Source organism: Melospiza georgiana, chromosome 1 (genome assembly GCF_028018845.1).
Source record: "Melospiza georgiana isolate bMelGeo1 chromosome 1, bMelGeo1.pri, whole genome shotgun sequence".
NCBI lineage: Eukaryota > Metazoa > Chordata > Aves > Passeriformes > Passerellidae > Melospiza > Melospiza georgiana.
The window spans coordinates 119838500-119899447 of record NC_080430.1 but is presented as its reverse complement, the minus strand read 5'-3'; the positions used below and the strand labels follow the sequence as shown (position 1 = coordinate 119899447).

Sequence of the window (60948 nt, the reverse complement as noted above, 5' to 3'; positions counted from 1 at the left end):
TCACCGTGCCCAGAGTTGTTGAAGAAAGGCTGGATGTGGCACTCAGTGCCCCGGTCCAGGTGACAGGGTGGTGCTCGGCCACAGGTCGGACTCGATGGCCTCATAGGTCCTTTCCAGCCTCGCTGATTCCCTCATTCTGAGGCGATGGGGAAGGGCAGCGGCCCTGCCCTGTCACCGCCGGGGCAGCGCTACCGTATTTGCCTCGTGTGGTGCCTGCGGGGCTGCTGTGGCTCCTCCGCACCCTCGGCGGCGGCTGCCGGCGGCCTGCGGCTCCCTGAGGTGCGGCTGTCGGCTGCGGCACCGCCGGTGGCTCCTGGGCTGGCTGTGTCCCATAAAACCTTGTGGAAAGGAGGGCCGGGACCTCTGTGGAATCGGGCGGAAAGTCGGGATCGCTGTGGGGCAGAGGCGTGATAAAGGGGAGCTCAGAGTTTCTTCGGGCTGAATTGGTTTAAGCATTACTTAGCGGGTGTTTTCAGCTTTAGAAACTACTGAAAACTTTACCTCAAGCACTTTAAAATAAGGTGTGAGGGTCATGTGGAGGAACGCGGAAACAGAAGAGCTTTGCCTTTATGTGGACCCAAACCATCATAAAGGATCAATATGCAGCGCCTGGTGCTTTTAGAGGTTTTGTCAGCCTTAACCATGCCTTGATTCGATATGAAACTAAATCTAATTTCGTTATCTCGTGGTATGGGGAATACCCATTTCGGGTTTCGAAGCAGCATCCTCTGTCCCTACAGCATCAGGTGTGGTTCACACTACATTGTTTTACAATACACGGTACACTTTATTTGAGCAGTAAATCCAGCTTCTCGTGGTAACCGTGCGCGAGGAGCGTGTTTCACAAAAAAAATCCAAAAACAATGGCCTGCAAAAAAAAAAACTAAAACAAATGGACAAAGCCTCGGACTACACCTCCCGGCCTGCCCCGCGCCCCGCCCAGGAACAAAGAACTCCTCGATTGGCGGGGGCCCGCCCTCGGTAGGCGCCAATCGCGCCGCGCGGTGTGGCGCGGTGCGGGGTCAGAGCGGGCTCCGGTGGGTGGTTCTGGCGCTCTCGTTCCGGTGCTCAGCCCGCGGTTCCTCCCGAGCCTCTTCCCGTGCTCCGCAGGCCGCCCCGCCCCGCGGGACATGGGGGCGCGGAGCTGAGCTGCGAGTCCGCCCGGGGACGGCTTCTGCGACGGTACGGCCCTGCCGGGGAGGGGGACAGGCCGCGCCGGGAAGGGCCGTGAGGGGGCGGCGTGTGCGGCCGAGATCCCCCCTGCTGCCGGATCCATCCCGGAGCTCCCGCTGCCCGGTGCCTGCGGGGCTGGGGCTCCGCCGACCGCGGGGCCTGCGAGCGGAGTCCCGGGGCCTGGTCCCCGGCGGGCTGAGGCCTCGGGCGCCTGCGGAGGGCTGGCGGCGGAGCTGTGCGGGTTCCTGGCCAGGGCCGCCCCGGCGAGAGCACAAAGCGGGGGGAGAGCGACAGACAGACAGGGCTGTGGTGCCTGGGTCAGGCTGTGGTCTCAAAGCTACGAGAGGAGACAGGAGCAGGCATCTGGCTCGCTGCTCTGCCACGCTCCTGAATTATAGATACCTTATTATAACTTTTAAGACCACCTATTTTTTTAATTAAAAACTCCGGGAAGTGGGCGACGGCGTGAGTTTTGGTGGAATTGATTGTTGCAGGTCATGGAGAAGGGTGAGGATTTCAGAGTTGTCTCCGGAGTTAGGGCTTGGGAGAGATGGAGAAGGGTCTGAGGATAACAGAATCACGTAATAGTTTGGGTTGGAAGAGCCCTGGAAGAGCATCTGGTTCTAACCCCCTACCCTGAGCAGGGGCACCTTCCCCTCAAGGAGCTTGCTCAGAGCTCCATCCAAGCTGGCCGTGAGCACTTCTAGGGATGGGACATCCACAAATTCTCTGGGCAGCCTGTTCCAATGCATCACCACCCTTACAGCAATTTATTCCAATATTTAATCCCAACCTGCCCCCTTTCAGCTAAAGATATTACCCCTTGTCCCATCACTATATGCCTTTGTAAAATGTCCCTCTCCATCTTTCTTGTAGCTCCCTTCAGATGAGTGTAGCCTAATGGAACAGGTGGGGATAAAACCTGGTTTTGTGGGTGGGTTTTTCAGAGGGTTAGAAGGAAAAAGGCAAAAGGTGATCAGGAATACGAATGATATGGTGCTTGGGACACCGACTTGAAGTCAGAGACTTTGATTAGCATCAGCTCCGCTCCTGACTTGATTTCTAAGTCTTGAATAATAAGTTCCTTTGTGTACTATGGAAAATAGTTAATAATACTCAACAGAGCTGCTTTGGCTTTGTTTGGTGGTTTTGTTTGCTGAGGTTTTGTTTTGGTTTTTTTTTTATATTAGAGTTTTTTCCTTTGGAAACACAAACTTTTATTGGTTGAGGTACTGTATCTCCCAGTTGATATCTTTTTGATTTCTGGTAGTCCAGAGAAATAGTCTGGAGACTAATCATTGGCCTGTACTTTTCACTCTAGCACTCTCCTGAAGTGAGAAACATTGATTTCGAGGTTAACAGCATTTTTCCCTGTGAAAATTTCAGAAATTATCATAATCTAAATGTATGTTTAGGTGCATTGTTTTTGATGAGTGTGATAAATTTATGTTCCTCAGGGGCCAACCTTCAGTGAAGAAAAACTATTTAATGTTGGCAAATAATGTTAAAAGAATGTGATGGCTTAAAAATTGTATTTGTTCTTTATTCTGGGGGACAGTGAGTGATTTAACAAATTAACAATATGCATTCATTCCCACTTTTATGCCTTAGGTTACTTGGCTGAGATGGTAGTGGTAATAACCAGGACTACAGATAGCATTTAGGAGTTTCTGAGGCACAAAGAATTTTTTTTTTTTTGCACCAAGATTTTAGCATTTTCTTTGAGCAAACTTATGCTTTTGTTGCCTGTTAAGTAGCTATTATTAAACAACTTTGCAATCTGATACTCTCACACTAACACGTGTCTCCTTTGAAATTGATCTGGTGGTTTGGACTTCGATTGCAGCAAGGCGTGACCTGCTTGCTCTCTTTTTATCGAGGGATTCTTGTGAAAAGGAGAAAAAACAGCTCAAACCCAGCCTCCAAAGCCCTTTCTGCCTTTGAATGTATGGCATTGCATTAGTTATTTGATACATGGATGAAGAATAATGTTCACTGTTCTTGATGCACTGTTAATATTTTGTTGACTTTTGCGGTTCATTTTTTGTAAAATTCTTTGATTGCCGAAGCTGCTCTGAAAATACTTTGGTTTTGCACCTTTGCACAGAAGTATGTTTATGGACTTCTAGGGTGGCTTGTGAGAAAACTGGATTTATTGAAACCATTTTTCACTAATGTAAGGAGAAAAAAACTAACACATCATACTCCCATAAAGATTGACTTAGTCTGAAATGACATACAGGAAACAAATAAAAACCTTGTTATCCAAATATATCTGTTCTCTGCGTAGGAAGTTTAGATTTCCAGTTTATAAATTTCAGGACCCAGATCCTTATCAATTCCATCCACCTTCCATGAATTCTGGTCCTTGGCTTTTTTTACCTTTTTCTTTAGAGCAAAAAGCCTTTGTGCTTTTTTTGCCTGTTTTAATTGATGATAAATGTTGTGATAGTAGTAATAATTTTTTTTTCCAGCAGGTATTTTGTATGAATGGTGCAGAAAAGATGAATTCTACTATGAGTGAGGAGCCTGATGCACTGTCTGTGGTTAACCAGCTCCGAGATCTAGCAGCTGATCCGTTGAACAGACGGGCCATTGTTCAGGATCAAGGATGCCTGCCAGGTCTCATTCTCTTTTTGGACCATCCCAACCCTCAGGTTGTTCATTCAGCTTTACTAGTAAGTATTCTGAAGATAAATTTCCATGTTGGTAGGAAATTTTTAAACTTCGTTCAGTAAGTCGTTTAAACAAGCAATTTACAAATGAAACTGTTTAAACAAGTGAAAATGTGAAAAATATTGCCTGGTTTTATATTATGTTGATATTCATTACATGTGATTTGTTTGTTTTTTTTTTTTTAAGCATGTATTTCAAAAATGACACGTCGTTCCAGGGAATTTTTTTAAAAGATAATAATTTACTTTGCATTTTTTCCCTAATACAGCTATTTCACTTTTTGTGTGGAGGGAGGTAAGGACCCTTAAATCTCTTTTTTAAGATGAAGCCATAGAGTTTGGTAAATATGGACAGTGACTTGATATTGCCTTTATAAAAATCAAAATCCAGTCATAGGATAACTTAGGTTAGAAACAACCTGCCAAGGCAATGTAGTCCAATCCCATGCCCAAATTAGGTGCACTCAGATCACAACTCATGGTTGTGTTCACTTGGTCTTCAACACCTTGAAGGATGAAGCTTCTATAACTTCTCTGGTACACTCTTCCAGCATTTGAACAGCCTCATGGTATTAAAAACAAACAAACCAACCCAAAACCTATCAGTATCTAATACAATTTGTTCCAGCTTTTGCCTGTTTCTTCAGATTCTAAATCATAAATGCTGATGTCCTGATTTCTTATCCTGAATTGTAATATTAGCTTAAAAATGTATTTCTTGTTTAGAAATGGAAGAAACAAAAGTCAGAATTTAATAATTTTAAGAGTTGGATTGGAATTCTAAGATTTTAAGTTACTGAAGTTTATGTGGTGCTACTTTTTTTTTTTTTTCAATTATGTCATTATTTAATTGTAAAGAATATGAAAGAGCAAAGAGCTCTGGCTTTTACATGTGTACATGGCAGGTGTACATTATTCTTTGTATCACTGGGACCTATCTGTGCCATAATTCTTTGGTTTTCAATTCTTTGTGTGTTGCTCTCATAGTGGATATTAGTGGACTTCTTGAAATTACTCTAGTGACTGATTCTTTTGTGTATGGGGAAGGGGGGTCCCATAAGGAAACTTGTGTCCTGCTAATTGTTTTTTAGGCTAGCCTTGCCATAGCATTTGGCAGACTGTGGTTTTCTTCAGTAGGAGGACGTAGATTTGAGTTTACTGTCCTTGGAAACGTGTTGCATTGATTTTTCTTCCCAGTGTAGTTTCCTTAGGCTGTGATCTTAAAAGGAATTCTTGTTTGGAAGAACTGTCCCACTGTCTTTTTCCTTCCTTTGTTATGTTGGGCTGTGTATTCTCACTGCCTGCTTGGGATTTGCAGTCTCTTGATCGTGTTACAAAAACTAGTTCTGCATAAAAGAACTGGTTTTGTCAAGAGTGATGAGCACTAACCCAGTTTGCAGTGTGGTTCCACAGCCCCTGACAGTATTCAAGTTGTGTTGAAGGGAAATCTCCTTAGGTGAGGATGGGAGGCAGATGGGTTGTCCCATGGAGTGATAACCCACAGTTAGAGTGGATTGACAATCAGAATTTAGAGACCAGGATGTGGCTGCCGTGAGAAATGGATCAGTTTACTGTGGATACATGTTCTGGTCTGCTATTCAGACTCCTTGTGTTAATAAGTTCTTGAACTGCTTAGTTTCTGAAGGTTTAAATGTCTTTGCTGACAACTTTTTAGCCTTCATGTTTTATATTCTTCCATTCTGAAAAGTCTTTTTGTTTTTGTAGTCATCCTGTTGGTCAAAAAGTGCTTCCATTTGAATGGGAATAGTTAAAAGTAATGCTCTTCCATTAAATGTGTACCTAATAAAAGGATGTGCAGCACTGAGTTTAAATTTCTTCTTGTACTGCTCAGAAATTCCTGTACTTGAAATTGTAATAATCTGTAATCTGTATGAATCATAATAGTTCCATATTTAACTTTTTTGATGTGTTGTAGAACTGTTCAGGGAGGGTGAGTTTTTTTGTATGAAGAATTGATATGTATGTTCTGTATATTTCTATTTCTGGTTTTCTCTAGTCTTGATTTCATAAATTCTTTATGATATACTTCAAATGTTAGAATTTTTGAATGATATAAATTTAAAAAATCAGAAGTAACACAGATAATACTATTTTTTCCCCTCTGAAATTTGGACTAAAATTTTTTGAAATAGGACCCTGAAGTTAAGGAACTACTTTAAAATTTCACATCAAAACCATCAAAGATGTCTTTTTATCAAGACTGGCAGCAGTGTATTTTATGTTGAACTATGCAGGTAGTCCTGTTCATTATGTTGAACTTACTTGATGACCTCACCTATGTGAGCCTTAAAGCTAACCCAGGTAAGTGTTTAGCTGAACAGAAGCTGAGCCAAAGTTCATATCAATAGCTTCCGCTACGCTTTCAGTATACTGGATTTAATAAGTGTAAATGATCTCAATTCTTTGAAGGGATACCTTTGTATCTCCTGTGGAAGGCAGGAGGGATGGGAACTTCCTAGTGTTGAAAAGTTGGGTCAGTTAAGTTGGACTCATGATTTATTTGAGCTGTGACTCAAAAAGTTAGTAGTTAAGAGAATAGGTTTTTCTTTGTCCAGCTGAGTTGCACCCTTATTAAATTGCTGGAATAAAAATAAGAAACTTGTTACACTGGCAAGGATATGTTTCATAGCATGCAAGTTACTTGAGAGATACCATTTAGGTATTTCCCCATAGTTGGAAAGTACAATAATAAATGGATATACAGCATTTATAAGCTGCAACTATTGATACTGGTCCTCATCAGGAAATAACAAAAATCACATCTCAGGTTCTTACCATGCCAGAGAGCAGCCAGAGTTTCTTGAAAGACAGTAAAACAATCTTAAGAATTTTACCTGATATGTGCAGAGGATGACTTGGAAAAAGCAGCCCTTTTGATAAGTCCTCTATTTCTGAGGGGATTAAGGAGCATGTTATTTTTAAAGCTGTTACTGTGCAGTGTAGCTACTACATGGCTATATATAAAGAGTTGGTGTGCTTCTAAACCTTGTGTCACAAACGCCATTTTATAAATCACTGTATTTGTGTATTGCAGGATTTTTCAAGTGCAGTTCTTGTACCTACATCAGTAAAACACCTTTGGAGGCTCCTTCTAAGAAAATTTTCTCAGCACAAGCAATAGAGAGATGTCTCATGAAAAGAAGGACTGACATTTTAATTGGAAGAGTGTTATGTTAGGAGGATCATATGAATATGCAGTTACCAACTGAGGTCAACAGTGTAAAATTGTGCAAAGAGCCTACCTTGAAAGTCCAGTAAACAAAACCTTGAGCAATGAATAAGTGTAATTTCCCAGTTTAGGTCACAGTAAGTAAGAAGCTTGCTGCTGCTGGTGTTCTTATTCCTGTATGGAATGATGAAGTTGCAATTAGTCTTCAAAAGCTTATACATCTTTTAGAACTCCTTTTCTGGACAGTAGGAACTTGGTAGTGGTGAGGTTTCTATTTCTAGTACTGGGGTAGCCCACAAAATTGATGGAAATTATACTGGAAACATCATGTATAAAAATTACTTTAGATCTTAGGTCACATAAATGTTTACTGGAAGGGACTTCTGGAAGTCATTCACTTCAGTTTCCTGTTTGATTTGGGACTGTCACCAGCACTCAATCAGGTCAGTTGTAGCTTTGTCTCGTTCATTCTGCAGTTCCACTAGGTCATCTGTTCCGGTGTTGTGCTACCTTCAGAGGAAAAAAAGCATTTTATTATACCTGATTTGAGCTTCCCAAGCTACAATTTGTGGCTGTTCCCCCTTGTCTGCTGCTGTAGAGGAAAGTTGGGCTCGACCATCTTTGTAAAGGCTTCTTGCATAGCTGTAGAGAGCTGTTAAATTGTCCCTTAGGCTGTCAGCTGGTATTAGCAAACCCTAGTCTCTCGAATTCTCATAGATTAGATACTCTGTGCTTTCTCTGTATTTATAAAAATAAAATATTTTTTAATGTTCATAGTAGGTGATAATTCTTTTCTCTCCCTACTAGACCTGCCTCTGTGACTGTTTGCAGATGTGCACTAACAGAAAGGGCTGGTGATGTGCTGGGTGTGTTGCTGATCTGCTGTGCTCCTCTTTCTTTCAGGCTCTCCGCTATTTGGCCGAGTGCCGTGTCAACAGAGAAAAGATGAAAAGTGAATTGGGTATGATGCTCAGCTTACAGAATGTAATACAAAAGTAAGTAAGTTTACAATGGAATGTTGGATCCAAACAGTGTAAACATATAGTTGTGGTACAAAGTGCAACTTGGCCTGAATTTGCATACTAAGTTTCTAATATTGCCTTCTTGGAATTATGTGGCTGCAATTAAAGATTTTTATTTTATGTTATTTTGAATATTTTGAAATATTTATTTGCAGGTCATTTGCCGAACAACAAATTTTCTTTGCCTTGTTACAAGATAACAAATTTTGTCCCTTTCCTTCAGGTTCTCTTGAAATCCTTCCTATCATTGTATAAGGTTGCCTTGCAGTAGTGCAGTTAAAGAAATTGCTTGGCATCTGCCACATTTATTCTTTGAACCCCACCCTTGGGTAGGGAATTTGTTTCAGTGTATTTCTGGAGGTAAGTATCTGCAGTTCTGTGTTGAGAGAGCATCTTGCAGGTGGAGTAGAAATTAATGAGGTTTATAGTGGTCTCTGATATCTTTGTATGAGGTGTAAGATGGGTTGTGTCTCTTAAAATTTGTGGTTGTTGTATTTTCTCAAGGTTTCTAACTGCTGAGTCTTGAGTACTGGAAGATCTCTGTGTACATGCACACTGGAGATGATGCACTTAATCATCAGAAATTTATGTGATTAATTGAGGTGAATCACTATTCAAAAGAAACCCCAACAGCCTCCTTCAAAGATTATTCTGTCATAGCAGAAATTAACTTTCCATCAAACTATCTGAAAGTGATTATTTTACACAGAGTTTGGTAGTGCTCTGTTAGAGCTCTAGACTTTGGAGATGTGAGGAGCTGTTCCATGGGGGTGGAGAAAAGTCATGTTGCTGCATTGAGATGCCTCAGATGTTGTTTAAAACAATTATTTCAAATAGGGTAAAACACAAGTGGAATTGTATATTAAATATTTAGGTAGAAAAGTTTTGAGTATTTTAATATGTTAGTTGAACCTCTGTCACTTGTAGATGTATGAGTTTCTTTTAGGAAAAACACAGGGCTTGACTTTGCTAGTTCTTTCATCTCACAGCCCTGCCAGTTTTGGCAGTGTGTCCTGTTATCATAGATTGTTAGGGGGCTGGAATGGACCTTAAGGATCATCTAGTCCCTCCCCACTAGACCAAGTTGCTCAAGGCCTTATCCAGCCTGGATTTGAGCACTGCCAGGGTTGGGGCACCCACAGCCTCCCTGGGCAGCCTGTTCCAGTGCCTAACCACCCTCACTGTAAATAGTGTCTCCCTAATATTTCAATGTGTACCTATTGCACCGTGTCCTATTGCTGCAGTTCCTGATGAAGAGTCCCTCTCTGGCTTCCCAGTAGGCCCTGTCAAAAACTGTAAGGTTACAATGAGGTTTCTACCCACAGCCCCAACTTCCTCAGCCTGTCTTTGTAAGGCAGGTGCTCCAGTCCTCTTGCCAACTTCGTGACTCTCCTCTGGATTTGCTCCAACTTTTTTGTGTCCTTATGTTGAGGACACTGGAACTGTGCTCAGCAGTTTGGGTGGGGTCTCATGAAAGCAGAGTAGAGGGGGAGAATCACGTCCTTCAACCTGCTGGCCACACTGCTTTTGATGCTGCCCAGGATTCGGGATTATTGTTGGATATTACAGGATTATTGTTGTATTTCCCTCTGTCTGACACTCCTTGTCTTGATGTGTGAACCTGAAGGAGGAGAAATTATGATTTGTACTCAAGTTCTGTGTGATCTAGGAAATATTACTACTGTTTATCTTCAAGTACTTCAATAATTGTGCTAAAGCTGAAGATGATAGGCTATTGGCATGAAATTCAGCATTATGCCTGAGTATCACCTTGTGATTCACCACTTATGCAAAACAGAAGGATTTAAAACGTGTCTTAAAAAGAAAAATGAACAAAGTTACTAAAATTTAGAAGAGATGTGTCAATTTTTAAAAAATAATGTGAAAATTATAACTTTTGAAATGATAGGTGTTCCAATATGATGTATGGAGAGAAAAATGGAATTAAGTCTTAAGATATTCACCTCTTCTAAGGACAAGCATAATTAAGTGAACTATACAGAAGGCTTTGCTACTTTTATAATAACAATAAGACCTGAAACATTTAGGTAATGACAGAAGCATGTGTTTCAAAAGAACTTACTTTTAGTATGAATTACGTGTCTATTTGGAGTGCAGAGACATTCTGTAAAAGTTGAGAGGGGAATGGCAGTTCATTATCAGTCTCTATAGCTTGCAAATATTACTTGGGAAACATTGAAGAGATTGCCATTAAATTCTTTAACAACATTTTTTTCTAGGTTTCAGTTTCAGGGGCCAAAAGAGCAAAGTTCAGATATGTGCAGAAAATGAGAGAAGTCAATGAAAACTGGAAATCTTGTAGGTGTTTTTTTTTTTTTTTCTAGAAAGCTCTTTGGCAACAGTAAGAACATACGTTGGATTTGTGTGCTTGTAACATTTGGAAAGTGTGATATCATGAAAATTTAAATACATAGCATCTTCAACCACAAGACTTTGTCATGTGCTTGTCAGGATTTTAGGTTTTAATGTTGACAGGAAATGCTGAAGTTGAGTTTTGTACTGCCTGCATAAATATGGGGAAAGATGGAAGAAAAATGGTGAGAAGATAAATGTAAACTCCTTTTTATCACAATAAGGTTTTGGGGTTTTTTGTTAGAAAGTGTGTAGGGCAGAAATCAAGGTCTCTGCTGTCTTTGATTTGTTCTACAAATTGCAGGTTCTAGCTTTTAATTGATTTCAGTTTACCAGAAGATGATATAGTCTGTTGAACTGAAACTAGACATTAATGGATGCTTTGGTCAAAATTACTTCATGCTCTTCTGTTCCCATGTACTTTCCAAAATCTGTGTATTTAACTCATTGTTCTATCTAAAATATTTTTATTATTTTCAGAATTTAATTTGGGATTCAATTTTTTTTGTAATGTGGTACAAAAATGCAAATAAATGATACAAAAAAGATAGGAACTTCTGTCAGAATTCTGCTTTTCCTGTGTTTGTTTCTTTCTTTCAAGTGAGACAGAACCCAGCATCTTTTGGACCAGAAGTTGTAGTCACTACTTTTAGCTCCTGACAGATGACGCACATCCTGTCATCTGAATAGTTCCTTTTCAGCAAGGATTTTTCAGCTCTCACTGTCCATTTTCTCAGTTAATAATATTCAGTGGCTTTCCCTGTTCAGTGCTGATTTATGACAACCTGTATTCTGCCACTGATAAAGCTGTGGTGTGTCTTCTCAAGCAATGAAATGGAGCACAGGCAAATCACAAACTGAGTAATTGTCATATTTCAAACTTAAGTTTATGTTCAGCAGTGCTGAACTGATGCTGTGCTAGGAAGTGGAGGTGTTTTAGCATTCCAGTTCTCTTTTGCTTTCAGTTATGCAGATCCTGAAATTTGAGGGCTTTTCTCATCATGTGTCTTTTTATAAGCCTTGAAGGTTTCTGTTAGAGACCTGAAGTTCAGATATGGAATTTTTTCTCATAGCCTAAGTGCAGCTAACAAGTCTAACAGATCTTTAGATGGTCAATGCCATCAACTGGAAAGTGGTTGGAATTGGTTTTCTACTGTTGGCATCTTTTAGTAGTACATGGGAGCCTTAGGCACCAGCCCTAACCCTTCTATTGAAGTAATACACAACCAATGGAAAAAGGCTGTGCCACTTAATTAAACTCAATATCACAATGCCAAAATACTATTTGTTTCATGAGCACTACTGAGGATGAGAGCTGAAATTGAGTGCCACCTGTTTATCCAACCATAGAATCAGAATGATCAGGGTTGGAAGGGACCTTAAAGATCATGTGGTTCTGACCTCCTGCCTTGGGCAGGGACACCTTCCACTCATCCATGTTGCTCAGAGCTGCATCCAAGCTGCCCTTGAGCACTTCTAGGGATGGGGCATCCACAGCTTCTCTGGGCAGCCTGTGCCAATGCCTCACCACCCTCACAGTGAAGAATTCTCCTGTGCTGGTGACCTCAGTGGTAAGTGGTAAATTGCACTGCATCATGAACAATGAGTAGGAAATATTTGGGACATCTGAGTTTGACAGTTCTTTGAAGTACCTTCATGTCTCCTTCTGTGGGTTATCAGTCCTCTGGTATTATCTCATCAACTTTTTGCTGTTTTGCTCATTTTAAGTGTTAAAGCTTAGCTGTGAAAATCATGTTGCTGCTCAAAACTGATGTCTGGCTGACTCTTTAGTTATAGTACACTTAAGGAACAAAGAATAGGTTTCAGGTTCACTGTAACTGATTTTCAAGGCATATGAACACTAGATTTTGCTAACTGAAGAGTAACAAAATTTAAGTGTAGATCCTGGAAGCTACAGGAGAATGTCAGCTCTGAGGAGTACAGAATGAAAATTTGATGGCAGCTAGATATTTTTATGTTTAAGATTTTTTTTCTGACTGAACTTTATTTGGAACACATGACTTTCTAAGCTTCTTCATGTGAAAGACTTTATATGCTTTCATATTTTCTAGGACATATGAAGAGCTGTTTCAGCTTTCATGGAATACTTCAAAACATTTTTCAAGTATAAAAATTTATGGTTCCCTGTTCTTTACTTGCTGCTTTTTTCTTTAGCAAGGGTGATTTTTTTCTTTTATTCACCTACATCTGCTTATTTTTAAGTGAAACTTGAGACATAGCAGACCTTTAAAATATCTACCTGGAGGTTTCCAAATTTCTCTTATTTTTTTTTATGGCTGATATTGCAAAAATGTTACACTCCCTTGTTATGTGTCCATGCAGAAGTGTTTGCATAAATAGGTAAAAAAAGAGAGAAGAGATTGAAGCTCTTTGAATACTGGTATTTCACTGTATTCCAGCAGTCATCAGCAGTAATTTAATATTGAAAACTGGTTTAGTTGCTGGCTTTATGAATTGTGTAGAGGACTTAATGTGTCCATATGGACTTTGTAAAATGTTATTAGCAGCTTCTAGAATTAAAATTAATTAGGATTTATTGCCTGCAAGGAAATACACTAATTTGTGTTCAGAGTGAAAGTGTCTTTTGATGGACAATAAAGGTCAAAGTTCATAATTTTTCATAATCTTTATGAGCAGCTAATGGTACTGTTTCAGTATAACTAGTATGTATTTAAAAAAAAACCACTGATGAAGAGTCAATGCACTAAATAGCTCTTATTATGGAATGGCAAATTACTGAGAGTAAAATTCCAATTACTTAGCTAAAAGAGCTTTTCAAGATAGTCTTCCTTTGCCAGGTTGTCAGATTTAACAAGCTGAACTAAATCCAGTGCATTAATCAGCTCTTCCAATTTATTACTTGCCTAAGAAGATTAGGGCAATTAATATGTGTTTAATTAGAGTCCCTTGCAGATCTGGTAAAATACATGCAGTCTATAATTGCTGACTTCTTACTCAATTTTAATTTTTGGTAGTCTTAATTACCTGCACTTTTTGAAAACTTAATTATTCATTGAAACCAGCAAAGTTTAAATTTATGATATATTACAAAGAAAAAAGGCAAAAGCCAAGTATTTCAGAGAGTATTTGTTGAAATTAAAATGGTAGGGATGTTGCATCACAACAGTTTTTTAATTTTTTTGTTGTGTGGCATACTATTTTTTCTTTTTTGTGAGAGGATGAGTGGTTGGAGAAAGACAGGGCAAAGGCCATATAATAATTAGGAGGTAGGCAAAGTCTTTATTTAAAGGGATATCTGATGATTAAAGGGAAGTTGCCATATAGCTTCAAGATAATACTTTGTGAGAAATTACAGTTAAAAACCTCTAAATATTTAATGTATTGATGTTATTAAGTGGAATGCTTAAATTCTGATCTGCAAAGGAGAAGGAAACAGCTTTTTATAGACTGTAGAGATTTTTTTTTTCTCTGCCTGAATCACTTCGTAATGCTGTTTTTGTAATCCTTGGCATGTGGGGTTTCTTTAACACGTCAAAGTTGAGAAACAGTTGAGATTGGCTAATGGGGAGCATGATTCTGTTGCATGATTATTTTTGTACTCTGCAGTACTTGTGATTCGGCACTGAGAAGTTGTGTTTTTGGAGAAAAATATGATTATCCTAGGCCTTGGATTTTCGTGTGAGCAGTAGGTTCCAAAAACTTTGGGTTTAGTTACTGTTTCCAAATTGTGCTGTATCACCTGAAGGAAGAATAATATACACATCTGTCTGTTCCATGTTAACTTTCCTGGGCCTTCCTTTCCAGTTCTTTTCCCAATACAGTGACACCCTTGGTTGCTGGTGCATCTCTGGGCTGTGGGGCTCCAGTGAATTTATTGCTGGAGCAATGTGTTTGTTAATAATAGAAGGTCACAGCCGGAAGACGCCTGCAGGCTGTTCTGTTCACATTGTTAAGCAAAGTAGCTTAATATTCCCCTCTCCCCTAGATACCCTGAGTTTCTTTAAAGAATGTCTTTATTGTATATTTTCTAAATGGTGGAAGTTTTAGAAATAGATTGTTTCTTGAAGTTACTTTGGAAAAAGCATTCTCTGCCCCCTTTCCCCCAAACAAAACAAAGCAGTGAAATATTACAAAATGTGGGAGACATCAGTATGTCCTCTTTAAAAATACCATGTTATTTGTTCTAAATAACTGAAGGCTCCTTTTGTCTCTCAAATTTTCCTGGTATTTGAAGGAGATTGTATCTAGGGGAGAGGGTTTAATGTAGTGAGCTACCTCAGTTAGTTAGGAGTGTTCTCAGTACAAGTTCTGCTGTTTTTGTTTGTGGTGAACTAACAAACAAAAAAAACCCTAATAACTTTGGTTCAGCAGTCTTTGTTTCCTCTAGTGAATTTCAGTATTAATAACCATATAGAAGGTTATGACCTCAATGTCGAGATGCTGGCACAGGGACAAATGATGACAAATAAAACACAAAAAGCATTAGTTAAAATCCTACTGTTACAATATTGTTGTTAACCTAGACTTTAGTCATAATGTAATAGGCTTTCTGGGAGAATTTTACAGCTGCTGTGAGATAAGGAAATAAGGTTTTAAGTCTTGTAAAGATGGATGTAATTTGTAAGACTAGTGGAAGACTGGATCATCAACAATTCAAATGTAACTAGCAATTTAGGTGTTGAAACACTACTGTGAGTTTATATTTGCATGGGTTAATAGAAATTAGCAGTCATGTAAATAACTGTTCTAAAGGTTTGTTTTGAGAGGTACAACTTAGGATAAGCTCCCTGTTCATGTATAGATTGATCACAAAAAAATACAAAAGCATGACCTAATAGAGGGGTGTCTTCTGTGCCCTTACAAGATGTACTTTTCATGTTAGTGGGGGATTTTTAAAATTTTTTGTTTGTCTCAGGACCTCTCTGCAGTCAGAGACATTACACAGTCATCATTTCTACTTGCATGCAACTTGCTTAGTGAGCTCTACACAATCAGTACTGTTTCTGTACTCAACAGTTTAGGTGTTTGTAAATCTCTAGTTTGGGATTTAGTGTTTTCTATTTCTTTCATTCTGTCATGTGGGTGTAATTCCTATTACAGTATTTCTGACTGTGATCAGAAATACCATGTTGTTCTGCTCTTTGTTCTCCAAGCTATTGCTTTTACCTCACAATGTTCCACTTGTCTGGCACTTCTATCAGGACTGTTGGATGGGCAGCTTTACACTGCCTGATGTCTGTCTCACTGTGATCCAGGTACTGTGCTTCCATGGACTTTTCAGAGTACCAGTTCAGTACATACTGGTTCAATGGGGCAGCTTTTACTCTGCTACGTCAAAACATTTGCACACTCCATGAAACAGCAGAACTTTTGTTGCTGGTTTCTGTGCAGCACTTGCAGTTGATGCAAAACTTTCTCTGACACAACAGTGCTTGCTTGCATTTCAACAGTTTCTTTTGCTTCTTTTCTTTGATAGAAATGTTCAGTTTTCTTGGCATTTTGAGTATTTCATGTTAACTAATGGACAAATAGTGAGGTAACAAAGTAAGTAGTTGTTAATAGTGTTTTTATAATGAGTACCTGCAAGTTCTTCAAAATCATGGCCTTTGGCTGGTTTACAATGATTGGCTTAAGAATATAAGCAATGAAAGTAGTTACCTATCCATTGAGGTGCCTAAGTTGTACAGTGGTGATTTATGTACACTTACCAAATTGTGGGTTCCTAAACCTGGAAGAGAATTTTCAGTACCTTCTACTGACTAAATAGGCATTATTGTTGCTTTTCTGATGGAGGGAGTGCCACAATCATAATTGCTTTGAGTGCTTTCTGTTTAAATGGGGAAAAAAATAGGTGGGCAGTTAAAAATGAGCTAGTTGTTTTTCAGTGTAGGCAAAAAATATTGTGATGAGTATTGCAGAATTTAAAAAATGGAGAACTTTGAGACACTGAGAAAAAGTTATTAAGAATAAAATAACTTTATTAAAACCACGTCTATTTAAAAGCCTTTTGTGCTCAACTGTCTTATCCAGTTTCTTTATTTAGAAATTGGCGGAAACAGAGAGTTAAATATTTTAGGAAATCATTTAAGATTATTTACTTCCTATATTTTTGCAGAATTTATATTTAAACAGAGAACTCAGAAATGTTGATTATAAAAAAAGAAGTGGTTTACAGAGTGAGACACAATATTATATATTATAACATATAATAACAATATTGTATGTTAAAAAAGATAGAATCTGAGTTGATATTTAAGTAACTGCTGACTGCAGGATTGGAAACAAATACTAATGCTGAACTTGGTGCCTCAAGATCTGCCTGACATGGTGTGCCAAAGGCAGCTTCTTTGCCTTTTGTGGGGCAGTTCTGTACCTGTGTTGAGGGGTAGAGATTTAAGTGGATTGGCAGAATAGTCAGGATTAGTAATGGCAATGCCTCCAATGGTAACAGACACTTCTAATGCTCGATAAACCTTGTCATCAGCTGGTGGTGAAAGCATTTCAGGAATACAGTGACCTTCTCTGGTTACTATTGAGTTTACAAGAAAAACTGCTGAGGTAGATTCTTTAGTATGCTGACTTTTACTGATGTTTACTAAAATTAAGAGCTAAGAAGGCTTAAGGTGCTTTGAAATTAAAGTAACAAATTGTGTGCTGAAGTATTTAATCCAATGCAGGTGTGGATTGACAGTATTGTAGGCTGCAGTAATTTACTTACAAAAAGGGCATTGATACATTCTTAACACTGTGAGGTTTCTCACCTTCTCCTACCAGTGTCAAATGTCTACATTTGGTTTACAGTGACCTTGTCCACAGATGGTATTTGTCCCTGGTCCTTGACCTTCATAGTAAGCATCCCAAAAAATTGGAGATTTTTTTCTAGGAAACCATAAGTGGATTACCCTTTTTTTAGTCTTTTTTTTTTTTTTTTTTTCATGAGGGCTGCTTGATCAATAAACATAATAAGGTGCTGGTGTGTGATTAGAACTTAGATGGTTTCAGTTGGGTATTACAGGCAATAAATGCTACAGAGGAACTTACTAATGATGATACAGCCTTCATAAGTAGTTTCTGGATGGAGCTGTTATTTCAGAAGGAAGTGAATTTTATGTGATTCTCAGTTGGATGTATTTCTATCCAGGAATATGTTCTGATACTTTGTTGTTTTGCAGTACCTGCTACGATATTTTTTTGGCAGGATTTCCATTGGATTTTGTAGTAGAAAGTCCTCTCTAATAACTTGAAACAAATTTAAATTGTTAGCACATGCTGTATTTATACAGTACATCATCAAGTTCCTACAACACTTCTTTTAAACATACAACCTTTTGTTGTATGCTTCAGCCTATTTTGCATGGGGACTGCAGTCCCTTTGGTTAGAAATGAAGCTGTTAATACTGGCTTACTTAAAAATAAAACAGTCAGTTCCTTGCTAATAATTAAGTAGTGTAAGAGTAGGAAAACAAGATGTTTCAATAGTTACCTACTTTGAGTCTCTACTGAATTAATATTAACTATATTAGCAAATTAATCAAATACAAAGCTTAGACATAGATATGCTTACACAGATTAAACCTGCATTTTTTTCCTCTGGGACAGGTTGCTGCTGCAGTTTAATTTGTATTATTTATACAGGCTTTGTTCAGGGAAGCCTGAATCTTAGAGCTTTCAAACCCTTTGTTTTCTTTTTTTTTAAACTTTTCTCCTGTAAATTTCAGAGAAATAATCAGATTAACTTCACTTTTAAAAACTAAAATAAACAGTAGAGATTTTAAGATAGAAATGAATTTTCCAAATCATTATAGACTATAATCAACTATTATTATATTACATACTTAGTGCTGTTAGCATGCTGATAGTACAAGAAAGTGGTTGGCTTCCTCCAAGATGTTTCTAAAGTGCTTCTGTGCTGAGACTGATTTCAGCACTACCAGTGCCTCTACCTGGTCACCACAGCATCATCTCCAGGAAGACCTGGCTTTTTAATGCAAACATTTTACATCTTTCATTGTAAAGGACCAGAGACAGTTGTTGCTCTTAAGATTTTTTTTTTTTTTTTTAGCCCTGATGCAATTTGTTGGAACCCTATAATAAACATGATTTTTGCCATCCATGAAATTATTACTGTTCATTAGCAGGCAAGATATTGGAATCAGCTACTGTGAATTTCAACATGGAGTTTGTCTTTTATGTGGACTCTTGTCTAGCAAATGCTGCTATGAATCCTTTTGAGTTTACTTGAGTTAACAGGCCCTGCATCTTTTTTTTTTTAATGTAGAGTATGTCCATATGGTAGATACCAAGCTGTGGGAGATCAGAAGTTGATTTTCCATTTAGTGTATAAATAGCAAGAGTTAAACAAAATTGGATGAATAGCTGGGTTAAGCATATGGCATATGTTCAAATCCGTTATCCCGTTCTTGGAAGTTCATTCACTTCTTGTGATCAGAGGACAATAGAATGAATCAGGAAAATGTGTTAAGTATGGGTAATTAATCAATTGCTATATGTTTAAATTATATCACAGTTGCTGATTTTACAGCAGTTAGTGGGATTGTACTGTGATTTTACTCTTACTTACAACTTTTTTAATATTTAGGTTGTTTTGTTTGCTTGTTTTCAACAGTCTTCAGGACATTCTAGCAATTTCATGGGGTTTTTGTACATCTTCAGGTTCAGTAGGTATATGATGTAAACTGAGCTGGAAGTGGCATTGTGAAATCCAATCCTTACTCCTAATTTCAGTGGGGTATGTCTTGTTAAGTACAAAATCAGTCTTAAGACATCAGATTTCCTTGTTCATTACAAGTTTTTTAGTTTAGTGTCTCCTGGTCAAATTGTCACAGCTATGACAGGAGTAGTGTGTGGAAGGCTGGCCAAGTGACAGGGATCTTGCAGTTCTAGGGAGCAAAGGCTGGCCAAGTGACAGGGATCTTGTAGTTCTAGGGAGCATTCTAGGAAAATGTGAGACCTTGCCTTGTTGCCGTGGTGCAGCCACCTTGGAGCACGTGGTTGATGCCCCTGGAGTGCAGGCACATAACCCTGCTGTCCTCAGGCTGGGCTTAGGTTCACTGAGCAGTCCACCTGCTTGGTTTTGGGGTTTGAAGATCCATGGTGCTGCTGCTTATTCTGTCACTTAAAGCTTGCCCAGTCCTGCAGGCTCTCTTTTTTTTTCCCATTCTACACTTTCAAATTGTTTTTCCTGTTGTTGATCCATTACTATGCTTTCTATACTGTTATTGACCAACATAAGGATCCTGCTGTCTGTATTCTTCAGGATTTTGACATTTTTCTTTTCAGAAAGCAGGTGGTAATCATTTTATCAGCTGCTCTGTGATATTATCTGGTCTTTGCTGTGTTTTTGGGGCTAGAGGGAACTGAGGTGTAGCATGGTAGTAGCACCATACCGGGATTCTGAGAAGGTGTGTGCTGAAGTCATGCTACTCTTCAAGCTGTTTTCAAATAACCTGCCTGCTGCCTGGAAGGAGTCAGGAGAGCAGTCACGTGCTTATGAGTGAGCCCACTGCATCACAGGATGCACTAAAAACTTACAAGAAAGAGCAGCATTCATGGAGATAAGAAAGAATCTTGCCCTGGCACTGGAGCAGAACAGGCAGAAAAGCAGCTAGATCAGATAACTGTCTTGAAACAGATTGCTTTTTCTCTAATACCATGCTCTTTCTTTAGGGTTGTCATTCATGCTCAAAGTTTTCATCAAAACCATGTCAATCACTGTGTCTCACTTCTAAAATCAAAGATTAGTGATTTCCCAGCCCGCTCTTACAGAATGTAACAACTCTTTGCAGCTTACTGCTCCCTTTAGTTGCTGGAAACAACTTCTGTCTTTAAGTATAGGAAGAAAGTATTGCAAAAGAAATTGTTCCCTGGAAACAAATACATGAGTGGTCTTAAAGCATAGTGATCTGAGTATATGTTGGCTAGCCATTTGTTACCCATGACTAAATGATAAATCTCTACTGTGTATGTACTTTAAATGTTCTGACATGCATGCACTTGCCCAACAGTGATAAAACAGTGATAGAATTTGTGTCAATCCATGAAATTCTTACTTGTGCTTTTTGTGTCATATGGGCTACTATATGCATTGTAATGAATTAAGTTTGTTTATGGAAATAAAATGATGGTTGAAAATATCACTACTCAGGATCTTAGGGAAGAATATAGGGACAGTGCTTGCATGTATGAAGAGGATTGGGATCAAATGAAAATATCTGCTTTTATGTGATGATAGGTTTTCTCTAACTTTTTGGAAAGGTACTTGCATCACTCTGTAGATGAGGTCTCTCAAACTAATGTTTTAGAAGGAAAAATGACATTTAGTTCTTTGTTATGTTCAGTGATTTAGGATTCTTCTGTAAGTTATGTCAGAGAGTTGTTGATACTTTTAATTTATGAGTAAGTTACTTAGGATGGCATTTGCCAAGGTCTTGTCTAATATTAGAGCCTTAACTTGGATAATGAAGATATTTTTCATCTTCAAACTCTTCATATTCGTTACACTTGAATTGTGTTGCGGATTCTTTTTACAGATCTGCATTTTAAGGTTCTACTGTCCGTTACTGTGTAAAATTCTTGAGATGTCAATACAGGAAATTTTTCTTGGGCTAACTTTAAAATGTCTAGATCTGTTTCCTTATTTTGTGTTTAGAGTTTATCTTTCCTTCACCACTGTTAGCTACTTTTCTTTTTGGTTTTACAGAGCTGCTCTTTTCTTTGTTTGGTTTCCCAAGTATTAGTGAGCAAGAGCTCAGTGATGAGCCATCCAGTGCATGTCCACCTTTTCTGTTTGGCTGTGTCACAGCCTTTGTCCATGATTTGTAAGGCTATATGTCGTGCTCCCTTCTTATGGAGCCATGCTAACTGAAAATATATATAGTACACACAGTCTCTATGTGAAAAGTGTTGTTATGTAAGTGGTGTACTGCAAATGTACCATTCTCCTGTATCAGTTTCCTTGCTTGGATCTTAACAGAGTTCTGGGCCGTGAGTTCTATCATAGAGGCTACCTCTGGTTGCCATTTTCTCATAGAGGTTTCTCAGTTTACACAAATGAGCTGTAGCTCTTCTCCATGAGGAGGTGAATGAGCTGTAGTTCTTCTCTGTGTATCCTGAGAATCATAAAACATCCTCAGTTGGAGGGGGTCCACGAGGACCATCGAGTTCAGCTCCTGGTTCTGCACAGGACAGCCTCACAGGTCAGCCTTGAGATGCAAGTGATGCCCAATTCTAGACTTAAAACTGAGAATGGTCTCTGTGTCTGTCTTTGGTTCTCTTGCTCATGAGCAGCCCTGGAGAAAATAGGCCCATCAGTACCAGCTCAGATTGGTCCATAAATTACAAATTGAATACTCTTGAACTACATCAGATTCAGAGAGTAACAGTGTAAACTGAGTGAGCTGATATGTACTGACTTTTTGATCTATGTTATGAAGTTACTTGAGATTAAAATATTTCTTTAGTTTGCCTGTGTGAGCTCATCTTTGGCTTTATACTCTTATTTACTAAACACAGTTGTTGCACGAAGTAGAATTACAAAGAAATTACATATTTGGAGTGAGAAACCTGGGAGCAGTGTTCTCCTGAAGTCAGTGTCATGTTTGAACCAGTGAACTATTGGATTTTTACGTTTTGTGTTAGAAGTTTCTAAATTGTTATTATAAGGCGTAGTTTCTCTGTGATGACTGTGTGTAATAAGATCTTGCTATAAGCTAAGGTGGAACAGGTTGCCTAGGGAAGCTGTGGGTGCGCCATTCCTGAAGGTGTTCAAGGCCACGATGGATGCAGCTCTGAGTAACCCTGGTGTAGTTGAAGGTGTTGCTGCCCATGGCAGGAGGGTTGGAACTAGTTGATCTTCAGGGTCCTCTTCCAACCTTAAGCATTCAAGGATGATTCTAGGAAGATGAAAACATCAGCAGTACTCAATGACAAGTTCTAATGACTTTGAGAATGATGCCTTCCTTTTTACATTTAGTCTTGCCTTTAGTTCATGATGCTTTAACATAGAACAATTTAGGACTGAGCAGTGAACTCTAAGTCTAAATATGAGAGCAGGAAGTTTCTGAAATCAGTCTTTGTAATTTTCAAATGCATTAGAATTATGTAAGCTGTCATGCAGAGCACTTTGGAAGACAGTGTGTAAGGAAAATAGTTGGCAGGAAATTAAATAAATTTTTGCTTTACTTACAAAAAAGCCTATCTGCTAAAATATTCTTACCCTGAAAGATTAGAGATCCACAAGTAGGTAAAAATAGGTGTGTTCCATGTATGTTGCTGTTTGAATTTACTTAGTGACTTCTTGATATGTGTTCATAGACTCACAGGGTGATTGAGTTTGGAAGGGACCTCTGCAGGTCATGGGTCCAGCTCTCTCCTACTCAGACATAGTCACCTAAACCACATTGCCCAGAACCATGTCCAGGAAGCTTTTGAGTATCTCCAGGGATGGAGACTCTACAACCTGTCTGGACAGCTTCTGCCAGTGCTTAGTCACCCTCACAGTGGAAAACTGTTTCCTTGTTTTTCAGATTGTGCCCTTTGCTTCTGGTCCTGGCTTTGTCCTCTTTGCAACCCTTTTGGGTATTTATGTACATTGATAAGCTCTCCCCAAGCCTTCTCTAGGCTCAACCATCCCAGATCTCTCTCCCTTCTTTCATCAGCCCTGTAATCATCTTCCTGACCCTTTTCTGGACTCTGCAGCGTGTTCATACATCTTGTGTACTGGGAACCCAGACCTGGCCACAGCACTGCTGATGAAAGAGGCAGGATGACCTCCCTTTATCTGCTGGTAGCACTCCTGCCAATGCAGCCCAGGATAACCAGTAACCGTGGCTGCAGGGGCACTTTGCTGGCTGATGCTGATCTTTGTGTTGAACAGGTTCTTTGCAAAGCTCCTTTCCAGCTGCTCGCTCAGAGATTGTGCCTGATCTGAGTGGTGCCTGGGGCTGTTCTTCCCCAGATGCAGGTCTTTGCACTTTCCCTTGTTGAACGTGATGAGATGCCTGTCAGCCCATTTTTCCAGCCTCTTGAGGTCTGTCTGGCACAGCTGTCTGATGTATCTGTCACTCCTTCCTGTTTTGTGTCATCTGCACATCTTGTTAAGAGTCCATTGTGACCCAGATAGTTAATGAAGATACTGAACAGAACATGGGACCTGGTGTTGATCCCTGCTGTACACTGCTAGATACTGACCTCCAGCTGGGTTTCATGGCCTTGATCACCACCTTCTGGGCCTGGCTATCTAGCCAGTTTTCAGTCCCCATCTCAGTCTGGTCAGCCAGTCCATCCTGCATCAGCTTCTCTGTGGGGAAGGGCCAGTGTCAACAGACAGTAGCCATTTGCTCTCCCATCCTAGTGAAGCCGGTTGTTTCATTGTAGAAGGTTCCTGGGGTGCTCAGGCATGACTTTGTCTTTGTGAATCTGGGTTCACCCTTCCTGACCACCTTCAGATTTTTTCCATCACCTTCCCAGGGGTTCAGATATTATCAGAGCCTTGAAATTTTATAAATGGACAATTAACTTTGCCATCTTTATTGTGGGTAGTGGGCAGACTGACCAAGTACATCCAAAAGCAGAATTACTACAGAAGTGAAACTTCTGGAATTAAATGACATAAATCTCCTTTCAATGGAGTCTGGGATGTAATTGAGTCTTGGGTAAAGAAAAATTCCCTCTTTTATTTTTATTTGGAAACCTCCTGTGTCCAGGTTATAAGCTCAGTAGAAACACAGTAATGAAATGCTGTTGTAGTGTGTTACATGTTTGGCTAATGTGTATTGAGAGCACAATGGATGCCATTAAGGAAAGGCATGTAATAGTTCCTGTGCTTGTGCACAGGGCCTGCTCTACTCTGAGCAGAGTTACAGTTGCATGTTTCCTCTGGTGCAGCAGTTAGTATGTAATTTACAAGTAAGTACACATGTTTATTTTTAAAAATATGCATAAAATATTACAGCTTAAAAAAGGATAAGATTATCTTTTACAGTTTCACGCCCTCATGTATGTATTTATAAACTTATTTATGTCTTGCCCTTCTCTGAAAGGGGAAAATCACTATATTAGTCTTTCTCAGTCTTTGTGCTTCTTCTAAAGGAGGAGACTTAAGTCTCTGTTACCTTTGCATCAGATGAAGCTGTAGTAGGAAGGTTGTCATGCCCTTCTGTTATAATTTATGATGCTGTGTGTTTACTTCAGTCACAGCCATAATGCTGTACACTGCTTACACATTCTTTCCTAGTATCCATACTCTGCCCACATCACACACACCTTTGGAGTTGTAGCCATTAGTTTTCATGTCCTTTAAGGTTAGCAGGAACTTTAAAAAATGTCTTGCCATGCTAATAAAACCTCTGCAGTACTTGGACCATGTTTAAAAAGTTATTTCTAATAATAGTGTAGAAAATGAGAACTATTTCTTGTATCCTCTTATGACAGATACAGCACGTGTCACTTGGATTCTGTGTTCATACTTCTTACACAGCCAGCCTTGGGTAAACATGATGGAAGGACAGGCAGCAATCTAGGATGACAGGAATTCTGGAAGACAGTGAAAATTAAAGGCTTGAGTTTCTGACAGGCATCTTCTGAGTCTTGCTGAAGTAATGTAAGATGTTACCGTCTCTGAAAGAGATGGTAACCAGCTATTGCCAACTGTTATTCTGCTCTAAGTAGATGCTGCTATTTCCCTAGCAGGGTAGCAGAACACTAGTCATAGAATCACAGAACAGCCCGGCTTGGAAGGCCCCTCAGAAGATGATCTGGTCCTACCTTTCCTGGGAAAGGGGACCTAGATGAGACTATCTCATGTCCTGTCCAACTGTATCTTGAAAACCTCCAGCAGTGGGGGCGGTACTGTGTCCCTTGGTGAGATTTTCACTGATGGAGTGTTCTCAAACAAGCTCTAGCTGCACAGTGAATTTATAGTATGCACCTGCACCTTCAGTGGTGACTAAAGTGCCGTCCTGGAGTGGGAGAGAGCAAGAGTTCCCTTGTGCTGCTCTGATGGTGGCAAGAGGTTGGCTCACACAGCTGAGGGCAGTGTTAGCTGAAACTGCTGACACACTGGTGCTGGGAGGACTGGTGTCAGTGCCCTCAACATTTTCTCATTTTAGGCAACAAAACCACAGCCCATGAGTTAGAGTAGTTTTAGAAAAAACCAAAACTTCCACTGTTTTGTGGTTTCATTTTATGTGCAGTTTCATTGTATTTGTTTTTATTAGGAATATAGTATGTAAGGAAACAGACTCACCACTGAACATCACCTTGGTTTTGCAACCAAGAGGCTTTATTATACTTGCTTCCAGATAGGTATTTTTTCCCCTTAAAGACCACAGAATCTTAGAGTAGTTTGGGTTGGAAAGGACCTTTAAAGATCCTCTAGTCCAAACCCCCTGCAATGAGAGGAGATATCTGCAACTGAATTTTCCAATTTGATGTTGAACGGTTCCTGAGATAGGGCATCTTCTGTTTCTGTGGGCAATCTGTGCCAGTGTTTCACCATGTTCGTCACAAAAATTTTCCTTTTATCTTATCTGATATTAAGATATAAATGTTTCTGTTATTTTACAGCTGTTGCAGAAATTGCTTTAATGACAGAATAACAGGTGGCTGAAAACTTGTATTCACTCATTTTACTAGTATATTTTAAATTGTAGAAGGTTTTGTCAGGCATTTTGGGCATCTTTGTTTAACTGAGTTGCTGGAAGTATAGTATTTTGTTTCTGCAGTGTAAAACTGGTGTACACCTTCACTTGGGATTGTTTTGCAATCTGTTACTTCTAAGTGGCAGCCATTGTCCTTGGTCCTGTAGTGTAGTGTCTGAGTTTCTTGCTGCTTTTTATTACACAGTCAGTTGCTTATTGCTGATTCTCTTTAAATAAGATTAAAGTCTTGCATTTGTTTTTGTTTTTTTTTTAAGGTAATAGGGGTAACTTAGTGGTAGATAGTGGTAATCCTCTGTTTGGAAAAATACAGGAAATTATCTGAGTATGTTGTTTGAGAGTGTGTGTGTGTATGCTCAAACTTTATCAGTATAGACTTGTTTTAGGAAGATCTTGGAATGACTGTGTCAAATAAGACCCAATTTACTTTTGTGTTTTAAAGTCAACAGGTTGTTTCAGTTGTGCAGTTAATAGCAGATCATTAGTTTTCAAGAACTGTGCCAACTATAATGTTGGGAGAATAAAACATATATGAAAATCACTGTTGACTTTTTTGTTTCAGGCATTTGAATATTTTATATTTGCTGACATAGTGACAGCTTTAAATTCTCTTTATTTTGCATAGCTTAGTATATTTTTGCATATATATACACACACACATATATTAAGGCAAGTATTAAGGATGCCTTTATTTCTGACTTTAACTCTCTGATGCAATAGTACAATTGTTTTGAAGCAAAACCCCTTACCAACTGCATAGTGGGTGCTGTAGGTGGAGTAGTGACATTTTCAGTAGTTTGCTTAGTGAGCTGCATTTAAATTTACCAAAAATAAAACTTGTCTGTTGTAAATCACTTGATACTGACAGGATTGTTGTTGAAAGAAATTGGCAAAACTAATAGGTGGGTTAATTCCTTAATCTCTTGATAAGCTATCACTTTAGCAAAAGCTGTTTTATTACTACCTCAGGACATCCCGTGGCATGGCTTTATTATCAGTTCTATTACTTTAACTAATAAATGATGGAAGGATGAAGTTGAAATCTTTGTGAGTTCCCAGCACTTTTTTCTGTGAATTAACATAAGCAATTTCTCAGTATAGGAAAGCAGAACATGAGCATGTATTTAAAACTGAACATATGTTGGAATGCTTTCCCTTTCTAGGTCTTGGTTATTTGCTTATTACTGCTTATTTATCTTTCTTTTTTTTTCCCCCTCTGAATGTTGTTAATCCACTGAATTATCTGAAGAACTGACATTTTCCTTTCCAAATGGGTGCTGTTCAAAACAAGGTGCAGAGAAGTAAAAAAAAAGGCTAGCTGAGACCCCCACAAGCCGAGAACTCCTAACATGCTTGCTTTAGTATTCTCTCTTGTCCATATGGTAGGATGGAAAATGTGTTTAATGGCTGGTAATTAAGGAAGTCAAATGGAAAAAAAAATCTAAAGGTACTTGTTACTTACTTAGTGTTTGCTAAACAAAGCAGCAAAGCTGTCATTCATCATTTTAAAATTAATTGCAAGTTGATGCAGTAATAATTTTGTTTCTACACAAAGCTTAAAGTCACTAGCATAATTAAAACAGGGCTGAATTTGGGCAACAGATTTATATTAGTACCTGATTAAAATTAGTTTAAATTAAATCTTAACAATTCAATATATGTTGAGTCTACTTTTTTCTATCTAAAAAAATGCTATCATATAATTTATACCATAAATTTTAGTCTAATCAGGAATAGCCTTTGGATTCTTCAAGAAAATTTGTGTTTCTGCTGTGCTACTGATGCTCAGTAAATTTGGAGAAGAAAACTTCGGGAAAGATGCCAGTTCTACAGAGAAATTATTTTTATTATGTAGCAAGGAAAGTAGGAAACAAAACATGTCACAAGGTGATTGGAGAAGTTCTGTTATAAAAAAATAAAGCTCAACACAAAGTAACCCTGGAACGCTGACCATGCACTGCCATGTTTGGCTTGTAGTTGTCAAACCAATGTAAACTGTGTTCATGTTGTTTCAGAACAGATGTGTTTATAATGAGCATAGAATCAAAAAATTGACATAAAAATTAGAATTGGGAAAAGAAAATAGTTTTACCCAATTTCTGCTCTCCCCACTTAATATTTTTGCTACATCTTGACTGTACCACGTGGAATATTCCAGTTGCAAGGATGTAATCAATAGCTTTTTGCAGTACTAATGTGAAAACAAATACGTGGAAATCTTAGTCCCTTTTTTTCTTTCAGGACCACTACACCAGGAGAGACTAAACTCCTGGCTTCTGAAGTCTATGATATCCTTCAGTCTTCCAACATGTCAGACATGGACAGTGTGAACGAGATGAATTATCGTCGGCGGAAAGCACAGTTTTTCCTCGGCAGCACAAATAAGCGTGCCAAGACAGTGGTTTTGCATATAGATGGCCTTGATGATTCGGTAAGGAAACCTTCAGAGTTTGTGTAAATAAGGCATGCTGTACTGAGAGTTATTTTAACCCCAGAAACCCAGTGAGGCTACCTGTGTGATATCATTAATTGTCAGCAATTTCTGTGAATTGTATTTTGAAGTGTGAGATATGTATAAAATACTGCATAAATTGAGCTTACTCAGAACACCTAAAGAAGCTTCAAGGCAGTTTTCTTGATGGTTTTTTGAGAAAGAATAGAGTGAACAAAGTACCTTCAGGATTTTTCACTTAAGGATCTCTTGTGGTTGTACAAGTGTGTTTATCTAAAAAAGTTTCCTTTTAGTTAAGAGAGATTTCAGACACTGGGAGGTTTGTTATTATTCTTAATCTAGAAATGCTGTATTTTCTTTGAGCTGGTTTTGCTGCATCTTTTCATTGTCTGTGAGATCTTTTCTACTGTAGTGACCAGAATGGCATTTGAATTAATGAGGTCTCACTGAGTCTTTATGTAATGTCAGAATAACTTCTACAGATTTATCTACCATACCCCTGTAGATAACACCCCAGGGCCATGTTTGCCTTTTTACGGCTGCCAAACAGCATGTAGGCTGTTTAAGCACGTTATCCACAAGTGCCCTCCGGACTCTGTATCTTTCAGTTTTGTACCCATTTTAAATGATCAAACCTGATCCTTTGCTTTGTTGCTTTACATTCTGCCAAGTAAGCATGTCCACAGGCCCAGTTTACCAACAGCATACCCACTGTTCTGTTTTCACAAGACCATCGTTAATTCCTTTAGAAATAACATGCTGCTCTAGCTCACTTTATACAAATATTTTTTAGCGTTTTGGCCTTCCAGCACTTGCTCTAGCTAGAAAGGCAGTGCTTTGTCAACACCATTGGCTTTGCTACTCTGTGAAATTTTTTAAATTCAGTCCCATAGGTTGTTGTTTTTAAGCTTGTAGTTGATTTGTTTGTTTACAGGTATCTCCAAGCAAGAAATTTCATCCACTTCTACTTTGTGAGTTTAGATATTTTGCTTGTAGTCCAGTTCTATCTTAAAAGCATGTCTTTTTCTTCAACAAATGGAACTTAGCAATATTTGTGAGTTTTGTCTCTGCAATGCTGAGGTAAAGGTATTGTGAAAAAGTATAGGGTATTTAGATATTCATCTTTAGAGAGCAACACTGCAGGTAGATCACACCAGCATGTTTTCCTAGCTTGTTGTTAAAGGAAGGTCTGTCTGTGCACAGACTGAGATAGCTGGTGTATGTAGCTCTGTATTTCATCAGATGATTAAAGAAATGTTAAAAGATGCTCACCAGAAGTTAAACATCCCTGTAATGCTGTTTTAAGTGTTATGGTAAGTTGGGACTAGGAGGGTGTTAAAGCTTGTGAGCAACAAAAGCCATTTAGTTTCCTTCAATAGTTAATTCCTGACATAAGTAGCAGAGAATATTAGGTTGCATGTATGAGTTTGAAGAGGCATAGTGAGTAAACACAGAGCTTTAGACATGGTGTTCTCAGTCATTTCCATTTGTAAATGGAAACTGCTGTCAGGAGTGGTTGCAGGTCCTGCAAATGCTTGTGGATTTCGAAACCTCAAATAGTAGATAATTGACTGTTTCAGGAAGAGAGGGGAAAGGTCATTTGTTCTTTAATGTGGTGTTTTAAGATCTAATTATTAAATTTGGTGATAAAGGTAAAAAATAAGGCAGTAGCTCAGGAGTTTGTGGCATGCCCCTCAGTCAGTTTTCTAGTCTGTACATTATAGTAGTGTTTGTGAGAGGCATGGTAATCAGGGTTTGATGTGTAAGGAAATAACCTAAATTTTGCCTGTGCCCATGCTTCAGGAGTACCATGCAGAGTATGGTAGTAAACCATACCAAGTATGTTTAGTTGTGTTTGTGGGTTGTTATTGCTGGGTTTGTGGCTGCCTGCCTGCGAAATGCATTTTGCAAAGTATGTCTGTGCAGGAAAGCTGGTGGCTGCCAAGCTGCCAGCTTTTTACAGAGTTTGTGTGGACATTAATAAGTTTTTTCTTTTAAGAAATTATTCACCAGTTTTCTGATCATGGAAAGCCTCATTTCAAATTAAACTGAGGTGCCTGTGATTCACCTGGGATCTTAAGAGTAAAAAGCTAAATTCTGTCACAGAATTGCTACACACCCATGTATAAATTTATTTTTTTAGGCTAAGTAGCTATGAAAGTGTTGCTTACTGTGTCCAGATGTAGGTTTCAACTTTCACTTGTGTAAGGCAGCCTATCATCTTTGCATCAAATACTTCCTTTCTATAGTAAAGGTAGCCTATCTGACAAAGGTATTTTTTGGGAAACTCAAAAATGTTACCTGTTTCAATACATAAACTTACACAAATGAATTGTTTCAATATATATGCTAAACTGCTAAAAAAAAAAAAACCCCAGACTGCTTCAGTTCATTCTTCCAAGATTAAAAGAATTTAATTTGCTTGTTGTGCATGTGAATACTCACTAGGGATTATTTGGTAACTAATGCAAATATACTTTGAATTAACTAATTATTTAAAACCTTGCAGGAAAAAAAAAGTGAGTAATTATTTTAAACCTGTTTTAAAGGCTGTCAGCTTATTTCTGATACAGTCCATCCTTTTTTATGCCCTTCTGTGCTAGCAGTCTCTCCAAGTATACTTTAATTCTTTTTGTTGCGACCATGTTGTGCAAATATTAAAAGGGAAAAAAAAATGGAACATTCTAAGGTAATGTAGCAGATGCAACTAGCACGGGTCAATGTAATGTTACAGCACAGTAGGCGATGTCACTTGCTTTAAACATAACACTCTGTGGGTTATCAACCAAGTATTTTCCCTTTAAAATAACAGTTAAGTGTGTGCTGTGCCATGATGTCTGTGAGCTGCCACAGATGAAGCAGCTGAAAGGTACAACAGCTGCTTTGATGCATTCAGTCAGTATGGAGCCAAGGTGTCTGATAAATAGCAACTTAAACACTAACTACTCATCAATGAGCACTTCAGTCAATCAGACCTTAACCAGAGGGGACTGTTTAGCTGATTACACAGAGAAAAACATTCTTTGCTTTTCAGCACTTTTCTCTAATTATTTACAGTTGATTCCATCCTTCTTTGACTTCTAAAGTGTAAGCAAATTTTCTTTTGTGGTAAGAGAGTCTAATATTTGTGCACTAAAATGTAAGTGTTAGTTTTTCTGTTACTCAAGCACACATGTGCTTTGAGACATACAGGAACACAATTAATTGTGAGCATTGTCACGTGGTATGTTTTTTAGTTGTGGGACTTTGTTTGTTTTTCAGTCTCGAAGGAATCTTTGTGAAGAAGCCTTGTTGAAGATTAAAGGTGTTATTAGTTTTACCTTTCAAATGGCTGTTCAAAGGTGTGTGGTCCGAATTCGCTCAGATTTAAAAGCAGAGGTAAGTGCTTTGTAACCCTCCAGATTCCCACATTATTGCATTCTGTTGCACTGAGCTCTTGCTTTTTTCTCTGTGTTTGTAGGCGCTGGCAACAGCGATAGCATCAACCAAAGTTATGAAGGCACAGCAAGTTGTGAAAAGTGAAAGTGGTGAGGAGGTAGGATCTCTGTCTTTCTAAATACCAATTGTTACAGCTCAGCTGTATCTTCAATATCAGCTCCTCTGGGCCCATAACATCTGGTCGTAGGCAAAATTTTTTAAGCATGAGTGTTAGACATCCAGCACAAGAGGACTCAAGGATATCCTGTGTCAGGATAAGAATCCATAGAACAGTTACATGGAAATTACTGTTCAGAAGAAGGATGAAAGTACTGTAACTGATTATCTCTATAATGATATGAAAAGGGTCACAGTGAAAGTGGTGGGCTTTCTTGGTTGGTTTTGCTGATGTGCTGTTGTTTCACAACTACTACACTAAAAGGTAGTCTGTATTTCCTTGATGCTTTCTCTTCCCTTGTAAGCCGAACCTCTTCTTGTGTATCTTCTAAGCATAGTTGGTTCCATTTATGTTCTTGCTCTATAGGGCAATGGGGAGGAGTCTCACAATGTGCTTGCCTGTCCTCCTGAACATATGTATTATGTGTATTATAAACATGTATATTATAACTTTGATTCATTCTTTTACAACATCTGACACCATTTTAATCTGTTGTGTTTTACCAGATGCTAGTTCCCTTCCAAGATACTCCAGTGGAAGTAGAGCAGAACACAGATCTACCTGAGTATTTGCCAGAAGATGAGAGCCCTACTAAGGAGCAGGACAAAGCAGTGTCTCGTGTTGGGTCACACCCAGAAGGTGCAGCAAGTTGGCTCAGCACAGCAGCAAACTTTCTATCAAGATCTTTCTACTGGTGACTTGTGTTTGGTGTTGAAAGACTGTGTGAATGAACCAACAAGGGGGCCAGTTTTCCATTGGTGTGGTGAACTGCCAAGTGCAATTTGCAATAAATCATCGCGAAAATTTTAGATTAAGCAAACGTATGCTGCATTTTACATTTTATTGGACATTAAGCCTGATAGGGCAGGGGTCAAAGGACAGAGGCCTCCAATCAAATTGTTCCTTCATTAGTTTTTCATGTAGATTTTATTGCTTCACTTTTTAAAAATGGGTCCACTCTTATATACCAAATCTTTGCGCTATACCTTTAGAGCTTTAAGTTAAGTTTGACTTCACATGAAACACATGGTAGAGAGAATCCATTCAACTTGTCTCAGGGCCTCTGTGAAAGAAAATCTTAATAGCTCCAGTTCTACATTGAATGAAACTCCCTTTCAATTTCTACATCCCTTTGGACTAACATTGTTTTGTTCAATTTTCTAGATTTTGACTCCAGAGAAAAATACAGTCTGCCTCTTTTTTTGGCCTTTGTTTTTGCCAGCTGTGTTCACAGCATGAGCATGAGGATCCCCTTTTGCTGTTAAAACTAGAATCACTACAGACTTGAAGTGTGTAACCCTTTTATGTATATTGATTTTTTTTTTCCCAGCCTGCCCTTAACTATTGGAGTGCTTAAGATAAGAAAAAAGGGACTGAAAAAACACAAATATGTATACATACATTGTACAGTAAATAAACTAGAACATATTTGTAATGATGGGTGTGACTGACTTATATATATACATATATATAACTAATAAATACCACTGACTGCTGTTTAGGCTAGCTGGGAAGACTAGCAGAAAAAGCTGTGGTCTAATGTAGTGATGACCCCTTGCAGCTCTGCCTGCAGAAAATAGAGGAATGTAGACTATATTTGATTAAGAAATGGTGTTTACTGTTAGGAAATATTTAATGGTAACTAAAACTTTAAACTTGAAGTATAAAGCAGGACAGAATGCCTCTTTTGCCACAGTGCCACACTCGTAAATTTTGACTCTTTTTTTTTTTTTGTTTGTTTCCCCCTAACAATCTTGATATGCAATTGCTGTTTCCTCCTAATGTCTTTCATGAGACTGCCATGAAAATACATCAGCTTGGCTTTAAAAACATATGCAAACAATTGGCTTTGCCCTGTAACTTACAGACAGTATAAGTCTAAAGATGTCTTAGCAATTCCTGTGAGCAGAAGTGATAATAAAAGCAAAACTTCTGTAGGTAGAGAATAACATATATCTGAGCTGTTAGTAAACACTGTGCCTGAGAGGATTCAATACACAGTGCTTGAAAGCTGCAGTGCCCCTGCTTTGTTGCACCAGAGAAATACAGCTGAGAACTTTGAAACATGTTATAAACGTTGTTATATAGTGCTTTTTTGTGGTAATGTATTTGCTATAATATGAATCATATTTACCACTTGGAGACTCAGAAAAGAAATTTAATGCATCAAAGTTATTCTGCTGTGCCTATGCACAAGGAATAAAGAAAAAAAACCCCACAGCCTGTCATAGTACTACAGAAATGCTGAGGATATGATAATGTAAAATAATAATAATAATGATAATAATGCAGGTCAGAGTTCACCCACCCAGGTTAATTTTCATTCTAAGGAAAAAAAAGAAACCCAAAATCTTGTTGGCAGACTAGATGTCTCATGTTTTTTAATATATCTAGTTTATTTTTGATTCAGGTTTACACGCACAGATTGAAAATACAGGCTTTTCAGGGCATGTATTGCTTTAAATATGTAATGCTCTTCATATTGCTGTCTAGAATGTTACAGTACCAAATGTGTTTGAAAAGTCCTCTGTTCTATAGCCATGAATGCAGAGTTTTGTTTTTCTGCATTAACATCTGTTTGCATTTGCATTACTGCACATCTATTTACTAAAAGACTACACTCTTTGGATATTAATGGTTCAATACCAGTAGGTATTACAGTTCGTTTGTGCATTCGGTCTGTAGGTGTGCTTTTATGACAGTATTGCAGCTCTTGTAGAACAGTTTAAGGCATCTGTAAAAGTTTTTGAAATACATTGTAAAATAATAAAGGATAATATAACTAAAAGTGTGACTGGTGCCCTTTTTAAATGTCTGAAGAAAATCTGGTGCCTTCTTAAATGTTTTGCCATTCTTTTAAGCTGCTTGTGGTTTTAGAAGTGTATTAATCTTCAGTTTGACAGTGAGGAATGCAAATGTCCAGTTTTAGTGACTCCTTTGCTGTATGTCACAGCAGGTCTTTTGTATGTGTGTAGAACATGCTTACATTTCAAAGTTTTCTGTAAAAAGTAGGTAAGCAGATGATTCTTGACAATATTATTTCAAATTGATCCTTAGGGGCCTTTTTTGGACATTAGCTTTTTTTAATAACTGATGCTATGTAGGTCATATTTCATTAGGGAAATTAAGAAAAATCAACACTTCTGGAGAAATTGCTTTGATAAAACTGGGGGGAGGGGGGAAAGTCATAACACAGGCTCATTAATTTTATGCTTTTACTTTTTCAGAGGTCAGATGAAGAATAAGAAAACCCTTTTGCTCTGACCTAGGGATATGACAAAAAAAAATTACTGCAAAATTAGAGGCTTCTAAAAACAAGCTGAACTGGGAGATGTGGCATTGGTATCGCATTGCCAAGTTGCAAAGTACTCAGTTGCCAAGGAAGTTACTGCTTACATCTTGGTGGAAGTTCCTGAATTGTCCTAGGGTTATCTCTGTACAGCATAATGGAATAATCACTACCATGTTTCCTCATAATAAGAGTAAATGCTGATGGGATAGGTAGAGGCAAAATAGAGGCTCCTAGCTGTGCCTCTGTGTGCAGCTGTCAAAGCACTGTAAGCATTCTGCAGTACAGTGAAATAAATTATACTCTGGCTTTCCCACTCCAAATCACCTATGGCTTATTCTGTACAAAAATAGCTGATGTGGCTGAGTTTAGCCACAGGCCGTGTATGCTGGTGAGGGGGGTCCTGTGTGGGGCTGATTTGGAAGAAAACATTGACTACCTAGGCAGATGCAAAGTGGCAGGTGTGAAGTACTCCTGTAACTGCCTGCTATGTAAAATAAAATGTGGGTGCGCTTTTTTTGCCTCTGACAACGTTCTAGCTGTCAACTAGCAGAGTTTAAAAACACACCTAATAAAAATTAGCAGCACCACTCCTTCCCATATCCCTTTGGTAGAATCCTGGATCATACAGTCTTTCCTGGTTTTTTTGTCTGTACCTAATTATTCAGAGTTCCTAAAATGTTAGCAACCTCTGTCTGGTAAAATTAAGGGTTGAAAACAGATAGAGATGAGAATAAGGTCTCAACCCATCTCTGATGCTGATTGTAATTCTTCAGGAAAAGTTGAAAGCACATGATTTGGCAAAAGGGAGTGAGTGGAGGGGTGACTGGAGACTTCTTCAGTGAGGTACAGCATCTAATTAGCCCCAGGGGTGACTGCCTGTTGAGACTGCTCTAAAGCTTAGTATAAAGCTATTAGAAAAAGAAATTGTTCTATTTGTAGTTTACAGAGGGCAGGCAGTGGTCTTTGTTTAGCCTGCATTGCAGATTTTAAATAGGGTTGAAAAAAGCTCATTTAAATTTGCAGTACTTTGCATGTATATAGAGAGCACATGGAGAGCCAGTCTACCTCTGTGAGCTGACACATGTGCCACATCAGAATTATATTAAGTTTCTTCAAGTTACTGTTCATTTATGTGCATGCTGCACTATGCAAGTGATGGCAAGAGTTAGAGCTTCCTCTGTGGAATAAATTAAGATCCCTTAAAGCAGTTAAAGTCTCAAGATACAAACACATCTCAGAGGAGATGCATACTGTTAACAGATTTTTGTACCAGTTGTCATGGTAGAAGTTTTTTATTATGTTAGGATCCAAAGGCTGCTATGTGGATCAAGTTCCCAGCAGCTCTCTCTCTTTGTGGCTACCAAGATACAGAACTTGGTAGCTAAATTATTTCTGCAGTGTTTAATACTTGCCCAGTGGCTACAGTTCAGATTGATCAGCCAGTGCTGCTTGTGCTACTCTATTGTTTCTAAGGAGCTGAATAAAATCACAAGTGAAACCAAACTTCTTACGTCAAAAGCACTTCTGTGCCAGCAGTGCATGGCACTGTGTCTGACTGGCATAACAAGGGTCTTTTAAGTAGCTGTTAGAGAAATCTGAATGCCACAAGCCCACCATATGACAGGAGTGTTGTTTTCATTTCCTATCAGAGCACTGAGTTAAGTTTAAATACAGAAAGTAAGGGGGTACTGTTTGAGGTAACAGTTTGCTGTTTCATATCTCTTCTCTCTGAGATCCTTCAGGCTCATGGCATGCTAACCCACTGGTGTAGGGAATTGCTGTGTCAGCTTCTCCGTGGGAGCTGCCCCTCTGGATGTTTCCTGGTGAAGGGAGGGCGAGATCCCTCGTGAGCCCAAGGTGAGCTAGCAGGGAGCAAGTGGCACACTGTTTGCACCTAAGATCCCACAGACACGTGAACATACGTAACACAAGGTCTTTAAAAAAGGGTTTTTCTACTGACCTCATTTTACAGACTGCACAACAGAATCTGTTTACCCAAATTGCTCAGGAATCCTGGGAAGTGCAAAATTTTGTGAGCTGTCTCGGATTCTGAGTTCATGCTTCACTTCATAAATAAACTGAAACACTTCCTTTTTTAAGAGAGACCTTTGCACTGTCAACTTCTCTGGGCTGGAGTAGGAAAGTCAAACCTGTCACAAGCAACTCTCCTTATTGAGTTACACATTTGCTGCATCAGGATGTTGACAGGCATGGTCAAAAGCCAATTTTCATCTCAAAATATTTCTTACTGATTCGTTGAAGTTCTAGGTAGCAAAGAACTTTTGGTAACAAATACCTTTTTAAGCTTTTTTAAAAATGAGCTGTCTTCGCATATATTGTATTTCAAAAGCTATGCACAACATGATCTATTTCAGCAGAGTTAAACACCACCCTGACCATGGTATTTGTGCTCTTTCCAGCAATTAATGTTATTAATTGGTTTTATTCTTTAACATTTCTCTAAGGATAAGCGTTAGACTCCCCATATACACAGTATTATATATCTTATACAAATGCAGTGTTTCTTTTTAATTATTTCTCAAGAGCATGTTTTGGTTCAACTCCCTTCCTGCCCCTGTGTATAGCACAGGTAGAAAATGACAGCACACCATTGTCCCTTTTGTGGTGTGACCTTTTGCCTGTGCTTCCTTCACTGGGCAAGTATCCATGGTGTATTGTTTTGTATTTAACTTTAAAGGGTAGGCAGATGATCCAGCACCGGCAGTCCTGGTTTTGGGAAGGCTGGGAGGGAGTGGAAGGAAGCTGGAAGGCAATTCACGGGCAGAGACTTTGCATCTGCAAATGGCTGCTCCTCCTGGCCAGAGGAACAGCACCAGTTTAGCTTTACACGAGTCTGTGTAAAGGTGAGGATTTAATATGCATTACTGCAAGATTAATTTTTTTTCTGAATAAAAACTTAAACTGCCATAATGGATTTTTGATTGTAAATCCCTATATTATTCGTATGGAAGTCCCACATTCAATATTGACAATGCCATTGAGGTTCATCATCTTGGTATAAAACTAGAAGCTTTTATGTTGTCCTTGGATTTCATGGCTTTACCTCCTTTGCTACAACAAATATGTGCTGTAATGTTTTAGCAAATAACCATTATTGTTTATACACTGTAATTCAGTGGGATGTAGTAAATGGCATATTTTAAGGAGTCTATTTCTTTGCATATAAAATACCTGTAAAGCTTACTGAAGGTGAAGAGTGGCTACTACTTAGCTCTCAATTGTTGGCTACATTACTGAAACAATGAAGATATATCACCCACTATAATAGGGAAATAGCAGCCATTTAACAGAGGTGAGCATTAACTCTGTCATTTAGGCTGCTGAAGCAATCTTATTGTTGTAGTCAATGTAGCTGCTTTTGTTTCTCCATATGTGTAGATGTTCTGGTGTATAAAATGCATTGGTGTTTGTAACAGTAAATTACAAAGGACACTCTTGCTCTTTAAATGAAGTTATATCTGAACCTTACAACAGGCTAAACAAATATAAAGTAAATAATGACTGGTTTTTGAAACCTTTTTCACTATAGCTTCAACAATAAATATAGTTATAGCTTCAACAATAAAAATTCTCTGCCATTCTGCAAAATTTTGTTCTAAAAAAAAGTAAATAGATTTTTGGATATAAGCCTTCACTGTGAAAACAGCTTCTTGATACATAATTTCACAGTGATGATTATCAAATAGGTGTGTGTTACCCTCTTCAAAGCTAGGAATCTGTAAATAAAAGCTGGCAGTAGCTAGTTCTTTACCTGGAATGTCTCAGAGGTCATGCCCTCTCTAATATTATGTTTGTAATTTATATTTGTGGTACTGGCTAAAGACGTGAAGAATGTCATATTGTGCTGTTTTCCTTTTTCTTCAGCCTTCTACCCACATCACCCCTAGTATAATGAACCTGATGTAGGTAAAGCTAAATAGTCAGTTGCAATTCAATGTATCAAGGGTTTACGATTTTATTATGAAATTATAATTATTATTATTAGGGTAAAGCACAAAAAATAACTTTAGAAATTTAAAACATGCTTTTTTGAGGCACTGTTCATAATATACATAGGGAAGCAGGATGCAGACCTGTCTGTAGCATGGATGGATATCTGGTTAACTACAGTGAGAGCTACACCTGACTATTATTTGTGAAGACCCTGAATGTGTAAGAGTTTCCTGCATCATTTAAATTAATTGAGTAGGAGGAAGAGAAAAAAAAAAACCTAATGCCACAAAATGAAGAAAAAGCTTGAATGTAGCCCAGCCCTTCCTGGTCCTTCTCTGTCCCTCATCCCAACACCACTACACTGCAGCAGGGTCTGTAAACAGAGATGGGGGGAGGAGCAGACCCTCTGCTCATGTGAGACTGGCAATGAGTGGAAGAAGTTGTCATTCCCATTAGCTCTGAGATACTTCAATATTCCAGTAGTGGTAGCTCATAAAGACCCAAATTATGAAACTGAGCTTCTATCTTTAGAAACCCCTTTTTGACCAGACAAAATATCAGTGCTCTAGGGCCAGTGTTTCTTCTGCAAGGTCAATGCCATGCTATTTTGGCTAAACAACAGTATAGTTGTCTGTATTTCTGGCTTGTGGGACAGTCTGCCACCATCAGGGAATAGAGAAAGGGTGGTCTTTAAATAAATCTCCTTTTGGGGAGCTGTAAGGATACTTAAGTTTAGCCTTTATCTATGTGCTGTGTGCCCGCCTCTAAAGAGACGTGTTCTTAAATGCCATTCCTTCCTTCAGGATAGGGACATCCAAACCCAAAATGCCTCTCTGAATCCTGAACCCTGAGCCAGCTCTCGGCTGCTGAGTGACGGGTTTAGGATCACCCAAATGAATTGTAAGAGGTACCCAGCAAACTTCCAATATGTGGTCCCAGTGACTACATCCCATCTCGAGTACCCACCTACTCCTAGGCTGAAACGGCAGCTGGCATCAGCTACTCAACCAATCCAATTTACTTTCAATCACACCATTACTACAACCTCCCTCCTCCATCTGTGTAAACATATGTCTTTGTTAAACACCACCATTTGTACAGGATAAAAATTGTCAATGCTGACAAAAATGCCCCCACATAACGCTGTTGTGATTGCAATGTTGTCCTTAAGCTGATTTTAAAGAAGTCTGTGAGCTGATCAACATCTTCCACTGCTATTAGTGGGAAACTTTCTTTGATAGGAATAAATAATGTAATAATGTTTTTATTTCATCTGTGGGAGATGTGTTCTCACTTTCCTAAGACAAAACTCTTATAAGCCACTTATTATCAGTAGCAGTTTGCAGTGCCACTGTAATACCCCAAAGCAATGGCTGTTCCAGGAATAGTTTTTTCTAATAATAGTGTCTTGGCAAGAACATATTTCCTTCATACTTTTCTGAGGCTGGCCCTTAAATCTGGCAGGCAAAAGTTGAAAATCTGAAGAAAGTTACTGGTGATTGCTCCTTGTATCAGCTTTTATGACATAACCAGAACTGGCCTCCATAAAGGAGTTTTTCCTTTTTTCCATAGCAGAGGGCAGTATACTACTAGGACTGTCCTACAAGGAAACTGAATTCCAGCATAACCAAGGGCCTCCACTCTCTAAACCCAAGAATTACGAAATATGAATATTATAAAACAATAAAAAGTGGATGAGGGTATCTGTTTACACAAAGAAAGTTTCTGTGTGAGACATGAGAAGGCAAAACAAGAACCAAATTTGTCTCCTGCCAAGGGGAGAGCTGTTTAACAAACTGGACACCCACCAAAATTGTTCAGTGCTCTTTGCTGGGCCATCCTGCAAAATGCTGGCTTGACTAGCATGAAACAGGGAAATTGGTTTGGGTTCTGTGACCTGAGCTTCTAGCTCTTCAGGACTTTGACTCCAGACACTTAAAATTAACAGTTCCCTTCATAGAAAAAAGTAAATGGGATGTCGGGAGTTCCATTCTTGGTGCAGTGTCTAACAGCACAGAGTGTGAGATCCTTAAGCAAGTAAGTATTTTAATTTTGTACAAACCTCCTTCTTTTAGTGCACACTTTGTTCCTTGTTTTTGCTCTGATTACAATACTTTTGTTGTCATCATCATTGTAGTCTTTCATCCTTTCAGTCCTTATAATACTAAATATGGAAATTTAGTTCCCACCAGAAACTGGATTGAAATTCCCCTAGGATTCAAACCAAATCATTTTGTTTCTTGTTTGGGTATGCTAGAGTGCAGTTCCGTGCTTTTCCCCCATCATTTCTGCAGCTGTGAGGATTAGGGATGCTTGTTTTAAACAAAAATTGAGATTTTGTGGAATTCCTTTCCTTACAAATTGGGGTTTTGCATCAAAAAAACAAAACAGAAAGTTGAAAGTTTTTCACCCTTACTTTGCTAATTCCTCACTGGCCTCAGCTTCATCCTGCTGTTTCATGCAATCCATTCCTGCTTTCCTGGCTTGGTGGTTTTGAAACGTTCAGAGTCTTTTGGATTGTTTGTGTTTTGCTTTGTTTTCTTTTGCCTGTTTTGATTGCCATAACTTTGCATCGCACTTTTCAACCAGGTAAAGCAGGATAACAGACTGAGAATTTCTGCTCCTTTGGGATTTGGTAAAGTGAAATACTTGAAACAAGTCAGAGAGATTTGACTGAGCAGCACTGGGCCAAGATACAATGGGGCTGTCAGTAAATCTCACCCCACACATATTATAAAATCACAAAAATTCTCTCTGGGATGTGAAGATTATGAAGAGAAGCTGTATCACCTCGCCTCCTATATGATTCTTGTATAAATGAAAATGTGGGATATCAGGAAACTCCTTTATTCTCTGTTTGAAGTATTAGTCTCTCCTCCTGCCATGAGTCTGGGTGGCTGCCTGTGCAACCCACTAGTGCAGGCAGGAAGGACTCATGGATTCTACACCACCAGCTCTTGGTAGCTGGTGCTCTGTCCTTACTCCCCAAGCTGCTACTTAGTGATTGATGACTGTGTAAATGTTATGAAAATTCTGAAGAGGCACTTAAAGGGAAGTTCTGATGTCAGGGGAAAACCCTCCCCAGCTCCTCCTCTTGCAGCCTGTGGACCTGCAGCACTGGCTTGGCTGATGCTTCATCTCCATCTCATTGACCACACTAAACCTCCTGCGTGAAGGGGCAATGGGAAGGAGGGACTGGCTGACTCCCCACAGAAACAGATGTTTGCAGCAACACCTAAAGTTAACTGAGCCTTTAGAGTCCAAAGTCCTAAAAGGTCTGCATGGCCATGCTGGTTTCCTGCTGCGTGGGAAGAGACTTTAGGAAGAAGCTCCACTTGTACCGTGTCTCAGGTGTTTGCCCATCTGTTGGCTGCTGCTGCCTCTGCCCATTCCCATTACTTGTGGACCTGTGTCAAATGCAGGAGTTGCATCCTGGGTCTCAGCAGTGCCACCGGGGGCTGCTCCCCTTGGCTGGCAGCTGATGCTGCCAGCTCTGAGACATTCTGCCATCCTGTTGAAACCACTTTTGCACATATTAAGCAAGATGGCAAGCTAGTAAATCACAGAATCACAGGTTGGAAAAGACCTCTGAGATCAGAGCCTAACCTGTGACCAAACACCACCTTGTCAACCAGACCATGGCCAAGTGCCACATCCAGTCTGTCCTTAAACACCTCCAGGAACGGTGACTCCAGCACCTCCCTGGGCAGCCCATTCCAATATCTAATCATTCTCTTTCTGAAGAATTTCTTCCTAATGTCTAACCAGAAGCTCCCCTAGTGCAGCTTACGACTGTGACCTCTCATGCTCTCTGCCTGCCTGCAACAAGAGGCTGAACCCCTCCCCTGGCTATAACTTTCTTTCGGGGAGCTGGAGAAAGCAATAAGGTCACCCTTGTGCCTCCTTTTTCCCAGGCTAAATACTCCCAGCTTCCTCAGCCCCTCTAGACCCTTCACCAGCTCCGTTTCTCCTCTCCGGCCCCGCTCCCGCCCCCGTGTCCCTCCCACCCGAGCTGCGGTCCCGGCGGTCGCGCACCTGTTGCGGTTCTGCCGGGCTGTGCCGGGGCGGTGCCGGGGCGGTGCCGGGCGGTTCTGCCGGGGCAGTACCGGGCTGTGCCGGGGCAGTACCGGGCGGTGCCGGGCGGTGCCGGGGCAGTGCCGGGCTATGCCGGGGCAGTACCGGGCTGTGCCGGGGCGGTGCCGGGGCAGTACCGGGCTGTGCCGGGCGGTTCTGCCGGGGCAGTACCGGGCTGTGCCGGGCGGTGCCGGGCGGTGCCGGGCGGTGCCGGGTGCGCAGCGGGGCGGCAGCACTAGATGGCAGCATGGACGTGCCGATGGCCGGGAGGCGGCAGGGAGCGGGAGCGGGAACGGGGAGCGAGGGAGGGAGGAAGGGAAGGAGACAGGGAGCGAGAGAGCGGGCAGCCCGCCCGGGGATGCTGGCACAGCGCGCCCCGCTGGGCTCCTTCCCCGCTGGGGTGCGAGGCTGAACATGTCTGACCGTCTTTGACTCCTCTGGATTTTTTATTTGTTTGTTTGTTTGTTTTAATGCATTCTCTCACTTTTCTGCCGAACTTCGTGTGGTTTTCATAGATGGAGCACTACACTTTCTTTGTTCTCATATGGATCTCACAGTTATGTTTCTTCAATTTTTTATTTTGTTGGGGTTTGTTTGGGTTTTTTTTACAAAACACCCCCGGAAATGAGTTTTGTCTCTAAATAAAGACCTGTTTATTTTTTACAATTAATTTATTCATAACTGCATATAAAGCGCTACAGACGATCTTAATGACCCATGAAATGGAATGGATAGTGGGTTTTGTGTGTCTGTGTGTAAATATCTGCAGATTTATGCTCTGTGTGCCACCTGCTTGAGTGACAGAAGTCCTGAGCTGATCTACCTGACAGCAGTGCAAGTACAGGATAACTTAATCCTAGTTTCATCCCAAATGTAACACAAATCAGGATTCAGCCCAAGTTCTTTGCAAACAAATTCCCCCTTCTAGGTCCATGCTTTGATTCCAAAGCAAGGGACACTCCTTTTGGTTCAGCCTCCAGACCCATGCTTGAGCCAGGCCCCAGGAATGGCCAAGGAGTTTGTAACTTTGTAGGTTTAGTTTGCAGGAGCAGTGGTCAGCTCTCAGACCTGCCCAGCACATGGCAGAGGCTGCTGTAACTGGTTTTCACCCAATGCCCCATCACTGTTGTCACTTCTTGCTGACTTTAAAGTACAGGAATGTGAGCAGTGCCTCTCTTCTTCAGCTGTTTTGGTGTTTCTCATGGTGATACCTGTTAGAAGAACGTCCATCTAAATAATCTAAATGAAGAATTAGTGAGATGCACAAAAATTGTTTCCTGGAAGTGGCTAAGGTTCTGTCTGTGTGTGTTTATTTTTCTTTTGGACTGTGTTGTGCTCATTGGGAGCAGGGATGGCAGCCTGGCTCCTCCTTTCCTAGGGAGAGCTCATTGCCCTGCAAGGATGGTGCTGGCACCACGAGAGCCTCCTGGCTGCTGTGCCTGTGGGCTTGTGGGTTCACACCCTTCCATGGGTGTGTGGGAGGTTGAGTGAGGCAAAGGAGAGGTGTGTACCCTTTAGCTATGCTGGGATATGTAAAGTTAACCCCAGGTTACTGCAGCCAAAATTTGAGCTCCACGTTTCTTCTTTAGAAAGCGATGCCCTTCCACTCTGTTTTGTTTAGCTTCTGAAAAATAGAGGAACTAACTGTGAAATTACAGGAAATTAGTGTCACTGTTATGGAGACAATCAGTACAGAAGGGAAACAAAAAGGAATTTTAATTTAGAACCTGGAAGATCTTTTTCACAATGCCATGTAGGCACTTTTATCCCAAAGGACAGAAAGCAGACACAAATATTTTTTTCTGTTGTAGGGCCTTTTAAAATGTATTTCTGGAAGATCAGTTGACTTGGTGGGTATGGATACATGTATGTGTAGGAGAGAGAAATGTTGTGTGTACTCATTGAAAAGGCTCTTTTTGTTACCTGACTGTTTCTGAATAGACAACAATCTGTTTATAGACTTCCTCCTGCCCCCCACACTGCATATTCATTATCATACCCTACATTAAATATAAGTACAACTTCATAAAATTGCTGCAGGTGCAGAGGCTTTGATATTCTAGCAGTGAAATAAACAGGGCACATGGTCATTTCCCTCATGGGACCTTTCCAAGAGAAGTCAGCTTGGTCTGTGGCCACAGCTGCTGGCCAAGAAGACCTGCCCACAGAAATTTCAGGAATAGCTTTGTATTATGGTCCTGTCTGACCTTGTGTCAGGCTCTGGTTGTAAGTGCAGCTGAAGATGTTGGTGTAAAGTTCACTGATGTTTGTGTCATGATTACATTCCCTTCTCAGGTCTCTAGGCTATTTCCTTGAAAAGAGTCTGACATATTAGTAAAATGGACTGCTTAAAACTTGGAGTCCCATCAGTGAAATAAAAAATAGGGATTGAATAATGCCATTTAAAAGTGGATGATGATATCAGTATTCCATAGAGAGAGAGAAGCAATAAATGAAAGTTGTGGGTGTTACTGACTATGCTACCAAATATTTTCATACCAATTAAAATGTAGTGCCACTAGAGATGTTTTCTTCATAATATGAGACAGAAGTACAAATACTGACTCAGAGAATGACAGTGGGGAAATGAGCTTGTGCCACAACAGATGTATAACAGGAGAGAGGCACATATAGCAGAGTGATTCAGGAAAAAAAGGCACAGGATTGCTTGTTATGGAAATGACAGAATTTGAGGTTTCTGTTCTGGGGACAGAAAAGAGAACTTTTCCTGACAGTCAGTCAGAAATGAGAATTCACTCTAGGCCTTTAGAAATGTTCCAAATGGCAAGGCCCCATGGCAAGCCTAGCTGGTTGTGATCCTGTGACTTAGGCTGAGTGCAAAACTTGAGGTTTTTTTACCTTTTCATAGCAAGTCAAACATAGTTGTTAAATGAAAACCTCCCAGTTTAGTCTGAGATATTTTGTCCATAATGAGGTTTGCAGTTTGAACTCCAGGCTTTGAAAGTCTCCTGTGACTTTTGTTCATACAGTATGGACATAATCAAAAGGAAATTTGGGGAGTCTGAATTCAATTGAGCTTCAATTGGACATGTTTCCAAGGTGCACTCATAGAGGAAAAAATATGCCCATGTCAGCCTCTGTGTTGTCCTCTTCACAGCAAACATTCAACAGTTCAGTGCACAAAGACTATTAGTTCTTTGTTTTTGCCTCTTGCTGTCTTGCTAGTGAGATGAAGAAGCAACAGTGGGAACTGGAAACAGGAACAAGCTTGTGAATAGAGGCATTTTGTGAATCCAGAAGCAAAATGAGCATGCTTTCATTAATATTTTAGCAAAACTGGATTCTTTCCCCAATTAAAATAATTCTATAAAATATCACAGATCCAACATCTGCTGGATCTTCATAAGTTTAATTGTTACAGTTAGATTTAATGCAATTTTAGTGGCAACACATAAAACTGAAGTAAAGAGGGTGATTTTTCTACAAATACCTTTGTGCAATAGAAACTTGTGCCCATTTCCTGATGGTCTTTATGATACTGCTTTAGGGTTAACTCTTATTGCTTCTCTGTCTCCAGGTAGAAAAGCTCTTTGCTGTGGACAGTAATTTTTGTTTGGTGATCCCAGCTCCCTGCTGTACCTGTGTGACTTAGGGAAGTCATCCAGTGTTTCACCCTGTAGCTCTAAGCAGGGCAAGTGAAGGCATCAGGTTTTCCCCCTGGGGGGGTTAATGACAGCGTTCCAGGCTGGATGTAGCTGCAGAGGGAGTTGGGTGCCCTGTGCCATCTCAGCTGTGCTACACACACCAAAGAGGTGGAGGGCAACGCCCCTTGCAGCAGTGATCCCATTAAGGCCACACATACCAAAATGAGCACATGCTTGCACAGCTGTGCAGAACCTCAATATCCATTCCTCAGACTTGTGCCTGAGGGTTTATTAAAGGTTAATCTACAACTTTTTTTGTTTCTTCCTCAAATCCCTGCTAATTGGATCAGGCGACTCCTAATCTTCTTTCCAATTGATCCTTGAGATGATTAGACACACTAGATACTTCTAGAGACTAATCTTTTTAAGAGACTGCAACACTAGCAACCTCCATAGGAAATATTCCTCCCTTTATTATCCTAAATGGCTATTCAGTGTCTAACAGGGACAAGCTCATGATGATCTTGGCACTGAGGAGCAGGAATTCCATGGGTGTGACTGTGTACCCTTCATGTTGTGAGCAGGGGAAAAGGAGGATGATCACACAGCTCTTCAGTCAGATATGTGACAGTGTCTCCCTCTTTTTTTATCACTCATGTCTTCCTCACACCGAAAATTCCAGAAATAGTGCTTTTATGATATTTTTGTGAGTTAAGGTAAAAGAGAGGGGCTGATATGTGGAGATCCAGACCAAACCAAGGTGTCATGAGAAGTCAGGGAGAAAGGGAGATGAGTAGCTACCAGTGGGTTGCTGAAGGAGGCAAAGTTGGTGGATCAGGATGCCTTAAATAGTGTTAAAGATGACAGGATGATGTGAAGTAACTCTCAAATCCCAGCATTACTAAGTTCAGGAATGCTTGGTTAACTTAATGTACCGTCAGCTGCAACCTGGAGAAAGAGGAGCTCACTAGTTGCTGTGAATTCTCTAGACATGCCTAATTTCACTATCAGGATCAACTGTTTTGTCATGGTTTCCTCTTACTTAGAAAAGCTTGTGAGGTTAAAGGGTGCTACTTATAGAGCATCAAAGTAAATACGTTGAAAAAAAGTCAAATATTGCCAAAAATAGGGACAGGAAGTTCAGTCTTCTGGAGCTGTGCAGTAGTGGTATACAAAGAAATGTCAGAAAGGACAAAAGGTGGTGCTTTAATGCATTTATGTTCAATGCACCACAATCCAGCTGCATATCTGCAACCATTAAAATACACAAACACCTTAAAATAATGTGGAATCAAAAGAATTCCTAACTGATTTTGCACCTGGGAGATGAGGAGATGCCTGAAATGGAGCATGGGATATAACCATACAATTTTTACTCCTTTTGCTAACTTTGTGCCTGGATGAAAGAGATCCTCAGAGTACCAGAGTCTCATTAACTGCTTGCTGATAAGCTGTCCTACTGCTTGCTTCTCATTCGGCTGGGAGACAATTCATTTCCCACTGCTTGGCTTGAAATGCTGAACAGTTGAGCTTATTAATTTTTATCAATATACCACCAGTGGCCTGAAGACCCTTTCTCCTCAGGCCACTCTTCTCTTTTTAGAGCCTTGACAAATGCTGCCGCTGTGGTTTGCACAGCCACACACCACAGGGTCAGAGGTCTTGGGCTCACATAGGGACAGGATTTTAATAAACACGGAAAGCAAGGCTAGGCTGTCAGTAGGTGGTGTGCCAGCATGGAGCTGAGTAAGTCATAACACAAGCAAAACTCTTTAAGTTTAGACTCTTCACTACCCTTTGCAAAAGCAGAAATAGAACCAATACCGTGGTTGACAGGCTAGACCATGGAAATCTGCTGTATGCACGTGCACATGGGGTTCCTAGCGTAGTAATCCAGGCCTGATCTGCACAGTAAAGGCTTTCCTGCAGCACACACAGATCTCATAGCTGTGCCTCTAATAGGTAGAGTGTTGGACCACTTGGTTGAAGAGTCCTGTGTATGTGTCATAATCACATAAGTTAAATTCAGCTAGCTGCTTGTAGAGCTGTCAGCCTGAATGCTCTTGAAATTAAGCTTTCACGGTTTGCCATCTGGGTCCTGTATGAAGGCAGAAATGTTTCCCATCTCTAGTACCATGTATTAAGAGACAAAAATTGAAGTTTTCTATACACCTGCCAAGCCCACATCTTGGTACCAATTATGGTTGAGAGTTTTCTTGGAAAAGCATCCATATTACAAAAATGAATCTTTTTGATAGTGTATTGGATGCATTTAGTTTAGTAGTTTATGTTATGTGTGACTGGAATTGCACGCTTGCCTTCATAACTGCAGTCAAGCTTTGATCTCTTTACTCAGTCCTCATTCCCACAAGAATCCCACTCTCCTGTGTGGCTGAAGTGGTTGGTTCTGTCCTGCTCAGCCCTGGTGGGGCACAGCTGGAGTGCTGTGTCCAGTTCTGGCCTCCTCAGGACAAGGAAAACACGGAGCAGGTCCAGTGAAGGGCTACAAAGATGAATAAGGGTCTAGAGCACCTCTCTTATGACAAAAGGCTGAGGGGGCTGGGCCTGTTCAGCCTTGGGAAGAGACAGCAAAGAGAGGTCCTCATCAGTGTATACAAGTGTCTGAATGGGGAATGGATGGATCCAGGTTCTTGGTGGTGCCAAGAAATAGGACAAGAGGCAACGGGCAGAAACTGATGCACAGAAAGTTCCACTGGAATATTGGGAACCTCTATACTCTGTGGGTGACTGTACACTGGAATAGATTGCCCAGAAAAGTTGTGGAGTGTCCCTTTGCTGCCGTTATTCAAGAACCATCTGGACATAACCCTGTGCCATGTGCTCTGGGATGACCCAGCTCAAGCAGAGAGGTTGGACCAGATGGCCCACTGTGGTCCTTTTCAATCTGACCCATTCTGTGGTTCTGTGATTCAGTATTTAACCTTCCAATAATTAAGATACTTTTGTTGATGATATTTTATTCAGGACAGCTTGGCCCATAGTGGTGATTTTATGTGACCTTAAGAACAACGTAAGGCGAACTTTATGATTTTTTGATAGGAATTGTTTGCATCTGCTAAAATGATAGCATTTTTAAAGACATGAGATGATTGGCAAGTGTTTTGTTCAAATGTTAACTGTTCTTCTGCATAAGTCTCCATTTCCACCTACAGGTGAACTAACGAATAGTCCTGTGTTTGTTTTGATTGTGTCACCAACCTTTAAGTTGAGATTGCAGAGAGATAAGGTCTCTTCACAGCCCTAAGGTGAAGAGGCAGGAGGTGGCTGCAATGGAGCATGGCATAGCACCACACAATCCTGTTGATAACTGAGTGCCTAGATGAAAGAAATTCTCAGAATTTGTGTGTCATTACCACAGCTACAAAAGTTAGCTAGATAAGAGGGTGAATATAGACACCGGAGAGCAGTGGAGCAATACATTTCTGTTCCTAAGTTAGAAACACAGATTTAGCTCTGAAGGGTGAGTGGAGTGTGTGTCTTGCTTCACTCCAAGCTATCCTAGTCTCTCCTTCAGGCCTTGCAAGATGGAAGTCCTTTAGCCTTGATATAGATGGATGGGAACCAGAAAAGTGAATGGATGGTTAAAGATACACTAAAGTCCTGATTTTGGTTGTCTCATGGCTGTGATGTTTATGTAGAAGTTACATGTAAAGGCTCACATCCCTCTGTTTCAAGCAAGTTTCTAAAGATACTGAAGCCATGGTGGTTGCTGGAGTGTTGTTCATTTTATGATTGTTTATTGGAGATATTTTGATAATTCTGCAAGGGACCTCTCATTTTTAGTTAGTGAGTTTGTTTGTTTTATTGTAGGGTTTTTTGTTTGTTCGTTCTGTTTTTTAGATTAAAGCTTGATATTGCATGCCTGAACCATAGCTCTAATAAAATAATTGGTAGTATCAGCAACTGTAGTTTCATGAGAAGAGCTGCAGCTCTAGAGGTCTCTAACACATCAGTGATGGTTCTTACAGATATATTTGCATCTGTGGGAGATGCATAAGGATTTAGTTGCACATTTGTGTCTTTGCTGGTGACAGCATATGAATAAGCACTTGTCTGTTTATTAACAGAATCCTATTATAAATCTAAGAGGGAGAAAAAGCAACCAAGGCTTACATGCTTAAACTTTCTGTGCTTAGCAGCAAAGAAATATATAATCAGAAAAAGGAATCAGCTTGTGAATGAGTCCTTAATTTAAAAATAAGGCAACATCATTGCATAATTATATTTTTAATTATTTGACTAATTATTGACTAATTGACTGTAATATGTGAAGACAGTGCTAACAAATCATGGCTTTGGGAAATGTTTACTTTCAGGATCAGTATAACATGTATTTGCACAAACAGTAATGCCAAATTGAAACATCTAGAGTTCCTCAAAGCTGGATGTGGTTGGTAAAAATAGGAAGTGAATCTCAGTTGGTTTATTTAAACCTTTCTTCTGCAGCACATTCTTAAAATCAAAGCATAAGGACTGGGAGAAGTAACAGTTTTGATTTTCCAAGTGAGTATATTTTTTCAGAAATTATTAAGGTTTTTTTTCACACCCATTTTTTTCTGTATATTTTCTAGAATCCTTTGTGTAGATAATACAAAACACTGTGACACTATCCTTCATCTCTTTTCTCTAGTGAAAGATTTCGCTGGGGTTATTATCACAACTATTTTGCTATGTCCAATGAAATTAACATTGATTCCATTTGTTGAATTCATATGGAGACTGCAACTGCACTCTGCCTTATTACCAAATGAGTACAGTTTGCCCTTCAATAATTCTCTGAACTCTCAAATGCCTGGGAAATAATATGCTGGAGTGTTACCCAACTGTGACTGAAGCCCCATTTGTGCGAAGTGTGACAGTGCACGAATGATATTCCACAATAAATGTTCAAATGACATTAATCTTCCACAGAGGTTCATTGACTGGGAAGATGCCTCAAATACAAAATAAAGGCACTGTGGCTCCACTTCACATTATTTTTGAGCAGTTCCTCTGCATCTGTCCTTTGCAAATGTGCACATCAATGATTCTGTTATACACTTAAATATAACCAATGAGAAATTTGAAAAATGTAACAAATTATAGAATTTCTGCAACTGCATTAATGAAAAATTTACATTTACATTTGCTGTAGAGGAATCCTCTTGGCAGTGGTGTCATTAAGAATGTAGTGGCAGTGTAATCCACCCAATCTCAGTTTTTGAGGATGATGGTGCATAACTCATTTTGTGGTTTGGTTTCCTTCTGCCGTTTTGTATTACAGGCATTCCTCAGCTGAAAAAGGAACAGGCTCTAACCACTGTTGTTTTCTCACTTTGTGAGATCCCAGTATAGGGCAGAGAAAACATTGCTATCTAAATGGAGATTTAAACTTACATGGAGATTTAAGTTGTATGAGTCTTGGAAATGGAAGGAATCACCTTTGAGGGGTTGTGAAACTTGGTGGTAGGAGAATGGGACTGGGAAAATTGTTTATTCCACTTTCAATTCCTTCTCTTTTATTTATTTGGCTTTTGTCTCTTGGCCACATCCTCTCACGTTTTACTTCCTAGGGAACTGGAGGTAAGAAGAGCATTGCCCCTGGTGTCATGCAAGTATTTGAGAGTCAGTTATTCAATACCTGCACAATTTTGTAGTGAAATTTTCTGAAAACTGTCTTTCAGTGACCATTCTTGACTTGGAGAACATAAATTAGTGGGGAAAAAACCCAAAATTAGTGGGAAAAATGTAGACCAGTGAGGTTGTGATCCTGCAGCATAAATATCAGCCCATTTTTTCCTTCCCTGATTTCCATCATTTGTTTAGCTGAGTATCATTGAGCATTCTGTACTCTTTTGGAAGCCAAGATCCCATCTAAACTCATCAGCATCTTCAGAAGCCAGAATTCACCTTTTGTGGCTGTGATTTTGCTGGAAACAGAGAGAATAAATCCAGGTGCTGGAAAGAGCACATGCTGTTTGGTCCAACAGTCCCTTGCTCATTTGCTCAGGGCCTGAGCAGGGAAACAGCCCCTAGGGACCAGTGGAATCCCATCCTCAGGACTAAAAATTGATTTACTTTTTCATTTATCAGCAAGGAAATTGCTTTTTTTTTTGGCTGTGATGAACCAACCTTCTGACATCATGTCATAGATTAATTGCAAAAGACCAGAAGGGGCTGCTATGACCATCTAATCTGCCTTCTTGCATAACATAGACCTTTGGACTTTTGCTGAATAACTCACACTTGAAGGCCAGTGTATCCCCAAGGAAAACAGCCAATCATGATTTTATTGCCAGAGCCCACTGCAACTCTTAGCACATTTTCCAATGAAGCTTTCTGTTAACTATTTTGTGGTCTTTTCTATGTGCGATGTGGTTTTTTTTTACTTTTTTTTTAAATCAAAAGCTAATCAAGGACTTTCCTCTATGCCTCTATGCCATCCATGAGGAGGAGACTCTCTCAAGGTCATCTGCTTCCTGCTCCAGGAGGTTTGGTATTTTTCTTATGAATTGATGACAATTCCACTGAATGACAGCAACCATGAATCAGAACTCTCTGACTTCTTCTGGATGGTGCAGGCAGGTTCCCTGTCTGCTCTCTGGTGCTGTGAGTCCTGCACTGAAGTGTGTAGGGGAACAAAAAAGGACATAGTTTTAAGAATTAAGAATTAAGGTAATTCCAGGGAAATGGGATTTTGATGGGGTTGATGCCCTCAGTCTGAGGCAAAATTCAGACTTTGAGTCTCCTCTTCCTGGGTTTGGGTATCTTTGTTGTTGTGCAAAGGCAGGGAATCGCTGTGGCTGCTCTCTATCAGAAGAGTGCCTGAACTTCTGAGTCTTCTCTCAGCAGCAGTGGCATGAAACTGCACCAAGCTCCAGTGCAGATCTGCTAGGAGCCAGTGTTTCCTGCCAGGTGGAGGCAGAAAGTTCCATGTTTGGGAAACCTAGAGGACCAAGGGGAGAAAAAGACATTTAGTGACCGGAATCACTGAAATAGATTCCCCACAGACCAGGTGAGGAGCCTTTGCTCCTGAGTCATCAGGCTAGGACAAGGCATTTGATTTTCAGGTGTTGCAACCCTCAATATTAAGGGTCTGAAGGTTATCAGAATACAGTCCACGTCATCATGGGCTCCAGTGATTCTGAGGTGGGGCTGCAGCAATAGCTGTGAGATGTCTGCTAGAGCAGGACAGCTCTGGGGGCCAGATGAAGGAAGCCACAGAGCAAAAACAAAGGCAAGAGGATGTAAGAGCAGTGGCCAGGTTTGCCTGTGCAGCTGAGTCACTGCCCCTGCTGGGGCTTGTGCTTACCCGGGCTGTGGTGGCGCATCTTCTGCTTTATTTACTGGTAAGGACCATCTCTGCCCACACTCCATAGTCAGCTGTATTTGCTGCAACAAAGATTAATAAGCTACTGGGTGATGAGTAAATATTTAACAACATTTTTCTTTGCTTTGCTTTACATGTAAAATAAATATATTTGCAGAACATTCATTTTCCCTAGGTCTGGCAGCTTCCTAGAGTCTTTCACTTTTGACTTTCAGCAGATATGTTCATATGCTGTATCTAAAAGGATGGTGATGCAATCTTTATGTTTTGCACATAGCAAACATTATGTTTCATCCTCCTTTGAGAAAATCCCTTTCTGAGGTTTAAACTAAATGTGTCTCATCTTCATATTCAGTATGGCTCCACTTATGCTGCATCTTCCAAATTATGCTAACCCTTGTGTGCCTTTTTTTAGTAGGATTTTTCAAGGATTTTTCAAGTTCCATTTTGTTCACAGAAAAAATTATTGATGAAACAAAAGGCTTTCCTATTAGGGATTGAAATATTGATAACTTTATCTTAATCTTTATGTTTTAGTCTACTGCTGAATTGTTTGTTCTCAAGATTCTTTCTCCATACCTGTCTATCTTCTTCAGGAAGAAGCACATCAAAAAACCTATTCTGAATGTGGCTTGAAAAAGGCCTTTTAAGAGATATTTGTTTCAGCTTCTGAGGAAATTATTGCACAGGACTGTATTTGGCTTTGCCACTGCTAACTAGACTTTAACCTTCAGCTGTTATATTTTTTGCTTTTCTTCTTTTGAGTCTTCTTCAGCTGAATTCCGTGGTGACCTGGTGACCTGATTCCCCACAGCAGACTGGTGTTTGCCGAGATTGAAGGTATCTATAACCTTAACTGGGTCACAAGTTTAAAATTATGTCCATTGTATCTTTGTTAACTATCTCACTTTTATAAAAAGCAATTTGAAAGTGTAACATCCATCTAATAATAATAATAAAGAGGATACCAATAAATCATATTCTGTACTTGACCTGCACTAGTAACATCACCATTGTGGAGGAGATGCTTCTTATTTTTCAGAAAGAAAACAATAGTTTTGGGAGCTTGATGATTCACACTTGAATACCATTTTTCCCTTGATAATCATATTTTTTCTTAACTCTGTCATTAACAGATGAAAGCAACCTCTGTCCCCCAGATTTAATTGTATGGTGTAACTAGTTTGTAAGTTCTACTCAAACACACTGTAACTTTTATTACAGAGTCATTCCTGTTAAGTTCTGCCATTCTTATCAGTTACTTCTAGCTCTTTGTTTTCTAAATCCTGCAATTACCCTATGTAATCTTCTCAGGGTCGCCTCAGTAGGGAAAGAGTGATGTGTGTTCCTTTTTGCCCTTTGTCTCCTCACAACCCACTCAGTAAATTTTTATTTTATTTAAAATTTTTATTTTATTTTCCAGGGCGAACAAAGCAAAATAGTTGGTGCTTCAGGTCTCTTGGATAGCAAGCAAAACATCACAGAAAACTTCTTTGCACTAATGCAGGAGGAGAACAAAGCTTTTGAACAAAAGATTTAAATTCCATCTGTCATTTCCACCCACTACTAAATCTACCAAAGACTGAACTTTCATCCGACTGAGCCGAATGCAATGATATCTAACTGTGGTGCCACTGATCACTGCAGAGCATAGACCTGACTTTTCAGCTTTTGGAAACTGTTAACATAGATTTAAGTGCAGCAGAGGAGGCATGAAGCCATGAATGTTTTATTGGAGAGCTCCAGATCATCTCTCAGCAGGTGAGTCCAGGGCCATCGCTTAAAAGATTAACCTCTTATCTCCACAGCAGCAATTACAACAGGAACTGCCTTATTAGGTAAAACATATTAGATAAATTGAAACTCTAACTCTATTGATAAATTTATTCAGTAAAGCTGACCTCATGGCTCCCAGGCTACATGGAAAAATCTGTAGTCCTTGTCCTTTCATGCTGAAGGATTATCAGCCTAATGAAGAATTAGTGAGTGTCCATGTGACTTAAAGAGCATATTAAGAATGTGTCTGTTTTGCAAACATCTGTGTACCATACAATCTTGGCCATGTACCATGCAATCTTTGGGGTCTCACTTCAACAGCCAGGCTCAATAAGACATCACATGTCTCCCTTCCCTTTCCTAGGAGGAATTTGCTAAGCAATCATTCCTCTCAGGCAGCTCCTTCCAAGAGTCTTATATTATTTCTAAGCTTGATTCCATTATGCTCTGGTGTGTTGAGCAGGTACAACATTTCTGCACTAGGGAGAAAACTGAGAGGAAGGGTTGTTAATATCCAAGTTTTCAAAAGCAGAGGTGCATTTTCATGAGTTCTTTGCTCTACTCGACTCTCCTCACAACCAGTGCTCACGATTTGGCTGTACCTCCAGATAGAATCGTGTGATCACAGTGGCAATGCTGTACCTCCAGATAAAATAGTGTGATTACAGAGGCAATGCTGGGTTGATGGTTGGACTTGCTGAACTTAAAGGTCTCTTCCAACCTTGATTATTCTACAGTTCTATGATTCTATGAGTCTGGAAGTTCTCAGTGAGTCAAAGTCTATGGTGTCTCATAATGTAAAAAAAAGGTACCATGGAAAACACAGGCCAGCATGACTCAGCTTGGGAAAGGTGAAAAGTCTGCCAAAGCTGAGAACTTAAATGCTTACTACCTTTTCTACTGATGGACCTATAAGATTACATTTTCCTCTTGTCTTCAGACAAAAACAAGACAACTCTCTTTTTTTCTTTTTTTCTGTTTAGCAGGATAGACCATATTATTCATCAGCAGTCATCTCCATAGAGTATTAAAAGTTAGCATGATGTTTTAGAAGCAGCTTAACAATATGACTGGTTTCCCAGTTTAAGTCATAGAATGGCTTGAGTTGGAAGGGACTTCAGTGATCATCTACTTCCACTCCTGCTGCCATGGGCAGCCAGGTTATTACCTGGCAGTCTGCTAGACCAGCCTCATCCTGCCCCTCTGCTTCCCAGGAGGCTGAAAACCCCACTGAGGACTCCCCTCAGTCTCCTCTTTTCCACACTGAAAAACCAAGTGGCCTCAGCTGTTCCTCATAGGGTTTCCTCTCCAGGCCCTTCACCATCTTCACTGCCTTCCTTTGGACACTCGTTCATAGCTTAATGTCTTTTTTATCTTGTGGCACCCAAAACTGCACACAGCACTCAAGGTGAGGCCACACCAGAGTGACACAGAGTGAGACAATCCCCTGCCTTGCCAAACTGGTGATACTGTCCCTGATGCCCCCCAAGACCTCCTGGTGTCGGGGCACTGCTGATTCACATTCAACTTGCCATTGACCAGGACTCCCAGGGCCTTTTCTGCAGCACTGCTCTTCAGGTCACACCTAAGCTGTTTGTCATGAGTGGAAACTTCAGAGGATAAGTTTTCTAGGGAAAAAACAATAATTAGATGATTCAGATGGGGTTGGGAGTCTTCTGGGTGGAGGTGGCATGGATAGAAATTCTGGGACATTGATCATCATACTGATGGGGAGAAGGTGCATGTGGGAACAGGGGCAAGAGGACCTGGAGTGAAGATGCAGGTAGTGCAAGGAGTCTTTTACAATCTGATTCCTCCCCCCTTGAGACAAAACAGCCAGTATGACAGCAGGAAAAGGGCATACACCTTTTATCTCTGCATCTGATGGAAGGAATCATTTGTCTTTATCTTCCTGTGAAAAACAAAGCTTTACTCCATCAGCTCTGGTGAAACTGACATACAGGCAGGTTCTAAAGGAACTTTCAGAATCTCTTTCTGGGTCTGACAGTGTCTTGCTCTGCTGTAGGGGCAATAAGGCCTATCTGGCAACTGTTTCTAATTTTGGCACTGGGTTGTTTGTTTCTTGGTTGATGTGACACAGGAAATGTTAGGCAGATATTACTGCTCTAGAGCTGAGTATTGTTGCAGGAACTTTTCAATGGCCTAATTGATTGTTTCCAAGTGCTAACATCCCAGCTTGATAGGGAAGGGTTTGAGTTTCACAATCTTTTAATGACTTGCTGAAGAGCAAGCATAAAACCTGTTCTCATGGAGGTATTTGGGTCCACTGAAATTAGTGGCACAGGACACCCAAACACAAATGTGGGTATGGCCCATGAGTTTGATAGAAGTGAAAATCAAAGCAAATGCCACCTGACTGGAGTTTCTGCTGTGACTATACTGCTGTGACTGCAGTAATCTTGTCCACCTGTTTAGCACCTTGGATTGCTGCACCCCAAGATGGCTGCACATAAGCACACAAGGCTTTGGAGTACCTTCACAAATATTGTTCTTTCTCTCAGGAAACACTCCGTATGTCTCTGGTTTATGGGTTGAAGCTGTGCTCCTAGTGCCTTGCTGGATTTGTGCTAACATAAATGCCTTTTATAGGGCAGTGAACTGAAAAACTAGAGACATAACAACTTATAGACCAGTCAAGCACCAGGCTTCTCCCTATAATTAATTTGTGAGGTGTGAGAAGTGCTGTTTGTGTAGGAAGATGTGTGACAGCCTCCATGTACCACGTGTCTAGTCAAGCCTGGCCGTGGTTGGTTTGTCTGGCTATCAGGACATCTGAAAGCTTTTCTTGGTACTCATTCCCATTGCGTGAATATGTCTCTCTGCTTCATCAACTCCATCTCTTTTCAAACCCGAGCTTTAAACATATCTTTCCTCCTTTGCCTACATCTCTTAATTTTTCTTTCCTTTGGTCATTGGCCTTACGACTGAATGGTTTAATTTATTCACCGTGCAATATCTTTATGATGCTGTTTTCTATAATTTATATCAGATACAAGAGAGTGGACAGCATTATTTAATTCTATAAGGGGCTTTAGGATGCCATTTCTACAAAAGGTACTTAAGAAATAAAGTAATGAGTCTGCAAAATACTTACTCATGCAAATAGTTGCATTAAAGTTGATGGTGCTGCCTGTGTGAAGTGGTTTCTAGGTTGGACCCTCTTGTTTTGTATCTGAATACTTAAGCATCCAAAATGGATTGTCTTCTAAAAGTCTTCTTGGGAAGATAAATTTTCTAACAGTTGTTTGATTTATAGCATGGTGTGACTCCAGGAAGCTCCTATTTTATGGTCACATTGGGCAATATTGACCCCAGGTGACTTTAGGTGTTCTGGGAAGGTGTGTGGTGTGAAGGTTGGTCACTGCACAGGCAGGAGGTCACCCTCAGGAGGCAAACCAGAGCATGCACCGTCAAAGCTTGCTTTTTCCCCATGTACTTTAAAGCAAAATTTCCCTGAAGCCTGATCTCCTTGATGGCCAGAAGGAAACATTCTCTGGAGGCTTACTGAGTCTTGGAAGTTCTGCTTTATCTTGTTAGAATTTTTCTGTTATGTCATTGTAAAAAAACTTCACGTACTTTAGTTTAGAGAGCCAATACTTTTGAAATTTACTGTTCTTTTGTTTAATGTTGCTTTTTTTTTTGAGAGTGGCTTTATCTCCTGTTAAGTGCCAGTGTATATGTAGCAGACTAAAATTACAGGGAAAAATTTCTCAAAATTAAACAGGAATAGAAAACTCAAAAATTCTGGGGTTTTTTTTGAGTGTCCTTTCCATGTTAGATCAATCTCGGCTGTGTTAAAATATTCTGTGCTGGCATGTTTCTTCCCCTAGAATATCTCCAGTTCACTAGGCTCGAATTATGACATGTATCCCTGAATATGAAAGCTTTTGGCTGAGCCTGAATAAGCTTTCTGGTAAGACAGATGTTCACTCTTTGGATATGTAATAGAAAACCCATCCAATGTCTCATCAGTACAAAACTGATGATGTGATCCAACTTCAGGTGCTTTGTCTCCTACAGAAACTTTTATATCTATTACCTGGAAAATGGCATGATGGTTTCAAATTCGATTCTAGACGCCAATGGAGGCTGGACCCTGATTCACTGACAACACCAAGTCCTTCAATTTATTATCTCTCTCTTGGTGGTGAGGGGGCAGGAAAGCAAAAGGAAGATGGAAACCCACCAGCTGAATTTTTTCCTTTTTATTCTTTTTCTTTTTCTTAATGTTTCCCTTGTCCTAAAGCAGACACCTGCTTTTTCACTCTGCTGCATGATGGAGCGGCAATTCCATGCAGGCCCCAAAGCAGCTCCTTTTCCTGACCCTTGCTTTTATGTATCTGTTGTCTCACAGGTGACTTGCACTGTCTTAGAACATCTTAATCACACTGATTATGCTGGCTTAAATGCATCAGGGATGGAAAGATAAGAAGAAAAATTTAGCAGCTCAGAATAATAGATCAGGTACTGCACAGACTTCCCATTTCCCTGACCAATGAGCCAGATATTTTGTGAACCAGGTTTTGGGGATGGCATCAGGTAATCCATTCAGTTGCTGGGCTGTTGTCTGAAATTATTTTCTTCTCCCATAGCTTCCTATTTTAAGACAACTGTGAAAAAATTAAAGTAATTCTTTACATTTTGAAGTAAAAATATTGGGCAAAGTTTTGTTTGCTGGGGTTTAAGGGATCTTACAACGTCCCTTAAAAAATGAGACCTCTCCTTCAGCAAGCAACAGTGACTTTGTGGCACTCAAA

General features: G+C 39.9%; 1 protein-coding gene across 2 annotated transcripts; it reads left to right on the top strand.

The window, feature by feature from the left end:
- The first annotated feature begins 1014 nt into the window (after positions 1–1014).
- On the top strand, positions 1015–34927 carry ARMC1 (armadillo repeat containing 1). Of its 2 annotated transcripts, none has more exons than XM_058039427.1 (7): positions 1015–1182; positions 3651–3851; positions 7942–8033; positions 28334–28523; positions 31806–31922; positions 32005–32079; positions 32646–34927. In XM_058039427.1, the coding sequence occupies exons 2-7, from the start codon at positions 3660–3662 to the stop codon at positions 32835–32837; spliced, it is 858 nt and encodes a 285-aa protein (XP_057895410.1). In that variant the 5' UTR covers positions 1015–1182; positions 3651–3659; the 3' UTR covers positions 32838–34927. The 2 variants fall into 2 exon arrangements, with proteins under 2 accessions (XP_057895410.1, XP_057895418.1); XM_058039435.1 differs by having other exon boundaries at positions 3648–3851.
- The last annotated feature ends 26021 nt before the right edge of the window (positions 34928–60948 follow it).

Coding starts and splice junctions, on each gene's coding strand:
- ARMC1 (XM_058039427.1), top strand. CDS start 3,660: ATGAATGGTGCAGAAAAGATGAATTCTACTATGAGTGAGGAGCCTGAT. Junction 3,852..7,941: donor TTGTTCATTCAGCTTTACTA/GTAAGTATTCTG, acceptor TCTTTCTTTCAG/GCTCTCCGCTATTTGGCCGA. Junction 28,524..31,805: donor TAGATGGCCTTGATGATTCG/GTAAGGAAACCT, acceptor TTTGTTTTTCAG/TCTCGAAGGAATCTTTGTGA.